The following is a 72,089-nucleotide window of genomic DNA, read 5'->3' as shown; positions in this document are numbered from 1 at the left end:
TCCAACACACCCCCCACACTTAATTCATGCAGTGTCCTCAATGCATGCAGAAAAGAAAGAATAAGGACAAGGGAGGGGATACATACCAGGATATCAAGGGTCAAGGTAAAGAGGTTCATGGAGATCCATGACCTCTTCTTCAATTGGAGTAAGCATCTCTATGTACAGCTTCAATCTTTGGCCATTGACCTTGAAAGTAGCTCCTGTACTTGGATTGATGACTTCAACAGCTCCATGAGGATAAGCTTTTTGAACAATATAGGGGCCATCCCATCTAGAACGCAGCTTACTTGGAAAGATATGCAAACGAGAATTGTACAACAAAACTTTCTGGCCTACCTCAAAAGATTTTCTCAAAATGTGCCTATCATGGAAAGCCTTGGTTTTTTCCTTGTAAATCCGAGCATTTTCATATGCCTCATTCCTAAGCTCTTCCAACTCAGATAGTTTGAGTTTCCTATGGGCACCTGCAGTGGGTAGGTAAAAGTTAAGCTTCTTGATAGCCCAAAAGGCCTTGTGCTCAATCTTTACAGGTAAGTGACATGCCTTTTCATACACTAGACGGTACGGAGATTGACCAAGATCGGTCTTGAAGGCTATCCTATGGGCCCACAACGCATCTACCAACCGATTAGACCAATCCTTGCGGTTCGGGTTGATGGTTTTCTCAAGAATTTGCTTGATCTGCCTATTTGAAACCTCAACCTAACCACTGGTCTGGGGATGGTAGGGTGTGGCCAACTTATGGACGACACCATACTTTCTCATGAGGGCCTCAAAAGGCCGATTACAAAAATGCTTGCCCCGATCACTAATGATAGCCCGGGGAGTATCAAAACGAGAGAAGATGTTCTCCTTCAGAAATTTCACAACCACCTTGTGGTCATTGGTCTTACAAGCAACTGCCTCAATCCATTTGGACACATAGTCCACAGCAAGTAATATGTACAGGTTACCAAAAGAGTTAGGGAAAGGCCCCATGAAATCAATACCCCATACATCAAACACCTCAACCACCAGAATTGGGTTGAGGGGCATCATATTTCTCTTAGTAAGACGCCCAAAGGATTGGCATGAAGAACATGCTTTGCAATAAGTAAAAGCGTCTTTAAACAAACTAGGCCAATAAAATCCACACTGTAAAACCTTGGCCGCAGTCTTATTAGGCCCAAAATGGCCTCCACAAGCCTGATCATGACAAAAAGATAAGACAGATTTTTGTTCATGATCAGAGACACATCTCCGGATTACTTGATCCAGGCAGGTCTTAAAAAGATAAGGATCATCCCAAAAGAAATACTTAACTTGTGAAAATAAACGATTCTTATCTTGGGTGGACCAATGTGCAGGTGTCACACCCGTAATCAGATAATTAACAATGTCAGCAAACCAAGGTTCACTAGACACTGCCATCAGAGACTCATCAGGAAAATTCTCGTTGACTGGAGAATCAACAGTCAAGGAATTAGGCAGCTGAGATAGATGATCTGCAACCAAATTTTCACATCCTTTCTTATCCCTAATTTCAAGATCAAATTCTTGTAACAAAATGACCCACCTAATGAGGCGAGCCTTGGCATCTTTCGTCTGCACAAGATATTTGATAGCTGCATGGTCAGTATAAACAATCACATGTGATCCAACCAAGTAGGGCCTAAACTTCTCTAAAGCAAACACAACAGCTAAAAATTCTTTCTCAGTGGTGGTATAATTAAGTTGTGCATCATTAAGAGTCCTACTTGCATAATAAATCACATGGGCCAATTTGTTGATTCTTTGCCCAAGAACAGCCCCTATAGCAAAATCAGAGACATCACACATAAGCTCAAATGAAACTGTCCAAATTGGAGTTTGAATAATGGGGGCTGAAATCAACGCTCTTTTCAATTGCTCAAAACTATCATGACACTCAGAAGAGAAATCAAATGGGCAGTCCTTTGCCAAAAGAGAGGTGAGAGGTCTAGCTATCTGGCTAAAATCCTTGATGAATCTCCTGTAAAAACCTGCATGGCCAAGAAAAGATCTAATGTCCTTTACACTCTTAGGTGATTGTAAATTGGCAATAAGGTCCACCTTAGATCTATCAACCTTGATCCCTTCTTTGGACACAATGTAACCAAGAACTATGCCTTGCTTTACCATGAAGTGGCATTTCTCCCAATTCAAGACCAAGTTCTTTTCTATGCATCTTTTAAGAACCAAAGAGAGATGATGCAAGCAATTAAAAAAAGTAGAGCCGTGAATAGAAAAATCATCCATAAACACCTCTAGAAAGTGCTCTACCATATCAGAAAAGATACTCATCATGCACCTTTGGAATGTAGTAGGGACATTGCAAAGCCCAAAAGGCATACGCCGGTAAGCAAAGGTTCCATAAGGGCATGTGAAAGTGGTCTTGTATTGGTCCTCTAGAGCAATAGGAATTTGGTTATAGCCTGTATAACCATCAAGAAAACAATAATATTCATGGCCAGCTAGTCTCTCTAACATCTGATCAATAAAAGGCAAGGGGAAGTGGTCCTTCCAAATTGCCGCATTCAATTTCCTATAGTCAATGCACACTCTCCATCCCGTTTGGATACGGGTTGGAATCAACTCATTATTGGCATTCTCAACTACAGTGGCTCCTCCTTTCTTAGGCACAACCTGCACAGGACTCACCCATTGGCTATCAGAAATAGGATAAATGATGTCATGATCCAAACATTTTAGGATCTCTTTCTTGATTGCCTCTTTCATCACAGGATTAGTCCTCCTTTGGGGTTCCCTAGAAGGTTTGGAACTTTCCATCAGATGTATATGATGTTGAACAATGGAGGGGCTAATACCTTTGATGTTAGACATGATCCAACCTATGGCTTCCTTATTGTCCTTTAGAAGCTTAATCAACTCTTCTTCCTAAATAGAAGTCAAATCAGAAGCAATAATAACAGGAAGAGTATGATCATGTCCTAAGAAGGCATACTTGAGGTTGGAGGGCAATGCCTTCAACTCTAATGTGGGGGGCTCAATAATAGAGGATTTGGGAATGGAAGTGGATAGGGGTCCAAGGGCTCCAAAGGTGGTTGGATGCTCCAGACCTCAGATAAGGGGGTATCATTGTTTGAGTTAAAATAATACCGCAAGCGTATGGGTCAATCGTAGCTACGGGTCGAACACGAGGAGATATACGCCACTCTATTTAACTAACTTAAAAGTAATGCAAAGTGAACCAAATTAAAGTGTTAAATTAAACTAATTAAATTAATGAAAATTAATGCATCCTAACTCATAAGCATCTAACAAAATTAAGGGATTAAATTGACGTCCTAATACATGAGCATCTAACCTATCAAACTAAAGCAAATTGAAAGGAATAACAAAAACGCAGCGACACTTCATAATCACATAAAAAGAAATAAGGGATTAAAAGTGCATCCACATACTACAATCATATAAAAAAAATAAAAGAAATAGAGGGAGAAGAAGAAGAAGATAGAGAGAGATAGAGGAAAGGGAGAATGAGATTGAGAGTTTAGATAGTAAAACCTAGATGTGCTTGCATGAATGCAATTGAAAAGCTTGAATACTTGCATAAACTTACCATGGCCTCCTCTTCTAAATCTTCAAGTCTTGTCATCAACTTAAGAACTTAGACTAGAAGGCTTAAAACCTAAACTAGAATTAAGAAATTACAACCCAATTGAAGACTTAAATTGAAATTAAAGCATAAACTAAACCTATTACAACCATTAAATGAAAATCAAAAAGCAAACTAGAACTTATAAAAGCCAAAAATCACAACTTAGAAGGAGAAGAAGAAAAGAAATTTTACTAAGTGAATGAACTAAAAATTACACTAAAAACTGAATTAAAATTGAACTAGAAACTAACTAAAAACTAAACTAAAAAACTAACTTCTTACAACCCAAAGGGCAAGGGGTATTTATAGGGGGAAGAGAGGAGAAGAGAGAAGAGGGAAGTGTAGGAGAAATATTCCCTAAGAAAAGAGAATATTCTCTTCTCCTTCCTCTTTTACAATGCCTTGAATCCTAAGAAAAAAGAAAAAAAATAGAAAGAAGAAGAAGAAGAGAAGATTGTTTACATAGACCTTCTATTTCTAGAAAAGTAAACTTCCAATTCTAACAAGTGCTTCCTTTTCTTTGTAGATATCTTCTCCAAGTAATAAAATCAAAACATCTTTGACTTTTCAACTTTCCATAGGTGAGAGAATATCTTTCAAAATAAATCTATCCCAAGTAGAAATCCAGAAGTGCCCTTGAGAAATTGGAGGAGAGAGAGAGTAAGGGTGATGACTAAGATTCCTTCAAGAATAAATAAAATACTCATTCTGTCCTTCACAAAACGTGGAGTATGGGGTGCTTATATAGCCTAACCATTGTGTTCCTTGTGAAAAATCACCCAAAATAGACCTAAATTTCGTCCAATTTGGAGTTGAGGAGCCCAAGATATCTCAAGTTGAAGTTGGACTGTCCAGAGCCTTCCAAATAGAATCTTTCGGGTACAGGAAATATAACTTATGGTTATTGCGTTAAGGCTCCTGGAATCCAAACTTTCGCTTCACTTTGTCCCCATCCGACTGTCAATAATTACAAATAAACCCCTATAGACCATTTTCGCGCGTCGTTACGAAAACGACCGTAACTTCTTCGTTTCAACTCGGAATCAAGTGCCGTTTGAACCGTTACGAAGCTGACTCGATGGGCTACTCATCCATGCCATTAACACCTCTAAATAACTTAAAAACATTTTCTTAGCATCATCTCCTCCATTTTCACAAGAATTCACCTAAAACCTGAAAAGCACAAGAAAGCACCGAGTAACTCTGTCCAATGTGGTAAAATATATACTTTATGCCCTAAGATTTTACACATAAATGTGCTCAACAATAATCAACACCCTCCAATTCTTGCATACATTCTTGAAATCCCGAATCAAAATCAATCTCAAAGAACGTATCAATATCATCAAAAAATCCTTGAAGCATATGCACCTCGTCATCCATATCAGACTGCTTGCCCAACCTAAACACATTGAAGTCAACAGAAGTATTGCCAAAAGATAATTTCATGAGACCATTCCTGTAATTGATTAAAGCATTACTGGTAACTAGGAATGGCCTACCCAAGATGATAGGGATTTGGTCCATGAAGTTGGCAGTAGGTTGGGTATCTAAAACAATAAAGTCCACAGAAAAAATAAATTCTCCAACCTTCAATAGGACATCCTCAATCATTCCCTTAGGAACTTTAACCAACCGATCTGCAAGCTGAAGAGTGATTTTGGTGGGTTTCAGTTCTCCCAATCCCAGTTATGCTTGGTTGCTACTGGCTGCGAGATGAGAGAACTGATGTTAGCAGCCAAGAATGCCTTTTTGGGCACATTGATGGTCCGCTTTTAGGTGCATAAGTCTTTGAGGACTTTAACATAAGCAGGGATCTGGGCAATGGCATCCAACAAAGGGATATTCACCTGAACCTGTTTGAACACATCCAATATTTTCTCCACAGAAGGAGATTTCTTGCTAACCAACCTATTTGGGAAAGGGGCAGGTGGGGTATAAATTCTTTCAGGGTTGGGCTTTTTAACTTCCTCAACAGAATCCTCTTTGGTTTCCTCAATAGAATCATCTGAAATATTTTCAGGTTCATCAGACGAATCTGGAACAGTAGGCACTTCAATGGCCTCTTCAGAAGGGGGAGAGTCAACAGGAGTATGAGATGGTAAAGACTGAGGTGCACTAGCCTGTTGATACTCACGGCCACTCCTTAAAGCATAAATAGCATTTACCTACCTGGAGGGCCCTTGGTGCTGTTGGCCTTGTGCAACATTGGTTGGAGGAGCTTGGGTACCTTGCTGAATATGAACCTGATGCCTAGGATTTGGCTCAGGTTGGCTAGGTAACTTCCCTGTTTCCCTCTCATGCAGGATTGTGACAAACTAGGTGAGTTGTTTCTCCATGTTATTATGGTTTGTCATTAGAAGAGCTATCTAGTTGTCCATCTCATTCAGTCTTGTTGCCTCTCCTGTATTGGTAAACCCTGGAGGTTGCTGATAAGGTGCAAGGAGAGGAGGCCTAGCAGAATTAATAGAAGGTCCTGGATGAAGACGAGGGGGGAAAGGATTAGGAGACAGCCCTTGGTTTTGTGATGCAAAGTTGGGCCTTTGGACACCAGGCTGGCCTTGATGGTTAAAGTTGGATGGGCCTGCTTGGTTCCCTTGATTCCAGGAGAAATTGGGGTGATTTCTCTATCCTGGATTGTAAGTATTGCTATATGGGTTATTTTGGTAGAGAACACTTACATTCTCAATACTGAAATTGCCCACCAAGGTGTTGGGGCATTCCTCAGAAAGGTGTCCAGGGGTTTGGCACCAACTGCATACCGACACATGGTTGACCTGATTAACTGGTATAGACTCTTTAAGAACTATGGACTCCAACCGTTTTATGAGGCTGTCAAGTTTGGCCTCCTTGGCTGGGATACCCTCAATGAGATACTCCTTAGTGGTCCTTTCAGCCTCTTGGGAAGATTTCCATTCCCTAGTCTTATCAGCCAAGTTGGTTAAGAATGTTCATGCATCATTCTCCTCAGAAAAAGAAGTAAAGCCTGCTGGACATATGGACTCTACTAGTTGTTTGGTCTGATAATCAATACCCTCATAAATAATTTGGCATAGTTGCCACAAGTCAAAACCATGGTGAGGGCATTCTAAGAGGAATTCCTTGAATCTTTCCATGAATTTAGAAAAAGACTCATGTGGTTTCTGCCTGAACTGGAGGACGTCACTCTTAAGCTTATTGGTCTTGTGAAGAGGGAAGAATTTTCTCAAAAAGATAATGGTGAACTCATCCCATATATTAATGGAGTTTGTGGGCAGTCCATAAAGCCACTTCTTGGCCTGGTCTTTCAGGGCAAATGGTATAAACCTAAGCCTAACTGCATCATCAGTCAAATTCTGGATCTTAATTAGAACACAGACCTCCTCAAATTCCCTAAGGAAAAGATATGCATCCTCATTAGCCATACCATGGAAATGGGGTAGCATGCTGATGAAGTTGGTCTTGAGTTCATAGTTATTCCCTGTAACAACAGGCAGACTAATGCATGAGGGCTGTGCAACCCTGGTGGGGTTGAACCTATCCTTAAGAGTCTTGAGTTGTTGGTCAACCATGGTCAAAGGTGGGGTTAAGGGTAGTGGAGGAGGTGGTATTCTAATAAGACGATTAGATGAATCACGAGTCCACACCATAGCTACCTAAACAGATATGAGGTCTCCTTTGAAAAATTAAAGAAGAAAGAAAATAAAAGACTTAAGGAAAAAAAAAATACTAAAAATAAGAGGGAGCCCAAGGTAGATAGTGCATCTATCCCTCAAAAATCGAAACAATGGTTCCAAAGCTGAAAGGATGCCATATAGGTTGACAGTAAGGGAACCCGTATAGTCTTCTATAGCCACCTACGGGCGACTCCAAATGGATTCTGATTAGAGTGGATGACTACTATACGTTTATGTTTCCAACGCTCTCACTATGTCGCTTTCCTGTTATCAAGAGTGGTCACCTCCAAAGATAAGTCACATGCCAATCCACCCAACCAAGTCAAGATGTAGCGTCATAGGTAACTTAATCCTATGAGGGACACCAAAAGATGGAGGGTTGCAGCATATGAAGGACTTTAGATTGGGCGCACACTGTTTGAAACAAAAGAGAAACAAGAAGAGGTTTTCAAAAACTGATTTTCTCTTCTTTTTTTTTTTTTTTGTTTTAGAAAAGAGGAAGAGAAAGAGAGTAAATTAAAGCACTTCGAACTACTTAAAAATCAGAAAAATAAAGTGGTCAATAATCTCCTCGGCAACGGCGTCAAAATCTTGTTTGAGTTAAAATAAAACCGCAAGCGTACGGGTCAATCGTAGCTACGGATCGAACACGGGGAGATATATGCCACTCTATTTAACTAACTTACAAGTAATGCAAAGTGAACCAAATTAAAGTGTTAAATTAAACTAATTAAACTAACGAAAATCAATGCATCCTAACTCATAAGCATCTAACAAAATTAAGGGATTAAATCGGCGTCCTAACACATGAACATCTAACCTATCAAACTAAAGCGAATTGAAAGGAATAAAAATACCGCCACACATACTAACCACATAAAAAGAAATAAGGAAATAAAAATGCATCCATAAACCACAACCATATAAAATTAAAATAAAAGAAATAGAGGGGGAAGAAGAAGAAGAAGATAGAGAGAGACAGAGGAGATGGAGAATGAGATTGAGAGTTTAGATAGTAAAACTTGGATGTGTTTGTCTGAATGTAATTGAAAAACTTGAATACTTGCATAAACTTACCATGGTCTCCTCTTCTAAATCTTCAAGTCTTGTCATCAACTTAAGAACTTAGACTAGAAGGCTTAAAACCTAAACAAGAATTAAGAAATTACAACCCAATTGAAGACTTAAATTGAAATTAAAGCATAAACTAAACCTATTATAACCATTAAATGAAAATCAAAAAAGCAAACTAGAACTTAGAAAAGCCAAAAATCACAAATTAGAAAGAGAAGAAGAGAAGAAATTTCACCAAGTGAATGAGCAATTTTTACAAGAGAGGTAGGGGGTATTTATAGGTGGAAGAGAAGAGAAGAGAGAAGATGGAAGTGTAGGAGAAATATTCCCTAAGAAAAGAGAATATTCTCTTCTCTTTCCTCTTTTACAATGCCTTGAATCCTAAGAAAAAAAAAAAAAATAGAAAGAAAAAGAAGAGAAGATTGTTTACATAGACCTTCTATTTCTAGAAAAATAAACTTTCAATTCTAACAAGTGCTTCCTTTTCTTTGTAGATATCTTCTCCAAGCAATAAAATCAAAGCATCTTTGATTTTTCAACCTTTCATAGATGAGAAAATATAAATCTATCCCAAGTAGAATTCCATAAGTGCCCTTGAGAAGTTGGAGGAGAGAGAGAGAGTAAAGGTGATGACTAGGATTCCTTCAAAAATAAATAAAGTACCCATTATGTCCTTCAGAAAACGTGGAGCATGGGGTGCTTATATAGGCCTCACCATTGTGTTCCTTGCGAAAAATCACCTAAAATAGACCCAAATTTCATCCAATTTGGAGTTCGGGAGCCCAAGATATCTCAAGTTGAAGTTGGACTGTCCAGAGCCCTCCAAATGAAATCTTTCGGGTACAGGAAATATAACTTTTGGTTATTACGTTAAGGCTCCTGGAATCCGAACTTTTGCTTCACTTTGTCTCCGGTCGACTGTCAATAATTACAAATAAACTCCTATAGACCATTTTCGCGCTTCGTTACGGAAACGGCCGTAACTTCTTCATTTCAACTCGGAATCAAGTGCCGTTTGAACCGTTGCAAAGCTGATTCGATGGGCTACGCATCCAAGCCATTAACACCTCTAAATAGCTTAAAAACATTTTCTTAGCATCATCTCCTCCATTTTCACAAGAATTCACCTAAAACCTAAAAAGCACAAGAAAGCACCGAGTAACTCTGTCCAATGTGGTAAAATGTATGCTTTATGCCCTAAGATTTCACACATAAATGTGCTCATCATTGGGCAAATGGTGATTTTGAAGGACGACAATGGAGAGTAAAGGAGATACTAAGGTAGTTTATATAATATGGAAAGAGGAGAGTGGTGTGAGCTTCTTAAATAGGGGGAGGAAACAGTAGATCGATGAGCATCACATAATTAATCACTAACTACTCACTTCTAGATCTGGCTTCTGTCCAGAGGAGTTACTAGCTTGCGATTATCAGTCTCCACGTGAATATTATGAAAAAGCATGGCAGACCTGATTGCAAGAGCTTCACCTTGGGCAACAGATGTAAACTGAGCAGGTTCAGATGAGGCATGTTGACATATCCCTTGATGGTTTCTAACAACGAAACCTAATCCACCTCACGATGTGTATTGAATAAATGATGCATCGCAATTAACTTTCAGAATGCCATGTGATGAGGGAGTCCACCGAAGTTGAGTGGGATAAGGTGGTCAGAATCCCATGTGGTGAGGGAGTCCACCGAAGTTGACTGGGATAAGGTGGCTGTATTAAACTCTTAGGATGACCAGCTCATCCGATCTCACCAACCTTATCTTCTTCTGTAATTTTAGTATGTAATTATCACATACCATATGTAGGATGATAGATTAGGAAATTCTTTTTTTTTTTTTGGTAAATGGGAGTTTTACTGATGGGGGAAGTGTGTACAACCAATGGCCTCATTTACACAGAGATCATGAAGCCATCGAATGGAATGAGGCCACTCTATCACACACATAAGTGACAGTGCCTTCCTAGCCAGGACATCTTAGATAGAGTTCATAGCCCGTGGAACAAAATAAAACGAAATAGAGACAAATGATAAGGAGAGCCTTTGGATGTTGGAAACCAGCTCCATAACTTCCGTTGTTGGTCCTTTCTGGCCGTTGATGAACATAACCGCATCTCTACTATCCGACTCCACCTGCAGTCGATCCAGTCTCATATCCCTAGCCACCATCAATGCATGACGAATAGCCAAGAGCTCACCCTGGATAATTGAACCAAACCGATATGGAATGGACAACGCACAATGCTGGGCACCTGTATGGTCTCTAATAATCAGGCCAAGGCCACCTTCAGTACTCCCTTTTGGTAGAGCAGCATCGCAATTGATCTTTAACACACTAACGGGGGGAGGAATCCAGAGCTGGCTTATATGGTCCCTCCCCCGATCATCACCCTCCGGACTCACACAAGGATTGGAAGACATCGACGTGGAGAATTCCAAATATGCTCTATCGGCCATTGAGATAACATCCTGTGGTAGCCATTTCGTTCCATTAAATGCTAGTTCATTGCGGGCTCGCCACAAGTACTAGCAGATAATGGATATACGTGACAACGAGTCTCTAGCCTTCTTCTTATCATCATTGAAACTCTCGCTCCAATTACTTAACCAGTCAACGAGCTTTGGAGAGGTGTTGCATGGTGGGCTATACTGAAGAGAACATCCAAACAACACACTTCTAGCGAAGGGGCAGTCAAGTAAGACGTGATCACCGGTTTCCTCAGCCACCCCACACCTCAAGCATGTAGGGTCAACTTGCAATTGTCGAGAATTTAACCCCGCACCTGTAGCAATGGCGTCATTGCATGTTCTCCAAAGAAAGCTCTTGATCTTTGGCAGAGTGTTGATAGACCAGATTCTATTCCATATTGTAGATGGAATATGCTCCCAACTGTGTGATCTAGACAAAGAGGCTCTAGTAGTCTGAATAGCCTCGTGCTTATGTGCTAGCAAACGATACGCCGATTTAACACTGAAATGGCCATCTCTTGATGCACCCCATATTCTTCTATCGACCGTAGAATAAAGGCTGAGGGGGATTTGGCAAATTGCATCTGCCTCTAATGGGTGGAAGAACTCATGAAGCATATTTTCTCTCCACCTTCTACAAATAGGATCAATCAGATCAGCCACAAACATAATTGTACACTCCTCCGGTCTCGAAAACTGAAGCTTAAAGCCAGGCAAAGAAGGAACCCATATATCTGACCAGATGCGAATGCTTGAGCCATCAGCCACCTTCCATAGTAAGCCTTCTTCAAGCACCTCACGGCCTTCCAACAGACTTCTCCATCCCCAAGAGGGGCTGCTTCCCAGCTTCGCACTTAGGAAATCCGAATGGGGAAAATAAATTGATTTTAGAAATCGTGCCCAATGTGAATTCGGTGAAGTCCATAGCCGCCAAGCAGCCTTCGCAAGAAGAGCTCTATTTTGCAATTTGGAGTCCTTGAAACCAAGTCCACCTCGAGACTTAGGCTGGCATAGTCGTTGCCATGACATCCAGTGAATCTTCCTGTTCTCAGTTGAGTCCCCCCAATAAAAATTTGATGCAGCTTTCTTCATGGATTCATGAAAAGATGTAGGTAATTTAAAGTGAGAACTCGCATAGTTTGCCATTGGCGTCATGGCTGCCTTTAAAGCACTTCTTTACCGGCATGCGAGAGGAGTTTCTCTTTCCATCCCTGAAGCTTGTTTATCGACTTCTCCTTTACATCATTAAAAATATCCTTCTTTGAGACACCAAAGTGGGTGGGTAACCCCAGATACTTAGTTGGACCATCTCCATACTACACTATAAGAATCCTGGAGAACTACCTTTTGATCCTGACATGGGTGTTTGGACTAAAGGTGAGGCTTGATTTTTGAAGATTTATTGCTTGACCAGCCGCCTGACAGTATAGATCCAAGCATTCCTTCAGAGTGCTAACTTCATCTAAATCGACGTTTGTAAAAAGTAGGGAGTCGTCTGCGAATAAGCGATGGGTGATAGGATCACCTCTATGAAGCACTTTAACTCCTTTAAGTGTACATGTCAACTCAGCCTGCTTTATAATAGAGGTAAGAGCCTGGAAGCACAAAATAAATATCGCAGGTGAAATAGGGTCACCTTGGCGGATTCCCCTAGAAGGGGTGATTGCACCTTTAACACAGCCATTAACAAGCAGATTATAAGAAACAGTAGTAATGCATGCCATAACCAGGTTAACTCAAGTTCTATTAAAGCCCAACTTCAAGAGGATACCTTCAATGAACTTCAATTCCATTCTAGCTTATCGTATGCCTTGCACATATCCAATTTTAGAGCTAGGAATTTACTCTTACCTTTCTTCTGCTTCTTAATGTAATGAAACAACTCGTGTGCCACCATGATATTATCTGAGATGAGCCTATTCAGAATGAAGGCTGATTGGTTTGGTGAAATAACCTGGTCCAATTATCCGTGCAACGGATCCGCCACGAGCTTTGCGATAATCTTGAATGCAATATTGCACAGGCTGATGGGCCTAAACTGGTCAGCAGACTCTCGTGCATGCACCTTTGGAATGAGGCAAACATCGGTCTGGTTCAGCTCTCTTGGAATATGCCCTGTTCGAAAGAAATCAGTAACAAGGTCACATAGATCATCTTTGACTAGGTTCCAGTATTTCTGGAAAAATAGGGGGGGCACCCCATCAGGACCAGGCGACTTTGAGGGGGGCATTGCAAATAGGGCCGAGTGGACTTCTTCACTTGTTGGAGCTGCACAAAGTCTATCATTGAGTTCCTGCGCAATTACAGGTTGAACCGAATCCAAAACCAAATTAAGAGCATTAACATTAAGTGGTTCAGAAGAGTACAAAGTTTGGAAATGATCACATAAAATATTGGATACATCTGCTTCAGAAGATGACCAAACACCAGATGGAAATTTGAGCTTCAGAATCCTGTTCCTTAGTCTTCGTCTGAGAGTAGATACATGGAAAAAGGAGGTATTTTTATCCCCCCTGTCAGCAGGTCTATCCTCGATTTTTGTCTCCACATTTCCTCCTCTTTTTGTAGCTCCACTTCCAACAGCTTATGGATCTCGGCTTCTCTTGTCTGAGAGTAAATAAATGATATATTGTAAGCCTTGAATCTGTTCTAATTGTGCCATTAATGACTTAATATTCTCTTGAATATTCCCAAACACTTCTGCATTCCACTTCTTGAATACCACACGGCAGTGCTTCATCTTCCTCATAACTTGTTTGACCGGAGAGCCGGCAACCAGCAGAGCCCACGCTTTTGTCGCAGCATTATGGCAGTCAGGGTGAAGCGTCCACATGGACTCAAATCTAAAGGGACGTCTTCCACGAACTCTACCTCCCTCCGTGTCTATCAAAATAGGGCAATGATCTGAGCTAACTGCTGGCTTTACGAAATCCATGGCATTCTCAAACAGTTGGCGCCAAGCCAGATTACAAAGAGCCCTATCCAACCGAATTCTAATGTTGGAAGCTCTCTGCCTCTTATTATTCCAGGTGAAATTTGGGACCTTGAAAACCCAAATCCAGGAAGTCACAATTGTGAAGAAAGTCTCTGAATACTTCGCCATCATGTGAACATCTCTGGGAACCTCCCTCCTTTTCCTGCCAAGTTAGGTAGGAATTAAAGTCTCCATAGCAAACCCAATTCCCTTGATGATGATTTAGGGCACTAATATGATCCCAAACCTCCTTCCTCTTATGTCTAGACGGATCTCCATAGACGCATGTAAGAAAGAAGGGTGGTACATCTGTTGCGCTAACTTCAGCATCTATCATGTTAATGTTATGATCATAGGTAGATGGGCTATTGTGTTGGGTTAGTCTATTTGGGGTAGATGGATAATTTTGTGTTGGATTAGTCTACTAAGGATAATTAGATAATTAGAGGGTAAATGATTGTTATAAATTGAGGAACGAGGGTCATGTAGAGGCATCAAGAATTAATCAAACTCTCTTCTTCTTCTTCTTATTCTTATTCTTATTCTTATTCTTCTTCCTCTGTCTCTGACTCTCCCCTTCTTCTATTCAAGTCGTACACGCATCATTGGTCCGACCTGCCTCGGCTCTTCTGCATCGGTCATTACATTGGTGCTTTCATTAAGAGATACTGGCAACCAACCATGGCCGATGAACTCCGCCTCATCCCATCGTTCGCCTTTGCTCAGGAATTGAAGGACATTCGAGCCTTGTTGCTTGATTGCAAGAAGAACTGCATCAAGATGCTAAACAACATATCAGATCTGCAGCTTAGTTCCGTGGCAATCAATGAACAATCAAAGGAACTGCAGCGTCTGGTACGTGAATTAATCGACGAAGAAAATTCCAACGCCATGGCAGATCTTGAATCTCTAGCGCACGACGATGCACATGCCGACTCCACGGCTTTGGTTTCGGCACTCGTGGCATCAGATCCGGCTACCAGCGTCGTGGATGACCACCTTCATACCATTAGCGTCGACCACAATCAGCAGGCGCCGAACCATCGGATTCCCAGGGAGCCAGCATCGCTTCCTTCTTCGACCCCTGCCCTGATGGGTCAGATTCCAGCTCAGCAGGAATCTGGGATTGATGTCGTCATCGATCTTGGAAACCAGACCTTCAACGATGCAGCCATGGAGCAGAATCTGGTTGCTTCAACGATCGTGGCAGCAGCGCTCGTCCCTTCCTTCGTCGGTCAGAATCCACCCGGAACAGAGCTCATTCTTGCCGTTGAATCTTCCCGCATGCACAAAGCCGATCTGGAAATCACCGCCGGCACAGCTCTGCCTCATCGTTTCACGGCGACGGAAAGGAGGCTCCAATCTGTTCATCTCACACCCCCTGTTTTCTTTGGCCTCGTCGTCATACCAGAAGCGTATAGGATCGACAAGCTCCATCTTGAGAAGAAGCTCCCCAGCGTCACGAGCATCGGCCACAGCCAGCCTTTTGATCCTGGAGGGGTTTGCCGCTAGTACTCACCTACGCAGGTTCTGAAGAACTTCACTAAGATCCGTTGGCTCCGACTTGAGTTCCCAAACGACGAGTCAGAAGGTGATTACAGGTCGTCTTCCTATTCTTCCGTTTATAGAAGAACTGAGAGGTGGGAATCTCGTATCTGGGATCGTGGGAAGAATGTCCATACATCTTTGAGGCTCCGACAAAGAGTCGATGAGCAGCAGTTCAATCATGTGGAGACTCTGATTTGTTCCAAGCTAGAAACACCACCAGCCACTCCGATTCTTGGCGCCACCCAAAACGTGAAATCTATTTCAGGTTTCTTGGGATTTTTGCTCTTTCTGCCGTGGCCACCACCTCGAAATCATTGGAATGAGATTCCAGGCGACAGCGCGGAAGCAAGTGGTGCTCTGCCATGTTCAAGGACAATTGATCCGTTTCACTCATTTTTGGGGTCTTCGTCGACTCCTGTTGCCTTGCCATTCGAAGTTTCTGCATCTGGAGCGAGTATCGGTTCGCCTCCAACCGTTCTGGGTGTCCACCACATGAGGGCCATAGGGAGAGCTGGGGACTGGTATCCTCGGTCGCCACCGGAGCCACCACCACCACCTCTACGCGCATCACAGGGTGTTTTGTTTGTTGTGTTCAGAACTTGCAGAGAAGAAGAAGAACAGAAAGAGAGCGACACGCCATGGGCTGCAATTTTAGCTTATAAGCGGATAGTGCAAATTGGGTTATTAGCTGCCAAGTACACTTTCCCAGTGCTTCTCAAGTCCTGTGTCAAGGTTATGGGGATTGGAGAAGGGAAACAGGTCCATGGTGATGGTGAGGATGGGTTTGGCATCGGTGACCTGTTTGCGAATCTCTTGAGGAGTGTTGAGAGGGTTGGTAATGGTGATGATAGCACCAGGGGACATGACGGAGAGAGAAATGATAGGGAAGAAAATGGAGTTGGTGGAGAGGAGGACCACGTGACCCTTTTGTATGCCCATCTCCGGCATGCTCACGGTGGTGGTCATGCCTCTTAGTCGATTCTTCTTTTCTTTTCAGAAGTAGTTGTAGTGGAAGACGAGGACTGCTTGCAACCATTGGATTGGGCTTTGTAGCCGTTGGATTTAACTTGCAGAAGATATTTTGTCACACTTGGGTAGCCTCATTGTTTGGATGGTTCCATTTGGAGACAAAACAAATGGACATTTATGAGTGGGCCCTACAGGTCAATAACATTACAGGTAGCCCATTTGGAGTTAAATTGGCCACAAGAGGTGAATTGGTTTTCATTGAGAGAGAGAAGAAGAAGCGCAGGTGTGGAGAACGGGTTGTCTTACCACGTGTCCGTTATTGATGGTTTGGTACTCCTTCGGTCATCCTTTGGGTTGTAATTGAAGGCCCCTTCCCAAATCCAAAATTGGTTTCGGTCCAGCTTGGTTCGATTCAACAACAAATGGCTTCGTTGTGGACGAGATGGTTTGAAATAAGCTATATTTTAGCATGAACCTTGAGGACAAGGTTCTCTGAAGGGGTTAGCAATGTTATGATCATAGGTAGATGGGCTATTGTGTTGGGTTAGTCTATTTGGGGTAGATGGATAATTTTGTGTTGGATTAGTCTACTAAGGATAATTAGATAATTAGAGGGTAAATGATTGTTATAAATTGAGGAACGAGGGTCATGTAGAGGCATCAAGAATTAATCAAACTCTCTTCTTCTTCTTCTTCTTATTCTTATTCTTATTCTTATTCTTCTTCCTCTGTCTCTGACTCCCCCCTTCTTCTATTCCAGTCGTACACGCATCAGTTAGCATCAAAACAAAACACTGATAGCTTTACACCATTCTTCCACATTAAAGCTAAACCGCCTGAGGCACCAATAGGCTCCATAGTAACGCATTCATCGAATTTTCCTTTCCTTTTAATCCTTTCAATAACCGAATTGCAACTTTTGGTTTCCATTAAGAAAACAACCTCCGGATTATTGAACTTGAGGAGATGGAAGAGGGAGCGAACTGTCGAGGGTCTCCCCAGCCCTTGACAGTTCCACCCCAGCAGCCTCATTGTTTCCGGCGGAGTTGGTACTCTCCAGCCTCCAAGGTGGGATGCCTTAAAAAAGGCAGAAAGGTAACCTCATTGTTGTTATTGCTCATCTCAGTATCTTTCGGATTGTCGGCCTCAGCATCACAAAGTCGCAGTTTCTTGGGGGGTTGCACACTCTTCGATCTCCGATTTAGGCTGGTTACGGGTAGAGAGGGTACTGAGGGGACGTGGAATAGCAGATTCAAATTCTATTGTCGGGGCAAAAGGGGGGTTAATCTGGTTCGGGTTTGAAAGTGAGCAACCCGATAGGTGAGGGAGAAGGGCCGTTAATGCATGAGAAATTTTAGGGGTTTCTGGGAGGGATGATAGGAAGGAGATAAGATGGTTACCAATGGGATCACTTGCTTGGGGTGTGGTAATAGGAGATGGGTAAGCCATAGGAGGTGGGGCAAACACGTTTAGAGGTGGGACAGTGAGGTTAGTGGGAAGAGTTGGATCCACTACGTACTGGAGCGATGGAATAGGGATTATTCAATGGTATGCTAGGATCGTGTGGGGTTAGGACTGACGTGGCTTGGTCATGATTAGTCTGCATGGGATTGAGACGTGGCTGATTGGGTAACTGTAGGGGGGTAACTGCTAACTACCGTGTTGCAATTGGATTCCCCAGATTATCGCCCGTCGGTGATTGAGGTGCTGCATGATCCCGGCGACCCTGATGGGGCGGCTAGGGGGAGTTGCCCCTGGAAAGCTCGGCTTTGGGAAGATGAGCGTAGCATTTTCTATGAGTCTTGCATCCGGAGTGGGACACCGGAGGTAGGGTTGGAAGTGCCGGCGTGGAAAAACAGGGATGTGCCGTTTAACTCACATTGGTGCATGGATCGATGAATTTCTTCCTCTTCGAACAGATTCCGGCGGCGTTGCTCGTCGTGGCCCAGGTGGCCACAGTAGTAACAAAATAAGGGTAGACGCTCATATCGCAACTCGATCTGGTGATCGATTCCACTTCTCCTCTTAATTTGCAGGGTTCTCCTTAGTGGTCTACGAATGTTAATCTGAAGTCGCGCTCGAAAGAAACAGACCTTTTGGCCTCCCCTAACTCCCTGAACAAACATCACTTTCGAGACTTCACCAACTTTGTGACCAGCGAGTGATCATGTAGTTCCACTGGTAGATCATGGAATTGCACCCACATATCAGTGAACGTGAAGGTCCAATCTTTGGTGCCTTTCCAACGTTCAAGAACGATGAGATTCCCCGCCACTGACCACGGTGTTTCGTTGAGGACGTTGTAGACATCCATAGCGTGATCAAACTTGAAGAGATATGTATCTAGACTCAGCGGGTCCACGATGACAGGGGAAGAAGTATTCCATGCTGATATGAGTGCCTTCGTCACTGCTTGTTTCCGGTATCGCCTCCCTGCGAGTACAAAACCCGCCAGAGTGAGGGATTCACTGTGTGCAATCCTATCCTCCAACTCGTCATCCACTGTGAAGATATCATCGTCATCACGAGCTTCATCCTCCAGAACTTCATTCGGTGTATTTTGGTCTTGAGGAGTGGGAACATCGCTTGCAAAGGCTGGGAGGGGCAGCGGCCTTGAGGCCATTGTGCATAGGAAAGCGTCTAGGGTAGGGGTGGGCACTCCAATCGGAGGAGAAGACGATACACACCAGAGCGGTGGAGATGGGGGATGACGTACTCTGCTATCTGCTTTTGCTATAGCTACCTGCATCAACCAAGCGGTTAGGAAATTCAATTTGTATATTTACACCTACACTCATTCATTTTCAATCAATGGAAAGTCAAGATCCATTCCGAAATTCCTAGGGATGTCGGTCTTCAATGCTCTCAGCCCATCCCACTTTTTTGCGACAATCAGGCAGCCTTACACATTGCGGCAAACCTGGTGTTTCACGAACATACCAAACATATAGAGATTGACTGTCATTTAGTTCGTGAGAAGTTGCACCAAGGACTCATCAGACCGGCCAAGATTCCTACAGCCTCACAGGTTGCGGATTTGTTCACGAAACCATTGGGCCGTAACCGATTTCGCTATCTTATTTCCAAGTTGGGCGCTCGCAACCTTCACGCTCCAACTTGAGGGGGAGTCTTAGGATGACCAGCTCATCCGATCTCACCAACTTTATCTTCTTCTGTAATTTTAGTATGTAATTATCACATACCATATGTAGGATGATAGATTAGGAAATTCAATTTGTATATTTACACCTACACATTCATTTTCAATCAATGGAAAGTCAAGATCCATTCTAGAATTCTTATCTTAACATAAACACGTATTCTATTAGGGGCTATTACTATCACTACCCTACACTTAACCTATATTTACTAAAACTACCCTATCTTAAACTTCTTTTCTGAAACTACCCTGCTTTTGAACTTTTACATCTCCTTCTACCCTCATATTTTTAAATACCCAGATTGCCCTTCCTTGTCACCTAGTAACTTGTTAGTCTATTTAACCTACCATTCATCTTCTACTTTTTACTTCTTATGTCTTTAAAATAGTAAAACATGAAGCACTCACCCGCTTCTCTCCCGTATTTTACTCCATTCATATTTTTTGCTGTTTTTTCTTTAAGTTTTCTATGTAATTAATTTTTTATTCAACATTTCATCCTCATCGTTCTTCAAACAGATCATGTTTCTAAGTATCGGTATTGTATCGCCCGTATCGAGTGATGTACCGATTTTGTTAGTCACCGATACCGATACCATTCTGATATCATATTGGTAGCACAGTACTGACAAGGGGTAAAATGGTCAGATAACTCATTTTTTAAGGAGATTCAGGGGTAATTTTGCCTGATACAGCCGATCCAGGTCGATACCGTTCCGGTATCATATCGTTTTACAGGTTACCGATACCCGTTCCGATACCATGCACTAAAACCGTGGAACATATCGACTCTCTTCAAAAATAGTAAAATGTAAATTGAATAAAAAGAGAAAGAGAGAAAATAAGTGGGGTGTTTTGAAGAGAGTCCATCTGTTCCATGGTTTTAGTGTACGGTATCGGAATGGGTATCGGTAACCTGCAAAATCGATACAGTATCAGCCTGGATTGGCTGTATCAGTCAAAATTATCCCTGAATCTCCTTTGAAAATGAGTTTTTGACCATTTTACCCCTTGTCTGTACCGTGCTATCGATACGGTATCGATGACTAGCAAAACCGGTGCGTATCGCCCGATACAGGTGATACAATACCAATACTTAGAACCATGATCTGTTCAAAGAAGAGCGATGAGGATGAAATGTTGAATAAAAAATTAATTAGATAGAAAGATTGAAGAAAAAAAAAACCGAATAGAATAAAAAACGGGAGAGAGAAGAAGCGGGTAAGTGCTTTCATTTATTACTATTTTAATAACAAAAATAATAAAAAGTAGAAGATGAATGGTAGGTTAAATAGATTAGCAGGTTACTAGGTGAAAAGGAAGGGCAATCTAGGTATTTAAAAACATGAGGGTAGAAGGAGATGTAAAAGTTTAAAAGCGGGGTAGTTTCAGAAAAGAAGTTTAAGGTAGGGTAGTTTTAGTAAATATAGGCTAAATGTAGGGTAGTGATAGTAATTGCCCCGTTGTATTATTACCGTTCACGTTTTATAAAGCCGAATTATTGAAAAGTGTTATTGAAGTTTAACACATTTAATTGTCGTACGTATCCGTACCTGTTTTATGATTGTTCCTGAACTCACTAAGCCTAGGACATGCAAGAACAATGGGAATTTGGCAACGCGGAAAGGCTTCACCAGAAGCAAGGCCATGCGCAGAGATCCACCACAGAATCACTATTTTCAATTCGCAAGCTTTCATCTTTGTCTCTATAAGATCCGTTATAGTTAAAAAGATTTTTTTAACTGTAATGTAGGAAATGCAGGGACAGATAAATGGAGATGATAAAGATCCACCCTAGTATGGGAAAGAGACCCGGAGAAAAGGTCTCAAATGTCTCAATACTCAATAGACACTTTGAGTTTTGGGGTCGTGGCTTTGAATTTTTATCCTCTCCTGTTACAGCATGGTGCTGTACTGCATCGTGTGGCGCTATAGAGGCCTTGTGGCATAGTGAGCCTCACATGATACACATGATCTCTACAGTTGCCGCACGATGCAGTACAGCACCGAACTGTAACAAGAGAGGATAAGGATTTCGTGGCTATTGCTGCTCCACTGGCTGCACAAGTATCATGTGTCCTTAACTGGATCCACTCTTCTTATCTACCTTCTCCTTTTTTTTTAATTGACGGAGGCTAGCACTATTCGCACAACCCAATCGTGTCAGACAATTAGTAGTAGAACAGTAGCCACACGCCCCACCTACCTGAGGTTTAACCATGTTGGCGACTATCTAGCCAAGCATCCACTATCCACTTTATGATTCCTATAGATTGAATCTATGCTAGTGGACCCATCACCCTCTAATATACGTGGCCCCCACTGCATGGAGATGATCACGGTACGAGTCTTCTTGTAGTTGCATTCCATGAGAACAAAGGGTTTGGACCAAAGTGGTCTAGGGTCTCAGGTATTTTTATCTGTTTCATTTTCTGTCTGCACTATTTCTCCAAGTTCCTCTAATAGAAGGGGATGGATCTCACCTGGGCAGTGTGTTCGGGCAGGGGTAGGGTGGTCAGTTCCACCCCCTATGTTAGAGAAACTTGGGAAATAGACCTGCCCAGGAAATGGAGCAGAGAAAGGTCGGGGTCTCAATGATATAGAGTGGTCACTTTAATTAGATGTTAGGATCCACGTATAAAAATTACTTGAACATCCCCTAGACTATTGCCCATTTTCTTACCATCCCCCTTTTTCAAACAATTACTTGAACACCGCCTGCATTTTATCATTTCTTTCAATTAGGTCCTGTCCCTTAGTCACTCACCATTTAGTGATGACGCCATGGCTTAGAAAAATCCTAATTGCCCAAATTACTTCCAGGCTTGTGAAGTGACCATTTTACCCTCTTCTTCTTCTTCTTCTTCTTCTTCTTCTTCTTCTTCTTCTTCTTCTTCTTCTTCTTCTTCTTCTTCCTGCAACACAAAAACTAGCTGAGGTGACTAATACCTGTTCAATAAGAAAAACTTTGGGAAAATATCATCCCCTCCCCTCTAAGTTTTTTTAATATCAATTCAATCCCTAAGTTTTGAAAATTGATAATGCACTCCCTACTTTTTAAACATACTATCAACTGTACCCTAATCCTTAGAAAACGTCATTAATCAATGACCTGGTATTTACAAATTTTCTAAAACCCCATAATACCCTTATTAATGTAATTAAAAAGTGAGATTAAAAAAGGATAAATAATATCCCATAATACCCTTCTTAATGACTTGCCTCTCTCTCTCTCTCTCTCTCTCTCACTCTCTTTCAAGGTGTCCTTTTTGTTTGAGCGCAATCATTCAAAGAACCAGACAACCACCACCACCGACCTCTTTCACCCTCGCGTTCTGCTTCCTTTCTTCTCCTTTAATCACTTTATTTATTAAAACAGAGCACTACAAATTTTCTTCTTCCTCTATCCCCTGGTCTGTCAATTTCGCTGTGGCTGCAGGGATTGAGAAGGAAGTAGTGCCGAAGTTGGAGAAGAGGACCTTCATCGTCCACATGGCAAAGTCCAAAATTCCAGAGAGCTTCGACGAGCACACACAATGGTACGCCTCGAATCTGAAATCTGTGTCGGAATCAGCAGAAATGCTCTACACATACAACAACGTCATCCATGGCTTCTCCACTCGGCTCACGGACCAGGAGGCAAAGTTACTCGATGGCCTACATGGGATCCTCGCCGTCTTGCCTCAAGTGAGATATGAGCTTCATACCACTCGGATTCCTGAGTTTCTGGGGCGCAACAAGAACGAGGGGTTAATGCCCGAATCTGCCTCGGCGAGCGAGATTATAGCCGGAGTCTGGCCTGACGAGGAGGGGACCTGGGGAGACAGAAGAGAGATTGCAGGGGCGAGTAGAAGTGGGGAGGAGCGTGTAACATGTGGGTTCTGGATCGCACAGGAAGAGGATGGGGTGGGGCTGGGCAGCGGTGGTAGTGGCGGCATCGGCAATAGCGGCCGTAGCTGTGGTGATGGTGGTGGAGTTGGGGTATAATTGAAAATATAAAAATAGGTATTTCAAAAAGAATTTCTCAAAAGTATCATTTACCCTTTTTTAATCTCACTTTTTAATTACATTAATAAGGGTATTATGGGGTTTTAGAAAATTTGTACATGCCATGTCATTGATTAATGACGGTTTTTAACGTTTAGGGTACAATAGTTGATAGAATCTTTAAAAAATAGGAGAGGACATTATCATTTTTCAAAACTTGGGAATTGGATTGATATTAAGGAAACTTAGAGGTAAGGGGGAAGATATTTTCCCAAAAACTTCTTCTTCCTACAATACAAACTAGCAGAGGTGACTAATACTTGTTCAATAGCAAAAACTAGTGGGTTTAACCTCTAGGAAAAACCTGCAATTGAAAATCCAAAACCCTAGGGTTTCACTTTATTGTTTACTAGCACCATCGGTATAGCTCGGTGAGGCAACTTTACATGGTTTGACAATACCGCTTACATTAACAGAGTGAGTACAAACTTCCATTAGGATCAAGCGAAAAATACAATCCATATAATTTGATTTCAAGACCCAAACCCCCTCTGTGCACCCTTCTTTCATCCCCCTTCTTCACATCATGGCTTCTCACTACTTGGATCCTCATTACTCATCATGGTAGACTGTATACATCTTTGTAGAGACTTTATTTTGTCACCCCGAAGGCTCCTCTGACGATGAAGAGTATCCATCGAGGCATGGAGACTTTGTATGTATGGACTTGGAAGCTTTATCATGTTTCCTAACATATTTATAAAGCATCCATAAAAAGTGACCAAAATACCCCCTCAAGAGAAAATATGATGAAAATTTGATTATTTGTCCCGGAAACTTGCTAATGTGTTTGAATAATGGATTATTTTATCATACCCAAATTTGATATGAAAATGAGCTCATATGCCCCTTTATTGAGGGAAGATTTAATTTCAGTTGAGAATGACTTACATTGGAGGCAGTTCATGTCATCTAGTATTGCTCTCGATTTTTATAACAAATTAGAGTATGCGAAATAAGAAGAAAACTAGTTTTTGAATCATCCAATTCGGACATACGAAGCTTAAGATATAGAAGTTAGAGTGTTCCAAAAATCAACCCTGGATATGTTTGAGCCAAGCTAGTTCTTATTGGAATTAGCTTGGTTCAAAAGTAAACTGGGTAAAGCGGCAAAAATATGACATTCGACATCCAAATATATGTCGACGTTGAAAGGTCTTGAGTCTCCAATGGATGTCGCCAACGACATCCAAAGTAGTTGAAAAATTCAATATTTACAATTTTAAGATTGGGTAAATTTTTTAACCCAAAGAAAAATCTAATAGTCAATTGAGTACGAAACAAATCAATACCCAATCACATGTGTCTCATTTTTTGAATGCATAGGATGACGTAAATGGTAAAAAAGCAAGACAAGTCGAGACCAATTAACTGTTAACACATTTGTTGGTCAATCAGGACCAACCCAATCTTTGGCAAAAAAAAAAAAAAAGGGTCAATCAGGACCAACCCGGCCCTATTTCACTCCTAAGTGACATATTGGAGATCATGTATTTTTATTTTTATTTTTGGTAAAATATTGGAGATCAAGTTTGATTGTTCGTTGAGAGAATCCTTCACTTTGATTATAATAAGTGAATTTTTCAACTACTTTGTTTGGTATATTATAATATACAAGTTTATCAAACCATCCATTTTTCTGTTATAAGTTTACTACATTATTGTCTTCGTCTAATTAATTAGACTGATCACAAGAATCCAATGACAAAATACACTTTGACAATGACTATAAAGAGTTTAAGGCCCCAAAATGATAAAAAGAAAATAAAAATTGTAAAAAGAAAAAAAAATAAAGCCATAAAACTAAACATTATACGAGCCCAGAGCTTCACTCACATTGTATTCTTTTTAATTTCCACACTGTGCAGCACCACAGTCTCAACAGTGAGTCCCGGTCCGAAACCAAAGAGAACACCCCACTCGAGCCCCTCGCCGGTGGTCTTCAGCCCCTCCGCCGCCGACTTCTTCTTCATCTCGTCCAAGATGAACAGCACACATGCACTTGACATGTTACCATACTCGCTAAGGATGTGTCGTGTGGCCTGTAGCTTCTCAGGTTTAAGGGCTAATTTGGCTTCCACCTGGTCCAAAATGGCCGGTCCACCCGGATGGGCGATCCAGAAAATTGAGTTCCAATCAGAGATGCCAAGAGGCTCAAATGCCTCCACGAGGCTCTTCTCAATGCTCTTGGAGATGAGGCCAGGAACATCCTTGAGGAGGTGGAAGATTAGCCCAACCTCTCTCAAGTGTCCATCAATTGCTCCATCACTATCAGGGAGGATGGTTTGGGCTACCGAGACCAACTCGAACAAAGGCTTCTCAACTTTGGGCACTGGGTCAGCCCCAACTATCACTGCAGCTGCTCCATCTCCGAAAAGAGCTTGACCCACTAGACTATCAAGGTGAGTGTCATTTGGACCACGAAAAGTCACAGCAGTGATCTCAGAACAAACTACAAGGACACGTGCATCTTTATTGTTCTCTGCAAGGTCTTTGGCAAGACGAAGAACCGTACCACCTACGAAGCAACCCTGTTGGTACATCATGAATCGCTTGACATGTGGTCGAAGGCCAAGGAGTTCGGTGAGTTGATAGTTTGCTCCGGGCATGTCGACACCACTGGTGGTACAAAAAAACAAGGTGGGTAATTTTAGACTTGGGTTGTCCCCATTCCTTGATGGCTTTGGCCGCTGCTTCTTTTCCCAACTTTGGTACCTCAACAACCACCATATCTTGCCTAGCATCCAAAGAAGGCGCCATATAAGCACAGAGATTTGGGTTTTCCTTAAGGATCTCCTCAGTCAAGTGCATGTAGCGTTTCTTGATCATCGATTTCTCGCCTGTAATTAATGTATAAAACTCATCTGTCAGTAAAATTACAATTCGACTCCTCTATTTCCGTCTGCCCCGCCTGTCGTGTGCACCCCACACACAAGCAAGGCAGATTAATGTACCACCTTACCCCTGCCCGAGCACCGGGAGGTGATCGATCATCAAGGAAATGAATGAAACAAAGAATGAGATGGACTTACACATGCGCTTGAACTTCTCTTTGAGCTCAGTCTTGTGGTCGTTGTTGGTGATGCGGAAGTAGTAGTCAGGGTAGGCGCTCTGCTCGACACAATTGATTGGAGTCGCCGTGCCGATAGCCATGACGGTGGCTGGGCCTTCAGCCCTTTGAGCCTTGCGGATGGCATCAACATTCACCATTTTGGGTGTTTAGAATTGATCAGGAATGTGTCGGGAGTGTGATTAGGTTGGGCAAATGGTGATTTTGAAGGACAATGGAGAGTAAAGGAGGTACTAAGTAGTTTATATGTTATGGAAAGAGGAGAGTGTGAGAGCTTCTTAAATAGGGAGGAAACGGTAGATGAGCATCACATGATTAATCACTAACTACTCACTTCCACGCCTCCGTCTACATAGAAGAGGTTAGATTCAACTATCAACCTTTCAGTGAACACTTACTTTCCCCGGGTTCCACTTAATAATGACCCAAAGTCCCAAATTTTTTTTTTTTTTTTTGGTAGACACTGTTTTCAATTTATTCTTCTTTTTTTTATTTTTTTTATTTATCCGAGGACTCCAACTTACAAATATCCTGGAGCCAAGGAGTGCACACTGGTCAAACTGTCGGATCTGTTTCGACAGGACCTTTCGGGCTAGAGAATCATCAATATTATTGAATTATTTAATAATAAAAGAAAAACTACAAATCTCAAAAAGAGGTGCAATGTGGCAAATATACTGGAGGAGGGGGAAAAGATCCAAGGGCACATGCTTCGATTGATCTAAGTGGAGTTACTAGCTTGCGATTATCAGTCTCCGTGTGAAATTATTGATGTAGTCACTTATGGAAAAAAGCATGGTAGACCTGATTGCAAGAGCTTCACCTTGGGCAGCAGATATAAATTGAGCCGGTTCAGATGAGGCATTTCGACATATCCCTTGATGATTTCTAACAACGAAACCTAATCCACCTCGTAATGTATATTGAATAAATGATGCATCGCAATTAACTTTCAGAATGCCATGTGGTGGGGAGTCCATCGAAGTTGAGTGGGTATACCACTAGGCTCCTCGAACTGAAGTTACGAAATAGGTCTAGGGGGATACTGTGGCTTTGATGAACTCCATATTGGCTTATTAGGTGGTGCATGTTTATTACATAGTGAATATATATATATATCTGTACTTTTGCTTATAAAATAACCGTATTAAATATGTACTATATTATTACCGTACACATTTTACTAATTAAACCAAAGAAAAGGTCTCAAATGTCTCAATACTCAATAGATACTTTTGCGTTTTGGGGTCGTGGCTATTGCTGCACCTGTGGCTGCACAAGTATCATGTGGGCTTACTGGATCCACTCTTCTACCTTCTCTTTTCTCCTCCTTTTTTCAATTAACGGAGGCTAGCACGCTTCCCACAACCCAAACGTGTCAGACAATTAGTAGTAGACCAGTAGCCACACGCCCCACCTACCCGAGGTTTAACCATGTTGATGACTCTCTAGCCAAGCATCCACTTTGTGATTCATACAGATTGAATCTATGCTAGTGGATCCACCCTCTAATATACGTGGCCCCCAGTGCATGGAGATGATCACAATACGAGTCTTCTTGTAGTTGCATTCCATAAGAACAAACGAGGGTCTAGATGAATTTTTATCCTCTCTTGTTACTGTACGGTGCAGTACTGCATCGTGCGACGCTGCAGAGACCATGTGGCACAGCAGGCCCTATATGGTGCACATGGCCTCTGTAGCCACCGCACGATGCATTACTGCACCGTGCAGTAACGGGGGAGGATAACGATTCGGGTTTGGACCAAAGTGGTCTATGGTCTCAGGTATTTTTATCTGCTTTATTTTTTGTCCGCTCCATTTCTTCAAGTTCCTCTAATAGAAAGGGGTGGACCACACCTAGGCAGTATGTTCGGGCATGGGTAGGATGATCATTTCCACCACCCCCTTCTATTAGAGGAACTTGGGGAAATGGACCTGCCCAGGAAATGGAGCAGATAAAGGTCTGGGTCTCAATGACATAGAGTCGTCACTTTAATTAGAGGTTAGTTAGGATCCACATATAAAAATTATTTACTCTAAGGATCTATTCTAAACTGGTCCAACTAAAGATCAGGTTTGTATCATATTGTGGTTTGAAATAGGTGTTAGGCATCTCAATCTATATATCCGGTTAAACTAAACTTAGTAATGGATATGCTAAACATACTAAAACATATACATCACGATGCTAAACAAAAATCTATAATAAATAAAGAGGAGATGATAAGGAACACACCTCCATCCAACTGTGCTACAATGCAAAGTTTAGTATAAAAAGAGAAAGAACAGAGTGTTTCAGCACACAAAGCAACCTACAACCAACAAGTAGCAATAGCGCAACGACACTGTAGCATAGAAAAGAGAGAAAGAGCATCCTAGTGCACGAAGGAACCTGCAACCAACAAGTGGCAATAGAACGTACAACTTAACCGTTGTGCCAAGGCTCACCCATTGATGTAAGTTTTAGTATATTTGAAGTTGAAGTTCCCAAATGGACACTGAGAGGGGGGTGAATAGTGTCTCCCAAAAAACTTTTCAAATCACTGACCATGACTGTCTCACTGCCTGCACTCCTTACTGTCTCACTCGGACTGGCAATGGCAATCCTAAGTTTACCAATATCACATATACATTCGTATGCACGTCACCCTCACAACTACAGCATGGTCAGGCCTACAAACAGGGCACACTCATCTTGCATACATCCACAACACTTCTATTTCTACATCTTATAATGATCGGGGTTCCCTTCTTGGTGTTGTTTCTGAACCTAGCTCTTTTTCAAATATACTAGTGGGTGAAGCTATGGCTCTTTGTTCAAGGGTTGTGTTTGCGGTTCATAAGGATCTTTCACATCTTGTTGTAGAATCGGACAATGTGTCTCTCTGGTCAACTATTTGAAGACATTGTCCTACCCTCCCCCTATTAACATCCTTGGGATTGTTTCAGAGAGCCATTTGTTAAGGGGAAATTTAGAGAATGTATCTTCACCCCTATTTTTAGGGAAGTGAATGATGTTGTGCACTCCTTAGCCCGGAAGGCTCTGTCTCTGGCATGATGACCTATTTCCTCTCCTTAGCTTTAGGATCTTTGTAATATGGAAGCTTCGAGCTTTCCATGCTTGTTTCTTCAATAAATTTACTTTTTACATTAAAAATAAGAAAATGACACTTAGAAAATACATCTTCATTTCACTACCACTTAGTGAAAATAAGACATCTTATCTCATATTATTTATTTATTTATTTTTATAATGATCTCATCTCACATTATGCAATTAACTATTGTTTGCCTAAACACCGGAGTCAAAACCCTTATACACAAAACCATATTATGTGAGGTCCACTAGTCAAAAGTCAAAACTAGGTTTAGGTATAGCTAAGTAGGTGAACCAAACATCTATCATGGGACAGTTAGCCTAACTGGACTCCATAGTGGGTCAGTCTATAAGTTATATTGATGGGCCTAAATATTCAAATTTTCAAAAATATTAAATGTTAGAGGCTTGAGCCTAATGATCGAACTATATTAGGTTATGAAGGTTGGGTGACCAAACCTTTGGGTCAGACCTTGGTTGGGCCATAAATTTTAGGCCAAATCCCATGTGGACCTAAAACTAAACAATTTATTTAATAAGTTAAAAGTCTATAATGTGTTATAAAGAAAGTCTTGGCCGTAGGAAATCTTTGCGAACTAGGTAAATCTTTGCGTTGTGTGATTGTTATTTGCTATTTCCATTTGTTTTCTACATCATTATAGGATTTTGTTTCTACACTCTGCTCTATTAATAGATAACACCGTAGACAATTTAGAGGATCATTCTAAGTGTACCATTACCTCTCTCTCTCTCTCTTTGTTGTTTGCTTACTATTTTGAGAGTTCTCTTTGTTCCATTCTTTTGGTTGATTGAGCACACTCTAAGTGTGTCTAGGCATGACCCAATAAGTAAGTGCAACAACCACGAAAGTCCTAAGGGGTTGTTTCATCTTGGGGGTCGATTCGCAATAAATATATTGCACTACAGGGGACAACTACGATATTAAGGAGAGTGATTGGTGCATGACTCAGACCACCAAGTGTTCGTGATTTTGTTAGTCTATCAAGCTCTCCTACTGTTCGTGATTGCTTTATTCGAGGGTTAAGCAGTTGATATAAGTTTTAAATTTTGAATTTATTTAATAATATTTCTAACACATTTTCAAATTATTTATTTGTTAAAAAATAATTTGAAATCAAATTTGTTAGAGGCGGTTTCCCTCCATCCATTGTGAATGGATTCCTTCCCTCTATTGTCGTTGGATGGCTTCCTAGAGGCACGAATGACTTCTTACAATTACGAATGGGAATAATTATCATGTTAGATTTCCTTGACCCATGGACTCAGGGTAACTTTTTCAAAATTGGTTTTCTATCTTTTCATGAATTTTTGTAAAATTTTGCAAGAATTTTTTTTCATTATTTTCAGTCATTGTTTTTTTTTTTTTATTTAAGGAAATAATCTTAGATTACCAAATTAGGAATGTTTGCAGATCGGGGGAAGCCCCAATGGCATCCATAGCTAAAAGAGAGGATAAAGAAGAGGGGGATAAAATCCTAGATAACAAAAAGACGATTAGTAAACCCTAAAGAAACCAATACATCTGCCACGCGAATGCCTTGTCAATAAAGCATTTTTTAAGATAATTGTTTGAAGTTGGGAACCTAATCTGCGGCAGTCATCAATGACATCTATTATTCTCCATGGAGTAGTGGAAGAAGTGGAACTCAAGAAGGAGATAATAACTCCTAAATAATCACTTTCAACAATAAGATGTGAATAGCGTCGAGAAACAACGATGATAAGAACTTGTCGAATTACCGACGCTTCTGCCATGTATGCAAATGAGATGCCAATGAATTCTGAGAAGCAAGTGATAAATCTCCAGGATAGTCTCTAAACATGCCACTTATTCCTGGTGGTTCAGAAGAACCAAGACCTAAACCGTCAACATTTACTTTGATGAAGTATTTTGGAGGAAGGCTCCATGAGATGTGCATATATAGTGCAAGCTAGAACGACCAATCTAAATCTGAGTATACAAATAAGAATCTGCAAATGATATTAATCTCTTAATTAGTAAGTTTGGGAATGGCAAATTGATTTATCCTCATCTAGGCTACTTGAACAAAGGATGATCGGGAGAGTGAGCACAACTCAACTACAAACAGACTAAACAAGATATATTTGCACCCTGTCCATAAATTGGCGATAATTCTCAACTCACAACTCGGTTTGGGGTGCTTTAAATTTGAGATTTGAGATGACATAAAGCGCTACAACTTCAATGAAGAAAGATTTATCTGATTCTTAATGGAGGATATCCGAAATTGTGTTACAAGTGATGACAATTGTAAGGATAAAAGAAAAGGTAAATTGGATGGAGTGAAGGGTAGAGTGACTTACTTTTCTTTTAGGATTCAAATCAACTCTAATGGTGGCCTACAACTCTTCTAGGATGTAGAACAAAACTCCTACTATTCTAGGAAGGAGTAAACCTTCTTCAAATTTTCTTGGTTGAACTCTTCTAGGTTTAAAATAGAGATGTAAACGGATAGTCGAAAATCCGTATTCGATCCGAGTTCGTATTCGTTTAAGTGAATCTGTATTCGGAAAATCCCTATCTGGAAACTAATCAGATACGAATATGATAATCCTAGTTTCTGACCGATTATTATCCGATTCGTTTAGCTATCAGATGGTAAGAAAATATCTGAAATATTATATCCGTATTTGTTTGTCCGATTATAAGATTAATTAAATATAAATTTTATTACATTAATAGTAGTGTAGAAGTATGTGATACTACTATGTGACAATCTTTTTTTTTTTTTTTTTTTTAAATGATACATACCAATCTAAAGGTCAGATTTAGGGGTTTATTTTGGACCGTGAGATGAAAAGAAGATATAAAAGATCACATTGTAGTCGCTCAACTCTAAAATCTTCTTCATTTCCTGAATCCCTTGTCTTCATTCTTTGATAGTCACACTCACAACCCTAACCCTAGGAAGCCACTAAGCCGGCGACTCCCCTCTCTCTCTCTCCCTCATTCGGTCATTCTTCATCTTGGAGAAGACAACAACCCTACGATAAGATCGGTGATTCTTTCAGTTCTCGTGATGGAGGTCTTGAACCTTGGAACCATATAAGACGATGGCGGCATGGCACGATCGTAGGCACGAGCTGCATCATCAGTGGCGGCAAAGGTACCAAGCCACTTGCGAGCGCATTTACGAGGCTCACAGATATCAGCTACCCATCTGCCTCACGTCTCTGTATCTGAATTTTTTGTTATCTGGTATTTGGACCACCTTTCCCTTTCCACTTACTACTGCTACCCCTGTTGATACTGTTGGTGTTAATCTCTGCTACCCCTTCGATTGAGTGTTTGCAGCCTACAAGGTCCAACATCCAAGGGATTTCAAATAAAACCCTGATCGAAAAGCATTGCATCTCTCAAGGCCCCTACTAAGCTGTAAGCCCTGATTCCCTTGCCACTCTCTCAAGTCTCAAGGCTTACTCCACGGACACGGTACACCTGCAAACGGCAAACACTAAGAGTGCGACATCCTTCGCAAGTTTGCATCACTTTCTGCTCTCTCTCTCTCTCTCTCTCTCTCTCTATCTTTGTTCGTTTCGCTTGTTTTTTCAATAGTTTTGTATAAGGATTTCACTTTTTACCTATTTGCAGGTTCTACTTGAAGTTCTTGGTTGTTCATATTCAGGATTCACAAAGGATTGTGCTTGAAGTCTATAAAAATCAAGCCCAATTTGAGACTTGGTTTCTTAAAAAATAAATATATTAGGGCTTGTATGCAGCAGATTGATCGACTATCTTGATGATTTTTCTGTGTACATTGAATAGGAGTAATTGGGTAATCGGTAACTGGTAGATGGTATTTATCGGATAGTTAATATTCGTTTGCTAAACGAATCGAACTAGATAATATCTGGAATCCGTTTAAGAAATCGAATTCGAATTTGATACCATTCTATATATCCGGTCGATTAAACGGATCGGATTCGGATGATGGATTGTTAAACGAATTCGAATTCGGATAGCACCCTATTCTATTCAAATTCGATCCGTTTACATCTCTAGTTTAAAATGGAGAACTTATCATGGTTCTAACAAAATGCTCAAAGCAATTTTCATTCAAAACTCAAGTGCTTCCAAATAACAATAATGAGGCCTTTTATAGGCAAATAAAAAAATTTCCTCTAATACTCCTGTTAGATCCACTTGGTGGAAATTTTTTTGGAAGCTTAAAATCCACCCTAAATTTCAAATCTTATTCTAGCGACTCTTAAATGTAGGTCTCCCAGTTAAGGCGGTTATTTCGAAATGGATTCAGGTTGATACAACCTGTGCTCTTTGTGGATGTGGTGCTGAATCCTACTGGCACTTATTCCTGTCATGTGACTAGACTAAACACATCTGGGCGGCTGGGCTATTGGGGCCAAGGACTGAATGCCTTTCATATTCATCTTTGAAAAATCTCTGCATAACAACTTTGTTAAATCATTCACTAGATAAGATATCTTTAGATTGGTTTTTCAAGGTGTTTATCATAATGTGCTATTTTATTTGGACTATACGAAACAAGGTGGTAGTAGGACGAGAAAAGCCTAATCCAATTTGGGTTCTTAAACAAACGGATCTGTGGTTGTCAAATTTGAAGATCTCCCCTCCCCATATTTCATCCCATGCTGTAAAGTCAGATAGGTTTGATATGGTTGAATTACAATCTTTATCCATCCCTTATCTTAGTTATCCTATCTTAATTTGGGCAGAATACCAGAATTCTGGAGTAACTTTAGGAGGGTGGTCAAGTATTATTCTGCTTAATGGGATTCTCACCTTTTTGGTGGCAGGCCAGGTACCTTCAGAACAATAATGGATATGACTCAGAGGTCATTAGTACTAGAAATGGTCTTGATATGTCAAGGAGTTTGGGGTTGCAGATTAAAGAAGTATTGTGCTCCAATCAAGAGATCGCTGACCTTCTTCCATCTCCATCATCCAATCCTTGGCCGTGGTCATTACTAAAAGATCTTTTGTGTATACATAATCTAGGCCCTGACATACATTATACTACTTCGACTAACTCTTTTTGTCGTGCGTTAGCTAACAATCTTGCCAAATCAGCCTACCTGACGAAGCCTATGTATATGTTTTCTCGTTAATCTAGTTATATATATTCTATTTCATCAAAAAAAAAAAGAGGGTCAATGGTTGAGATCAAGAGAAGAAAGGAAAAGCTCTACATATTACATAGGTGAAAGCACTAACATAAGGGGCAACAACATAAGGAGTGAAAGCACTATCATAGGGGGCTGCAACATAAGGACAGCTTCACTTTATAGTCTTTAAGAAAACTCTTAGAAAGTGCATGTGAAGAGAATGAACCAAAAGATCATTGAAAAAGTGATGCCACATCACTAAATATTAAGGAAGAAGAGTAGATCCAAAGAGACTTGTCATAAGATGAAATCCCGTATGCATAGTCAGCTCTGATACACGTTACAAAAAATGGCCATACTCCTTGTAGAAAATAGAAAGTCATACACCGTTGTTTTTTTGTTGGAAAGTAGACTTCTAGATCTTTCCATCCATATAAGGTTTATGGTCTAATTCCTTCTGAATTGGCACAAGTATCATTGTGAAGTTGATCCAAAATTGTTGATTACAAATGTTGTTGATTAATGGGATGGGTCCTACTTGCATGAGACTTAAGATGGACTTGAGTCATTTTTGCTTGAAGTCTTTTGTATCTTTTAAGAGTATGGTTATGGTTCATTTGAGTAGAGAGCTGGTTAGGGCTGGCCACATGGGGCGGGTTTGACCTGCATCACAATTGAACGGATAAGGATATGTACAACAATTAAACGGACTAGACAACAATAATATCTTTTAAAAATTCGATGTAATAAAACACATACGGCAATAATACAATACATGTTTAATACGGTTCATTTGAGAGCAAAACCACGGACAAATATTTATTATACAATAAATATATAAAAAATCAAAATTAATTAATCATTATTACAGAACATGAGGCGAATCGTTATCCCCTTCAATTTGCTTCCCTCTCCAATTCCCCACATAGGAGCTGAAATGACCATCCTACCCCCTGCCTGAACACACTGCCAAGGTGGGGTAGGGTGGTCATTTCCACTCCTATGTGAGGAATTGGAGGAAATTGGAGAGGGCAGCGAATTGGAGGTGATAATTATTCTAAACCTCACTCTTCATTTAGTTTTAGAACCATCTCCGTGTAACACCCTTGACCCTTCACTCGGCCTTCTATGATGTTATCAAAAAAAAAAATCTAACTTCAATGAAAAGAAGAAGAGCTTTCACATCAATAGAAGGAAAAAAACTTAAAACAAAAAAGATAAATGACACCTAGGATACTTAACATTTTCACAAATTGTAGTTTAGGTACCGGATGTTTCTTTTTTTTTTGGGTAGATAACAGGGCTATTCATTTAGGCGTGCCCAATGCCAACAGAAAAAACACGAAACATAAAAAGATACGAAAAAACGATAAGTAGCATGACAAACAGGTAGTTTGGGTAGACAAAACCCAGAACCACGGAGTGGAAATCGACCCGGTCTTGCATGCCAAAGACTGAGCCATCCAGAGAAGGGGATGGCTGAAAGCCATTTCCCCATGAACAGAGCTGTCGACACAGCAACCGATAAGTGCATGCACTTTCGTGCCAATAGAAAAGACCCCATAAGTGCCGAAAAGATCAGTGCCATCATGCCCACACGAGCCGGCACACTATCGCGTCGAAAGGAGCTTCGGTGAACGGTGACAATGCCACTAGATTTGCACGGCGGAAGGGGCAACGAAGTCGGCCATAACCATGGCGACACCAATGCCAGAACCGACGTGACCTGCAAAACAACAAACAAAAAAAGAAAAAGAAAAGGGGAGGGGAGATGGGCCGGAAAAAAGGGTAGGTGGAGGGAACATTGGCTTGAAAAAGGGGAGGGGGAGGGGTTAGTGGCGATGAGAGAGGAAGGGGCAGTGGCGATGGGAGAGTAGGGGCCCGTGGTGGTGAGAAAGCATGAAATGGGCAGGGGTACGTCTAGGGCTAAATTGTGGAGGATGTGAACAGTAATGGTAACGGCGTGGAGGATGGAGGCAGTGAGCAGGGGGCATCGCTGAGGGCGATGGAGGTGGCGATGGAGTGGGTAGGGGTGGTGGTAAGGGGGGTGTGGAGGATCGTCGTCGGTTTCAACATCGTCGTCGGCGACACCCAAGGTCATGGTTGGGGGATTAAAACTGACCTCACAAGGAGGAGACATGCCACTAGGGTGGAGAACTTACACGCCACAGGGGCGGAGAGAGCAAACGGTAGGGGTAGAGATGGTGCAAGCGGCGGCGGGGTAAGTTGCAGAGATCATAGCGATTAGGGTTTTTCACGCGTGACTGAGTAGTTACTAGTCACAGACAGAAAACTTGGCAGGTACCGGATGTTTCACTTATTGTGTTTGAGATATCTAAACCGGATTATGATTAATGGATTACTCAATTTTTTTATAGTTATAATTATACCCTTATAAATAAATAAAAAAATTATTCTTTAATGGGACAGTTTTCATACATGGCTTTGTAAGCTGTGCATGTGAGAGGGTAGGAGTTTTACCACACAAAAAAAAGTGAGAGGGTGGGAGTTTCGAGGCATTAAAAATGGGTAGGGAGGGTTTATGACTTTTCCAACTCTTTGTGAGAGGGGACACGACCGTGCATGCTTGCACGGCCATGTATGAAATCTTTGGCCATTCTTTAATATAAAAACCTAGTAGGATCCACATCACGTCCCCTCTTCTACTTTTTCTTCCTCTTGCAACCCCACCGTCTTCCTGTTCAAGACCTATGGTAGGAGTCCTGAGACCCGACTCATGCATTAGTGGGCAACATCGACTAAAAACTCGGATCAGAATCAGCCAATTCCAATTAATCCCATGATGAAATAATTTGAAATGGAATCGAATCGGAATCTATGGAGACCGACCCACACCGATTCTAAAATTTTAAACCTTAGTGCTCAATGTCCTATTCCTTAAATAAAACACTGCGTCCTGTGACAAATAATGCCAATGGTCCTTCAATTCGTACTGCGGTCCTCCCAAAGAGAATTTGAAATATTTGCATTCTATTTTTTGGGTAAATTCCCATGTCCCACTCTGCACAAGAGCTTGATCGACATGGTAATGTACTTCACAATTGATCACATGCAATCTAAATACCAGGAAAAGGCCGAAGCCCATTAAAATTTTACGATGGTAGAGCCACATTATGTGCAGATGACCTTTCACAAGAAACGGAAAAGTGAGATAGAGAAGTACATATGCTTTGGAGTCTTTGGAATTTGAGAGAGAGAGAGAGAGAGAGAGAGAGAGAGAGAGAGAGAGAGAGAGAGAGAGAGAGAAAGAGAAAGACAGAGAGAGAGAGCTACTCAGATTTGATTAATAATGTACTTAAACTATAGAATTTCTTATGTTTTTTTTTTTGGGTAAGAATTTCTTATGTTTATATCCTATATATTTCGCTTCTCAAATATCTACACCACAATAAGGCTTTGCTTCTTAAACTCGAATGGAGGATCATCACTGAACGTAATTCGCTTTGGGCCAAAACACTCAAGGCAAAATACTTTTTGAAGACTTCTTTCTTCGACCCGACCACTAGATCTATTGCGTGTGGAAATCTCTGACGCTTGGTTCGCCCACGGATGAGCCTGCAAGGACCAAGTGATGAGCACAAGAGAGCCGGTGTGGCTCCGGCCTAGGACTCTCCGATGCTCAAGTTAGATCATCAGTGCAACAGCGTAACAGCTAGTAAAAAGCCAGATGATGAATGGTGCTCCATACCTGGGTATTTATAGAGTGAGGATGAGATGAGGCGGTTGGGAGAGTCCTCGTATGGTAGGAGTCCTTCTTTTGGAAGGCTCCCTTGCGTAGAGCGGAGTAGAGAGCTATTTTTGGGGTCGGGCTCTTATTAAGGTAAGAGTCCATGTAAGGTGTGATTTCGTACTGCGCTGGGATTGCGGCTCGATCCTTATCCCGTGATTCTCGGGATGTGCTGACGCGGCCCTGCGATCCCCGATGGGGCGCTATGGTAGCCTCTGTGGAGGAGGGCTCGACCTCGGAGGTCGGTCAAGGAGGTCGGCCTGGTCGGGCGGCCCTGACAGTCACCTCGGCCTGGGAGGTCAGCCCAAACGGTTGGTCTTGGCAGTCAGCTTGGCCAGGGGTTTATGGTTGACCTGTGTGAGCTCGGCTTGAAGCTCGACCTCAACCATCGGCTAGCTTGTGCGAGTCTGGCTCTGTCAGGTGACTTATTGGAGATGGGGTCGGCCCGATTTCCTGCTCGGCTCAATTCGGTTCTCGGACTGAGGTCAGGTCAGCAATGTGGCAGCCTCTGATAGGTGGGGTGTTTTATGCCTCATCACAGGCCCCCCCACTCATCAGGGGTCGGCTCGGCACTGATGAGTGAAGTTTCCAGGTCTGCTTGTCTGGAAGATTTTTGCAGCTGAGCCGAGCTTATTTTTGCTGTGTATTTAATGTTGCACGGTCTGACGGTTGGGCGTCAGTGCCACATCAGCGGAGTCATTATGGCAAGCTCGAGAATTTTAAACATCCTTTGATCTAGGCCGTTGAATTATGCTGAGCTCTGATCGGCCGTTGGATCAGTTCAACCCAAGAATTATAAATAGGTGACTCCTAACTATTCATTCTTCACTGCTCCAAGTTATTGACTTCTCGGCAAGCTCGGATTCTTCAGCTCTGTAGCGCTCGGTGCCTTTTGGTTCGTGATCAGCTCGGCCTTTGCTTCGTTCGTGCTCAGCTCATCCTTAGCTCTTCTTCAACCAGTAAGTCTTCTCCGCCTAGTATGTCAGTTGGTAGTAGTCCCATGGGCGAGCTGTTCGTCGGGGCGGCAGAGGGCGCGAGTCAGAGCCGAGAGCTCCCCGCTCGTTCTCCCATCATAGACTTGTTGGGCTCGACTTCGGATGAGCCCGATGTAGTGGAGCCTCGTCAGGCCGAGGTGGTCGAGCCTCCGTTGCTCCTGGAGTTCGACCATGGGGCCCAACCAATCACCACAGACCGAGCCGAGAACTCTGGGTTGTCCTCATCCGATGAGGAGTTAAGTGAGGGAGATTCGTCCGAAGTGGGGGTTGGCTCGGTCAGCTCGTCCGCTGACGCCCCTGAGCTTGAAGAAGGGAGTATCAGCACCGTTCCAAGCACGATCACGGATGCCGACCTCGACTATCTGAGGATGACCTATGCCATCCCCAAGGACATTCAGCTGTGAGCTCCTAACCTCGGGGAGATGGCTTGCTTCATCAGGCCCGGTGAGGTGGCTCTGTACGAGACACCTTTCAAGTACGCGTTCAGGCTCCCCGTCCTCGGCTTGGTGGACCAGATCTTGGATCACTTTCACCTGTCCCCTGGTCAACTGGTGCCAAACTCTTGGCTGGCCGTGTACGGCTTCTACGCCCTATTTTGTGAGATGGGCTAAGGTGCAAGCGTGGCACTTTTCTCTTGGCTCTTTTTCTTAAAGAAGTCTCCAGAGAAGGGGTGGTACTACTTCAGTTGCTGATCTGGGAAGAATGTGGCCCTGGGCAGCCACAAATTTTTGGTCGGCACGCCGACCTTCAATAAGTATTGGAAGCCTCATTTTTTCTTTGCTTCCATTCCAAACAGCCCTCTCCGAACCGAGTGGAAGGAGATGAACTTGAACTACGTCAATAGGGTACTGCCCCTAACCGAGAATGAGCTGACCTCGCTTGATCTAATCCCCCAGCGTCCGCCCTTTGACGTCCTTCGGCTTCAGGATGAGGGGTTTCTTCAAAGGTGGCACATGACCCCTGGTAGGAGCCCGAGCCGAGCCCGTTTTCGTTCCCGAGCTGACCTCTTTAGTTAGTCTTCATTTCTTTTTTAATTTGTTTTTGACGTTTGGTTTCTCTTGCAATGGTTGGCCATATTCCCCCTATGGATACACCTCGGCTAAGGGCCGAGACCCTTGTGGACCGAAGGAAGAAAAATGCAGAGAAGAAGTCCCGGGGCAAGTCCTCCAAGGCCCCCAAGGGCAAGGCCGTATTGCCCAGCCCATCCGACGCTGTGGTCGGCCTTGAGGCCGTAAAGAGTATGGGTCCAACGGGGTCTCCGAGGAAAGGGAAGGGCCGAAAAGGCGAGAGGAGCCCGCCGAAAGAGGCCAAACGTCAGAAGCTCTCGGTCAATCTGACGAGTGGTGGTCTTCCGCCCGTGGCTTCTCCCCCTAACATTTCCCACTATGTCTTGGGGAGGGCCTCGGCCAGCAACGTTCCGGTGAGGCCGACCTGGCGCCTCTTCCCAGGGGACTCGACATTGACTTCAGCTGCGCATGCGAAGGAATGGCTGGATGCAGGTCAGCTCCCGGTCGATAGGGAGAAACTAGAGGCGCTGTTAGACCCCGAGCTCCTCTCCACCCTGTTTCAGGATTTCAACATGGTAAGTTTTATGCTCGGCTCTTATGATTAGATCCGACCTGTGTAATCTGTCCTGAGTTTTGTTCTCATGCTTTTTTGCAGGGCTTCGCCAAGGCAGTGGAGACTATGCTTCGCTTTGAGCGGCTCTTGACCGAGAACCACTCCTTGGGCGTCCAGTGCAAGAAAGCCTACCAGGATGCCCAGGATGCCATTCAGAGGTGTCGGGAGACCCAAGAGAAGCTTACTACAATCGAGGTCGAGGTGGAGAGCTCTAATGCCGAGGTGATCAGGCAGAAAGAGAAGGTCCGAGCTCTGCAGGCTCAGCTCGCCGAGGCGAAGGAGAAGGCCAAGGAAGACCTGGCCCTGGCTCGGGACGAGGCGATCAGCGACTATCTCCAATCGAAGGAGTACGCTGATGTGTGCCATGAGATCAGGAAGCCTCCCTATGCCGAAGGTTTTGAGGCAGGTCGGGCTGATCTCTTGGCCGAGATCAGGGCAGTCTAGCCCGATCTCAATCTCTCTCGTTTCGACGACGACGCGACTACTTTTGTCGGGGAGTTGGGAGATGAGGAGGGAGCCGAGGTCACCCAGGCTTTGCCCATTGAGGAACCTACGTGGACCGACCTCTTCGTCCTTGACACTGAACCCCAAAACCCCCTTGTCGAGCCTACCACTGCGGATGTTGCCGAGGTCGCCTCCAAGTCCACCGTCGAGGAGATTGACATGTAAATATTTGTTTTTTTTTTTTTGGGTGATCGAACTGCCCTCATTGTAACCATGTCGAGCAGTCGGCCTGTACTAAATAAAAAATCTATTTTTGCTAGAATTTGTCCAAGTGTTTTAGCTCAGCACTCTTAACCTTCTCTTCCTTGTGTACGTTGTCCCATTTGAGGTTGTGGCCGAACTGCCGAGCTTAGGGACTTATCTATTTTTTACCCATGCTTCACGTGGTCGGTGGCTCGGCCATGCCATGCCCGAGGTCAAGGTGATTTTCACTTTGGTTAGTTAATTCGCCATTCCCATCGGTCCGATTGGACAGGCTATCATATAAGCGGACGCGTGGCCGAGCAGCCTTCCTGGCCGAGCGTAATGCCTTAGCTTAGTTTCAAACTTTGTTAGGCTCGGCCAAGGGGGAGTTTGCTCTTGAGAGGTCGGCCAGGTCTATGAGGACCGGTGTTACGACTTGGTTGTCGACCTATGAGGGCCGGTCTTTGAGGTCGGCCAGGTCTATGAGGACCGGTCGTACAACTTGGTTGTCGACCTATGAGGGCCGATCTTTGAGGTCGGCCAGGTCTATGAGGACCGGTCTTACGACTTTGCTGTCGACCTATGAGGGTCGGTCTTCGGGATCGGCCAGGTCTATGAGGACCGGTCTTACGACGCTGCTACCGTCCTATGAGGGTCAGTCTTTGAGGTCGGCCAAGTCTATGAGGATCGGTCTTACGACTCTGCTGCCGACCTATGAGGGCCAGTCTTTGAGGTCGGCCAGGTCTATGAGGACCGGTCTTACGACTTTGATTTAGGAGCTTGCAAATACATTAAGTGGTGGAGAAAGACTTTATTTAATTGAATCAAATGTCGGGGCTAAAGCCGAATACAAGCATGCTCAGTTATTGAAAAATTTTCTTCAAATTTTTCAAGTTCCAAGGTCTTGGTACCTTCTTGCCCCCCGGAGTCTGCAAGCGATATGTCCCTAGGCGAATTTGCTTGGAGACTATGTACGGGCCTTCCCAGTTTGGTGCTAACTTTCCTTGCTGCCTTGGCTGGGATGCGCTATGCTTTCTGAGGACAAGGTCCCCTTGACGGAAGTGTCGCTCTTTTACTCTTGAGTTATAGTACTTTGCCATCCTCTGTTGGTATGCCGTGTTCCGGAGTAGGGCATTTTTTTGAACTTCGTCGAGGAAGTCAAGGTTGGCTCTCAGTCCATCTTCATAGGTCTTCTCATCGAAGTTGAGCACTCGATATGACGATGCCATAATTTCGACCAGGGCGAGGGCTTCGGTCCCATAAACGAGGCAAAAAGGACTCTCCCCGATTGGTGTTCTTATTGTCGTCCTATATGCCCATAAGACACTTGGGAGCTCTTCCACCCATCTTCCTTTGGCCTCATCTAACCTTCTCTTAATGCCGGCGAGTAATGTTCGGTTGGACACTTCTACTTTTCCATTTGCTTGTGGATGAGCTACCGAGAAGGGTCGAAAGTCAATAGAGAAGTATTCGCAAAACTCTCGGAAGGCTGGGTTGTTGAATTATGTGCCATTATCTGTGATGAGCACTTTCGGTAGTCCGAACCAGTAGATGACCTTATCTCGGAAGAATTTCTCCATGTTCTTCTTGGTGATGGTTACAAGGGGCTCGGCCTTGACCCATTTGGTGAAGTAATCGATCACCACTATCACGTACTTCCTGTTTCCCGTTGCCGGGGTGAAATCTCCGAGAATATCCATTCCCCACATAGCGAAAGGGATTGGGCTCAGCATTGAGGTCAGCTTTGTTACTGGTCGGCTCGGGATTGGTGCAAACAGCTGGCACTTCTCGCATGTCTTCACATATCTCATGGCCTCTTCTTGCATTCTTGGCCAATAGAATCCTTGCCGAAGTATCTTGTATGCCAGAGCTCGGCCACCCATGTGACTCCTGCATATTCCCTCATGCACCTCGGCCAAGGAATACTCAGCTCCCTTCGGTCCAAGGCATCGGAGAAGAGGAGCCGAGATTGCTCTTTTGTAGAGCACTCCGTCGATCATGGTGTACTTGGCAGCTCGGATCTTGACCTTCCTTGCTTAGACTCGATTCTCCGGGAGCAGGTCATTCTCCAAGTAATTGACAATGGGGTCCAACCAGGTCGGCCCATCCTCTTCAATGTGCTTTACGCTTTCTTCTTGTAAGGAGGGCTTCTCTAAGATCTCTATGTACACTAATCGGCTCAGATATTGGAGGTCGGCCTCGGCCAACTTTGACAAGGAGTCAGCCGCGGCATTCTCTTTTCTCGGTATTTGAGTCATCTCAAAGTGCTTGAGTTCAGAAATTAGATCTCGTGCTCAGCTCAGGTAAGCTATCATCCTTTCGTCTTTCACCTCATAGTCTCCATTGACCTGGTTGACCACGAGTTGGGAGTCTCCTCTCACCTTCAACCGCTTTACGCCCATTGCTTTGCTGACTCGAAGTTCGGCTAGGAGGGCTTCATACTCGGCCTCGTTGTTTGAGGCGGGAAACTTGAACCTCAGGGCATATTGGATCAAAAACCCTTCGGGGCTCACCAGGTTCAGGCTGGCCCCGCTTCCTCCGGAGTTGCTTGAGCCGTCGACATTCATGGTGTAAGTCGGGTCGACCGTAGCCCCGACCTCTTCTACTGTCTTTTCTTCCCTGACTTCAAGGTCGGGCCCTGTGCATTCGGCGATGAAGTCGGCAAGGGCTTGTCCTTTTATCACCATCCTCGGACGATAGCTTATATCGTATTCACTTAGCTCAACCGCCCAGGTGATCAGCCATCCCGAAACGTCGGGTTTGTGCAATATCTTCTTGAGTGGCTGGTCGATCAGTACCGCGATCGGATGAGCTTGGAAGTACGGCCTTAGTTTCCTTGCGACCGTAACAAGAGCGAATGCTACTTTCTCAAACCCAGAGTATCTTGTCTCGGCGTCGACAAGAACGTGGCTGATGTAGTATATGGGTCTTTGAGTTCGACTTTTTTCCCTAATCAACATCGCGCTGACCGCTACAGGGGTAGCGGCTATGTAAACTTGAAGCTCCTCTTTTGGCTCGGGTCGGCTGAGAAGAGGCGGGTTCTCCAAATATTTCTTCAGCTCTTCAAAAGCTTCCTGGCATTCGTCCGACCAGATAAAGTCCTTCGGGTTCCGGATATTCTTGAGGGCCTTAAAGAACGGTAGGCACTTGTTGCCCGATCTTGACATGAATCGTGTCAACGCCGCCACTCGTCCATTTAGCCTCTGTACTTCTCCGATCATCCTTGGAGGGCTCATCTCTTGGATGGCCCTGATTTTTGCCGGATTGGCTTCGATGCCTCTGTACTTTCCTGAGGTTACGCCGAATGCACACTTGGCGGGGTTCAGCTTCATTTGGTTCTTCCTCAATACGCCAAAGGCTTCTTCCAGGTCGGCCAAGTGGTGTTCGGCCTTTAAACTCTTCACTAACATGTCGTCCACATAGACTTCCATGTTTCTTCCGATCTGCTCGCAGAATATACAGTTCACGAGCCGCTGGTATGTTGCTCCGGCATTTTTCAATCCGAAGGGCATGACCTTGTAGCAAAAATTTTCTTGGTTAGTTCGGAATGCCGTGTATGACTTGTCCTCCTCATGCATCATGATTTGGTTGTAGCCGGAATACGCGTCCATGAAACTCAGCATCTCGTGACCTGCCATGGCGTAGATCAAAAGGTCGATTCGAGGTAGCAGGTACTCATCTTTTGGACAAGCTTTGTTGAGGTCGGTGTAGTCGACACACATTCTCCACTTCCCGTTCGGTTTGGGGACCATGACGACGTTAGCCAACCAGGTCGGGAATTTTTCTTCTCGGATGAACCCTGATCGACGAAGCTTCTCCACCTCTTCTTTAATCGCGGTTTGTCGATCAAGTGCATAGTTCCTTCTCTTCTGCCGAATTGGTTTTTGACCTGGATCTACGTGGAGCCGGTGTTCAGCTATATGCCTGGGTATGCCCGTCATGTCGGCAGCCGACCAGGCAAAGACATTGGCATTCGCCCTTAAGAAAGCTTCTAGCTGATTCCTTTGATCTTCATTCAGTAATGATCCGAGCTGGACCACCTTTGCTGGGTCATCTTCGCTGAGATGAAATGGTGGGGTCAGGTCTTCCACGGGTCGTCCTCTCCTCTCGATAAGCTCATCCAGTTGATCTTCGGGGAGGTGTTCGACGCACATTGCCATTCCTCGGACATTGCCTTTGTTTTGCTTGACAAAAGTAGCATAGCACTCCCGCGCCTTCTTCTGGTCACCTCGGACCTCGTCGACACCGTTCTCGGTGGGGAACTTCATCTTCAAGTGCGTCAGGGAGATGATGGCTTGGAGAGCGGTCAATGAAGGACGGCCGAGTATGGCGTTGAAAGCCACTACCGACCGTACTACCATGAATTTGACCTGGATCGTCTCCTGGCATGGAGCTTGCCCTGACCAGCAGGTCGATTGAGCCCTTGATGGTCGCGACAGCTCCCGAGAACCCGTGAAGTGAGGTGCCTTCCGGCTTGAGCGCTTCATCGCCGAAGCCAAATTGTCAGTACGCGTCTAGTGACATAAGGTCCACGGATGCGCCGTATCGACCAATACACGATGGACGGGTCTCTTCGTAATTTCTACCTGCACCACTAAAGCATCGTCATGACGTAAACTTATACCTTCAAGGTCAGCCTCGGTGAAGGAGATTGTCGCCGCTGGCTTGAGCTTCTTGGTGGGCATCTCGGCAACTCCGATGAACCATGCGTTTGCCTTAGCCTTTCGAGTAGTCTCTTGCCCGGGCCCTCCGAGGATAGTGTATATGGGAGCTCCCTTGTCACTGCTCGGCCCGGACCCGTCCTCTTTCTTCTCAGCTCGGACTTTATCTTCATCTCGTTCGACTCACCTATTTTTGGGCCTCGGCTCGGCTCTTCTTTGATCCCGCTCTTCAGGCCGCCGACCCCCACGCTCTTCACGGCCTCCTTTGACATATCGCTTCAAATGGCCCGCTTTTATCAGCTCTTCGATTTCTCTTTTCAGCTAATAACAATCCTCGGTATTGTGATCGGTGTCCTTGTGGAACTGACAATATTTGTTGGAATTCCGAGATGACCCCGCTTGCATTGATCGAGGTCGGTGGATGTACCCACCGTCCTATATTTGCATCAAAATCTCCTTGCAAGAGGTATTCAGTGGGGTGTAATCGGGGCTCTGAGCTCGATCCGACCTGTCGACTCGGCGATCAGTCCTGGGTCATTTGTCTTCCCTACGATCGTCTGTTGTCGGCCTTTTCTTGTCGGGTCGGCCTTCGTTTCCCTTTCGGGCCTGGAGGATCTCTGCCATATTTGCAAATTCATTGCATCTCTCCAAGAGCTCGGCCAAGTTTCTGGTTGGCTTCTGGGCCAAGTCCTTGATGAAGTCCATGTCGGCAAGCCCGTTGCTCATAGCCATATGGGCCGTGGCCTCATCCAAATCCTTGATGTCTAATGATTCCTTGTTGAAGCGGGAGACGAAAGCTCGGATCGACTCGTTGGGCCTTTGCTTCACGCTGAGGAGGTTGACCATTGTCTTCTTGTGTTTCATACTACTCTGAAAGCGCGTGACAAAGGCTCGACAGAGTTGAGCGAAGCTTGTTATGGAGTTCGGCGGCAACCAGGAGAACCATGAGGTCGCCGCGCCCTTGAGGGATGCAGGGAAGGCTCAACAAGAAACGATCTCGGTTCCCCCGTACATGGTCATCATCGCATTAAAATTGTTGATGTGATCCATCGGATCCGTTGTCCCGTCATATCGGTCGAACGGGGGAGGTTTGAACCCGATCGGTAGCGGCATGATCATGATCTCAGGAGGATATGGGTGACGCCCGACCAACGAATAGGTGTCCGGGGTCGCTTGTTTCTTCAACCCCTCCACTTGCTCCGCCAAGTCTCGTAGCCGCCTCTCCAGCTCAGTTTCATGTGCTCGGCCAATCGGCTCATCCACCCGGTACAAATTGTTTTGCTCGCTCGACCTAGGTCGACCATTTGGCTCCTCAGCCCGAGGTCGGTAGGCTCGATCGTCCCGTTGTGGTCGGCCATTCTGGTCAGCTCGGTTTGCACCATCCTTCCTTGTTCTTCTTTCCTCCTGAAAGTTGGACCCACGGGGGCTCCCCTGTTGTTCTTCTCGGGGAGGCGAGCTTTGACGCCGGGGGTTATGATGAGATCCTTCTCCTTGTCTCGCAACGCGCCTTTCATTCGGCTCTTTCCCTTGTTCTCGGACTCTCCTCGGCTGTCCGTCCTCTCCGAGCCGTCCAAAAAATACCGACCTCCTCGCTATCGAGCCGGCTGGTTCGATTTCCTGCCCTGTTCCAGGGCTTCGGCGATGCTCTTGCTCATCCCGCCGAGCGCCTCTACTAGGGTGCGGAGGTGGAGTCTTTTGACGAGACGGGTGTGAGGACGCGGCTCGACCCTACGCTGGCCACCATTTTACTGTAAGTTTTTCTCTGCGTGGAATGGGGCTGGAGGGGGTGCGACCAGTGGTTGGCCCATTAGCCCGCCTCGGGCCATCTGGTTCATGAAGGTACGCAGCATCTCGTTGGTGTGGAGCATCTACAACTGCAAGTCCATAACTTGTCGATTATTTGCCGGGGCTTCGGGGTCCAAACTCTTCGGTAAGGGAGGCGGCGCTGGTAGGCCCAGCCCGTCCAAGCTTGGCTCGGCCTGTACCCGGTCAACCGCGGCTGTGGCTAGCACACCTCCCCCATTCCCACCCTCCGGTGGGGGAATGGGACTGATCATGGTGCCCGTGATGGGCTGCCCACCCCCTGCCCGAGGGGGTCTTCTGTTTATCCCCTGTCGAGAGACTTCGGGGGGCGGTGATCGCCTCGTCTGCCCAATGGGTTGTGGCTCGTCTGTGCAGGAAGTCGAGCCATGCTGCCTTGATCTCGTGTGCATCATTATTGTTGCTCTTGAAGTTGGTAGAAACGACGATGGTCTGCTGATGTCGTTCCCATAGACGGCGCCAAATCTGTTGCGTGTGGAAATCTCCGACGCTTGGTTCACCCACGGATGAGCCTGCAAGGACCAAGTGATGAGCACAAGAGAGCCGGTGTGGCTCCGGCCTAGGACTCTCCGATGCTCAAGTTAGATCACCAGTGCAACAGCGTAACAGCTAGTAAAAAGCCAAATGATGAGTGGTGCTCCATACATGGGTATTTATAGAGTGAGGATGAGATGAGGCGGTTGGGAGAGTCCTCGTATGGTAGGAGTCCTTCTTTTGGAAGGCTCCCTCGCGTAGAGCGGAGTAGAAAGCTATTTTCGGGGTCGGGCTCTTATTAAGGTAAGAGTCCATGTAAGGTGTGATTTCGTACTGCGCTGGGATCGCTGCTCGATCCTTATCCCATGATTCTCGGGATGTGCTGATGCGGTCCGGCGATCCCCGGTGGGGCGCTATGGTAGCCTCTGTGGAGGAGGGCTCGGCCTCGGAGGTCGGCCTGGTCGGGCGGCCGTGATAGTCACCTCGGCCTAGGAGGTCGGCCCGAACGGTTGGTCTTGGCAGTCAGCTCGGCCAGGGGTTTATGGCTAACCTGTGTGAGCTCGGCTTGAAGCTCGGCCTCAGCCACCGGCTAGCTTGCGCGAGTCTGGCTCTGTCTGGTGACTTATTGGAGATGGGGTCGGCTCGGTTTCCTGCTCGGCTCAATTCGGTTCCCGGACTGAGGTCAGGTCGGCAATGTGGCAGCCTTTGATAGGTGGGGTGTTTTATGCCTCATCAAGATCCAAGAAGGTTCACAAATTTGGAATAGTATTTCCCATATTATTCCCACTTTGAAAAAATGGTTATTAGAAAGCTGGGAAATGGGAAGAACACTTTCTTTTGGACTAATAAATGGAATAAATCAATTCCAAGCAGTCTGATTAATTTTTCCAAATCTGAGCTTTCCATAAGAAACAAACAGGTTACCATCTCCCAGATTAACACTGCTGACGATTTCACTCGTAATTCTGTTAAAGCCATGATTCCAACTAGCTTGCACCACATGATTTTTAATTATAATTTAATAGATTCTAATGATAGTTGGTGGTGCTCTTTAACCAAAAATGGTAAATTTAGTACTAAACATGCTGCTATTTTTCTTCTAACTCCTCCGACTGTCGATTCGCTTTGTTGTTCCTCTTGGTGGAAGTTCTTTTGGAAACTGAAGCTTCATCCCAAATTTAAAATTTTCTTCTGAAGTTTGCTACATGCAGGACTTTCGATCAAGACGACTGTTTCAAAACGGTGTCAGATCGACCCATACTGTGCCTTCTGTGGAAATTGTGAAGCAATTTGGGTGTAGTAATACTCTTCCCATGTCCCACTCTCCACAAGAGCTTGATCGACATGGTAATTTACTTCACAATTGATCACATGCAATCTAAATACCAGGAAAAGGCCGAAGCCCCTTAAAATTTTATGATGGTAGGGCCACATTATGTGCAGATGACCTTTCACAAGAAACGGAAAAGTGAGATAGAGAAGTACATATGCTTTGGAGTCTTTGGAATTTGTGAGAGAGAGAAAGCGAGACCTACTTGATAGAAGAAAAATTACAGACATTAATTGCATTTAATAAAAACACTTATAGTCACAGATTTGATTAATAATGTGCTTAAACTATAGAATTCTTATGTTTTTTTTTTTTAAAAGAATTTTTTATGTTTTTTTTTTTATGGGTAGAAAAAGAATTTTTTATGTTTATATCCCATACATTTCGCTTCTCAAATGTCTACACCACCAAGGTTAGATACTTAAATTAAAGAAAAAATAGATTTAACAAAAGAAACAAAAAAATAACTAGAGGAAATATATTCCTTATGCGTAGAGGAAGAGAAGGAGGACCTCAGAAGGGGGGAGACGGGGAGGGTGGGAAAATTATCTCCAACAATTCCTTGTCCGGTCCAATTCCGTAGTGCCTATAATAAGAGGGGGGTGGACCCCCATCCGGGCAGTGGTGGAATGGTCATTGCGGCCCCCTTGTTAGGGGCACTAGGGGAATTAGACCGGGTAAAGAATTGCAAGGACTAAAGATCTGGGAGGGGAGGGTAGGGTAGGGTGGGGTAGGGTGGAGTGTGGTGGCGGCTTGGGATCATTATCTGCTCCATTTCCCTACTCGGTCCATTCCCCTAAGTTCCTCTAATAGGGGGCAGAAATGACCACCCTATCTTCTGCTCGAACACATTGCCTGGATGGGGTCCACCCCCCTATTAGAGGAATTTGGGGAATTGGACTGGGCAGGAAATGGAGCAGGTAATTTTCTAATGGGTTGAGTCACAATAGAGGTTAGGGGAGATGCAATTGGGGCAATCTAGATCGTCTACTGCCTGCCTGCCTGCCTGTAGCGGCCAGAGTGGCGTAGTGATGAGGTACGGCGTAATGACCGCCTTACCCCTGCCCAAGCACCTTGCCCGAGTGAGGGTAAGGCGGTCATTACGCCTCGCCTCATTAGTGCTCTGCTATGGTGGCTACGGGCAGCAGGTCATAGACGATCATGATCCCGATTGGGTTGGGTTGCAGCAAGGGATGGTGGCCGGTGGGGTTGCTGCAGTGGGAGAAGAAAAAGAATAAGAACCGGAGGGGATGTGATGTGGGTCCTACAAGGATACAATTATAAATAGCTAAAAATTGACTAGCTAATTAATCATAATCCGATTTAGGTATCCCAAACACAATAGTGAAACATTAATCTAAACTGTAATCTATGAAAAACGTTAGATACCCTAGATTTCATTTACCCGAGAAAATATAAAGAAAGGGAAGGAAGTTACGAGGTGAGGAAACCGCGTAAAGGAAGAACTACTTTAAAAGTATTTATTTATTTTTATATCCGTTAGATTGGAATCTTATACGTCGATTGATCAATTGGATAAAATTCCCACGTGAATTCCATTAGTATATATAGCCACGGCCCACGAGTACTCAAAGTCTCTCAGACAGAATCAGTAGGGTGTGATTTTAACTCTCGAACCTCTTCACTCTTCAGTTCAGCCACCACCAAACCCAATTAACAACCGATGCAGGCCGCCTTCTTATCACAGGCGGTCAACACCGCCACCCAATCCTTGAAACCCCAACCTCTTCGCCACAACAATCGCTTCTACACCATCCGTGCTTCCGCCGAAACAGCTCCACCTCCACCTGCAACTTCAGAATCCCCTGTTCCACACCTCAAGCTCAACAAGTACAGCTCCCGAATCACCGAACCCAAGTCCCAGGGAGCTGCCCAGGCCGTCCTGTACGGTGTTGGCCTCTCCGATGACGACATGAAAAAGCCCCAGGTCGGTATCTCTTCGGTCTGGTATGAGGGCAACACATGTAATATGCACCTTCTTCGCCTCGCCGAAGCCGTCAGGGAAGGCGTTTGGGAGGCAGGAATGGTTGGTTTTAGGTTTAATACGATCGGTGTCAGTGATGCTATCTCGATGGGTACTCGAGGAATGTGTTATAGTTTGCAGTCTCGGGACTTGATTGCTGATAGCATCGAAACTGTTATGGCTGCGCAGTGGTACGATGGGAACATCTCAATTCCTGGATGTGACAAGAATGTGAGTTCTTATTTATGGGGTTATTGATAGATTGCAAAGTTTTGATTTTGTCTCAGCATTTTCTTTATTTGTTTGTTCATTATCAGTTCTCTTTGTATGGATGAATGAGATTTTAGTTTTCTCAATCGATATGTGAAAGATTGAATGGAAATTCCGCATCATACATTCATCCTTCAGCTTTCAATGTTAAAGCACTTATGTATAATGTTGACAGAAAGTCGAGTTTATCTATGTTTTTGCCTTTTATACTAGTTTTTAAAAGTTTAATTCAACCTTTTTAAGCTGGATAAGCATAAGTCCAAGAATTTAAGGCCTGGTTGTATCTTTTGAAGCATCCTGAGAATGTGACAATGTTTATGTCAATAATACTTGGAAATGTACATGGAAGTTAGCAGCCCTCTGGTGGCCTGGAGCTGTTATGTCAGTGATTGGTTGGAGGTTTGTTCGTTTGGCACCGGTGAAGTTATTCAATATGGGAGAGCTAGCCCGGTGAATTCTTTCTGGTGGTCATAACCTGGTTGACACTCAGTACCATCAGATGAGTTGGTTTTGGGGATTTTGTCTGATTCTTCTTTCCTCAATGCAAGCCACTGAAGACTTGGACCACATAATGCAGTCTGTGATGACAATGTTGTGTTATTTCTTCGACTCGTGGCTTGTTGTTGATTGCCCACATCCAAAAGAGCCCGCCCCTCCTTCTATCCCTTGCTATTCGGCCCATCAAGAGAGTCATATCCTACACCAAACCTATCAGGGTTTTATCGCCTCCCTCATCTGAAGGCATCATAACATATGCATCAACGATTCCATAAAAGGAGAGGAAATTGAATCCATCCTTGTAGGCATTCAAATTTACATTGGATCCTTTTTTCTCCTTTAGTTAATGCTATCTGAATACGTTTTTGGTTTGCTTCCTCTTTTTTTGGGTGTGGGGGGGGGGGGGAGGGAGGGTGTTTCTATATGGGCCAATGTTCTAAACCATCTGCAACTGTTCAAAAATCTTGAGACATTTTTTTTAGGTCATCCACTGTTTCATTTTTCTAGGCAAGGGTCGTTATCCTTTATTTGTTGTTGCAGATCAAAGCATGAAGAACAAGACAAAAACAGATTTCAAAAACAAAGTTACTGTTCACATGAACAGTAACCGAGGTACAGTTCATATAAACAGTGTTGTGGGTCCTAGCTTGGATCATTTGTGCCTCTATTCTAGAAGCTTTGGACAGCAAGACATTCCAGGATCAATGGGACAGCTTCTAGAAGATTGAAGACCAAGTTAGCTTCATTTTTGACGAGGATCTAGTTTCTATTTTTGAAACCTTGTCAAAGTTAGAGTTTCTATTTTAGTTGCTTAGCTTTTATCTAGATGTTTCTATTTTATGGGTTTTATGAATTAGTAGTTTTTTTTAAGGACTCTTTAGTTTCTTAATTAGATTGGGCGGGGTTGCTTTGTCATTGGGTTATTATAAATAAGAGTATGAGGCTGAGCAGAAGAGGACATAGATTGAAGAGAAGAGTTATGATTGAAGCTGTGAGATGCGGAAACGGTGAGAGACTGGGTGAGAGGCCCTAGGTGAGAGGATGATGGGCTGAGAGAGCTGATCCTATCCCCCCTTCTATATCGCTTTATTCTTCTTTTTTTTATTCTTTATGTTCTCCTTCTGTATTAGAAAAACAACAATAAAAAAAAAGAGTTTCAGTTATTTAATTTTGTTCCTTTTATTGTATTGATCCTGCTGCAATCAATCTCCCACTGATTTCCCTGGTTCGAGGTCAACTTTTGCATTATTTGTCTATTTACAAAACTTGAAATTTGAAGAATGGGTAGGAAGAAGTAGAAATACCTTATCGACCTCCCATTTCCAATATTTTCTCTACTATTTCATGGGTGTGGTAAGATAATGGTCTCAAATGGTTAGATCCATGTTGAATTATGCTAGTAAGTTGTTAGCTGACTTGAATATCATCAGAAATCTACATTTTGGTATGCTTATGTGAAATTCTGTACTATTCAGCTTTTATGTTGCTGTGAATTTATTTACTTTGAAACTAATGATAATTCTGTTCACAGATGCCAGGTACGATTATGGCAATGGGCCGACTTAATCGCCCAAGTATCATGGTTTATGGTGGAACAATCAAGGTCAGCCACCAGTTCTCCTAGTTACAGGAACTAACTTACATTATTTTTTATTGTTGGAATGTTTGAATGTTTCTATTTGCATACTGCCCTGTGCGCTCTTGTTTTACTTGTTCTTCTGTCTATTCCTTTTTCCTATTTATGTTTCAAAAATTTATCTGCTGTACCCTGCTGCTGGCAGTTCTAGCAGCCACTAAATTGGTATTTCAACTTGAGCTTCTGTAGAGTGTTTGTGAATAAGGGTGTGATTCTAATAGCGGAGTTTGGTGTCGGGAAGCAATTTCTCTGAGGAGAACTAGCCTTCGATCAGAGCTTGATCATGCTCTTCCATTAAGTTTTGTTTCAGAAAATTTTATTTGACTTTCAGGTTGTCGACTAATGTGATTGATCGGACTCTATAGGATTTGAGTTAAGAATCTAAGCTCAGAGTTTCAGCTTGGTTGGGTTCCATCTGAGTTAGAACATGCAGTTGAAATTAGGGTAGATTTACTGTTGGGGAGTGCGTTATGGGGGTGAAGATGGAGTTGGAAGTTAAAGAATGTAGGAGAACAAAGAGAAAGATGAAAGTAGAAGGTTGGAGAAGAGAGATGATGGTGCAATGTTGTGTGTTAGAAAATTATCTTTATCACACCTATATTACTCCACTAATAAGATGAGAGGAATTACATACACCTCCTTAGGGAGGTAAAAGGTAAAAAAGAGAAATTACAATATAAGACAACCAGGCAATGAACTAAGTACCCCTATTACATAAACTCTAACACATTCCCTGGGCAATGAACTATTCCCCCTCAAGCTTAAGAATAAATGTCATGCATTCCCAGCTTGCATAATAGGGTATTAAAATGGTGAGAGGTGAGCCCTTTGGTGAAGATGTCTACCAACTGATCACTTGTCTTCACAAAAGGAGTGCAAATGTAGCTTGAATCTATCTTCTCCTTGATGAAGTGTTGGTCCACTTCGATGTGCTTTGTTCTGTCGTGTTGCACTGGATTGTAAGCAATGCTTGTAGTTGCCTTGTTATCACAGTAAAGCCGCATAGGTCCTTCAGTATCAAACCCCAACTCTTGGACTAATCATTTCAACCATATTAGTTCACAAACTCCATGAGCCATTGCCCTAAATTCTGCCTTTGCACTAGATCTAGCTACAACAAACTGTTTTTTGCTTCTCCATGTGACCAAATTACCACCCACAAATGTACAATAGCCAGATGTAGACCATCTATCTGAGATGGATCCAACCCAATCAACATCTGTGAAACCTTCTAACCTTAAGTGGTTGTGTTTGGCATACAATAGTCCTTTCCCTAGAGAGGACATCAAGTATCTAAGGATGCGGTGTACAACATCCAAGTGCCTACTCTTGGGAGCATTCATGAACTGGCTCACCATTCTCACTGCATTAGAAATATCTAGGCAAGTCATAGACAGATAGATGAGCTTTCCCACTAGCCTTTGGTACTTCTTTGCATCAACAAGAGAGGGACCATTGTCTTCTCCTAGCTGTGGTTCTGCTCAATAGGAGAATTTGCTGGTTTGCAGCCCAACATCCCTCTTTCTTTCAACAAATCAAGAACAAACTTCCTTTTAGTTATGTTGATTCCCTTCTTGGACCTTGATACTTAAATTCCCAAGAAATACTTCAAGGGTCCTAGATCTTTGATTTCAAACTGTTTTGCCGAGTAGGTCTTCAACCTAGATATCTCAGCTCTATTATCTCCAGTCACCACAACCTAAATACTTCAAGGGTCCTAAATCTTTGATTACAATATAAGACAACTAGCCAATGAACTAGTTCCTAAAGTACCCTTATTACATAAACTCTAACAGATGGATACTTTCATAAATTACAACTAAGGACAGAATTGTACTTCATTATTCAAAAGTCCTCTGATTTTGTACGGAAGGACTTTATTTTACTCCTATTCTCAATTGAAATTTCAGATTCATCCTTATCCCCAAATTTAATGTACTGACTTGTCCCAATCCCTAAAACGGTCCTAAACTGTTCTAAATGATTATGAAACTGCTACTAATTCACTTTGAATTATTTTTCACTTGTGGGCTCATAACGATCCAAAATTTAAGGGTTTCGAAACCCATGATTGCATCACAATCTATTTCTTCAGACAGTCATATGTGGTGATTAATGCTTAAAAGAATGTACATTTCCTTTGTTAGAATCTCTATGTTTCTCCTATTCATACAATAATCGTGATGGTGCTAGTTTCAGAATTGAATTAGATTTGCAAGTTCCATACTTTTAAGGGATTTAATTTTGTTCATCGATTGATTTATTTACTTATTTTGCGATCACTTAGTTGTACCATGTCATTTTTGTGCAGCCTGGTCATTTTCAGGATCAAACTTATGATATAGTATCGGCCTTTCAGGTGCGCTTGCTTATTTACTATAAATACTTTTATAGAGTAGCAGTGTTCATGCTTTTCCATTTACTGACTTTACAGCTGATGAGATGAATATTATTATTCCTTGTGTAATTTTTATGCTGATGGATACCGTGAGCTCTTATTGGCTATTGCTGCCTGCTATTTATCCCTTTCAGTTTTGCTCAGTTGTTTTTCAATTTCAAAATGCCATTATGGGGTATCCTATCTACTACTTCTGGTTCCATAGACCATATGCTCATTGATTCTATACAATTTTGATTTTTCCCTACATGTTTGTAATTTGCTGCATAAGCCCTTTTGTTTGATTTGCTTATTTGCATGTACCGGACTACCTAAACAAGTACAGCATCCTTTGCAGTGTTCTAGAGCTACACAACTTATTCTTCCTATTTATACTTTCTGTAGTGTTATGGAGAGTATGTTAGTGGCTCCATCTCTGATGGACAAAGAATGAATGTCATCCGCAATTCATGCCCAGGAGCAGGTGCTTGTGGGGGGATGTATACGGCAAATACCATGGCTTCTGCTATTGAGGCAATGGGCATGTCACTGCCATACAGGTAGAAACTGCATTCATTGCTTACTTATGCAAAAACGTTCGAGAAACTAGAAAATTGTTGCTTTCCACCCCCCTTGAGACTGTCATCTTCTACTACTATTTTTTTAATTGATCCTTTTTCTTTATATCTGGCAAAGCTCTTCCACCCCGGCAGAAGACCCATTGAAGTTGGACGAGTGTCGTTTAGCTGGAAAGTATCTTTTGGATTTAATCAAAATGGACCTGAAACCACAAGATATTATAACTCACAAATCATTACGCAATGCGATGGTTATTGTTATGGCTCTTGGTGGGTCAACCAATGCTGTCTTACATTTGATTGCTATTGCTAGGTGAGGGGAACATGCTGCATCATTTCTCATATATACCAGTAATTGCATCTTGAAGCATTAACCTCCCTTGGCAGGTCCGTTGGTCTGCAGTTGACTCTTGATGATTTTCAGAAGGTCAGCGATGAGGTTCCCTTCCTTGCTGATCTTAAGCCAAGTGGCAAATATGTCATGGAGGATTTACACAAGGTGTGCTGAATGGAAATGGTTTATGGACATGCAGTGGTTTCATTTATAAGTTTAATTGAGGAATTCCTGCAAAAGGAGTAAGGGAGAATATTTGAGTTTTTCTATTATTGTGCCGGTTTTACATAAAAAGGGCGTACCCAGTGCATGAGGCTCCCGCCACTGCGGGGTCTAGGGAGGGTCATGATGTACACAGCCTTACCCCTGCTTTCGCAGAGAGGCTGTTTCCAGACTCGAACCTGTGACCACTTGGTCACAATGGAGCAACCATACTGTTGCACCAATTGTGCCGGTTTTACATGAGACCTTGATATTGCTGTTTTCAGTAATTATAGTCATCTACTCCCCCTCGCACCTCTACCACAATATATATATATATATATATGACAGTCAAATTAATCTTTGTGCTTACAGATTGGGGGGACACCAGCAGTTATACACTATCTTTTGGAGCAAGGGCTGTTAGATGGGGACTGCATGACTGGTAAGTGCATTTTGTGATGGGGGTTCCAGTTCTTCCTGAATGTGATACTGACTTAAAATATCTCTATTGTCTAGTTACTGGGAAGACACTGGCAGAAAATGCGAAACTTTTCCCTTGTTTGGCCGAAGGGCAGGTAAGATAGTAAAAGCATAATAATGTTCTTTTTCTCCAGTTCGTACTTAAGCAATTTGAAGCTTCAAACTTATATCTTTTCCACCTCTGTTTCTCCAGAAAATTATAAGACCACTAGAAAACCCCATCAAGCAGACAGGTCACATCCAGATATTGTATGGCAATCTAGCACCTGAGGGTTCTGTGGCGAAAATTACTGGAAAAGAAGGGCTATATTTCTCTGGTGTTATGTTCTACATAATTTCTGAATTCTTCGTTCTCCATATCTGTATGCATATTGTCATGTGCTTGTTAATGTTAGATGAGGGTTGCATGTGTTTGGCAGGTCCGGCTCTTGTTTTTGAAGGTGAAGAGTCTATGATAGCAGCCATCTCAGAGAATCCAATGAGTTTTAAGGTATGAATGAAGAATGCTTATCTTTGTCAATAAGTTGTCAGTGGTATATGTGGAAAATTATCTCGACTCCCAAAACTATGGCCATTGTGGGGTTAGGTGCTCTAGAACTGAAGCATTATTGAGCATGGTCTTAAATAATCAGCAGCAAATTGTCTTCAATAAAGTAATTGCAAAAGTTAGGTAGTCAAGCTACCAGATTGGAGTTTCCTAGAATGCTGGACGACTGCGAATTCTAGGAAAGGGCAGAAATGGCAGATAAAAATGCTGCTTTACTAACAGTGCTAATAGACAATCTTAGTATCTCTGACAGATGATTTCTGTCCAGAAGTGAATCAGGTAAGGGAAGGAAATTAAGCCATGGATTTCAATACACTAACTTTGTGATGTCAAAGCCATCTACTAGAGCACTTGTAGTAATAAAGCATCATGTGTGATTTCTTGTGGCCTTCTTTTCAAGATGTCAAGTGAGGACAGACATTTGAGCCTAATTGTAGTTCCTGTTAAGATGCCATTTGGGGTTTTGCCATTATCCAATCTATATAATTACTTCTTTGACCTTGATTTATGAGCAAATTTATCTGGCTCATTTTCATGTTGTATGTGGTCCCTTCTTCATCAAGATGCTGTATATGGTCATCATCAAGATCTTAACCATAAGCCAGTATGTCACAAGTCATGTGTCCCTTGTTTTATGCAGTTCAGGGAAAGGTTGTAATTTGAGAGATCAATTGAATGTATATATAGAAATTTACTGAGTTATTGCTTATATTGTCTGTATCATTTTGCAGGGAAAAGTAGTTGTTATTAGAGGAGAGGGACCCAAAGGAGGACCGGGTATGCCTGAGATGTTAACACCAACTAGCGCAATAATGGGGGCAGGTCTCGGAAAGGTATACTTATTCCTCTCTCTCTCTCTCTCTCTCTCTATCAATCTGCTGAAAAAAAACTGTTGATGTAGACTATAAATGTATAGGGAAAGGGACCTGTTTCCTAAGACAAAATACAAGCTTCAAAAATAAGGAAGACAGTGAAAAGAAATGATGGAGGTTATGTTACTAAAGCTTCACATCATAAAGTCTTAGCACAAATTCAAGAGATTTGGGGTTAACACCATAACAGCAGCAATAACATAGCAATCCAACTCATCGTTTTTGAAAAGTTGATTATGAGGGGGGTTTATATGGAGCTCCACACAGCCTGGTGCAATGAGAATCCTAAGTTGACTATAAAATTCAAAATAGATAAATCTCGTATAGGATTCATGTGATCCTGGGTTAGAACAATAGACAGAATACAAGCTTCAAAAATAAAGAAGACAGTGAAAAGGAAAAGATGGAGGTTATGTTACTAAAGCTTCACATCATAAAGTCTTAGCACAAATTCAAGAGATTTGGGGTTAACACCATAACAGCAGCAATAACATAGCAATCCAACTCATTATTTTTGAAAAGTCGATTATGAGGGGGGGGGGTTATATGGAGCTCCACACAGCCTTGTGCAATGAGAATCCTAAGTTGACTATAAAATTCAAAATAGATAAATCTCGTATAGGATTCATGTGATCCTGGGTTAAAACATTAGAAAAATGTAATGTATTTAGCGAACAAAATCAAGAACAGGGAAATCTTGAGATTTGAAAATACGGCCTAAAAATGCGACAGAAGATTGTAACTTGAATCGATTCAAACTATTAAAATAAAACAACAGCTCAAACTGGAATAATGTAACACATTAAAAGTGCTAGGTGGAAAATCTACAGCTAAAAATCCCGAAAAATATCTCTGATGATGTATTGATGTTAGTTGATTTTGAGTAATTTCATAATAGAAGAAACAATCAAAGGAGATCTCAGCTGTCCATAATTTGTTGGCATGCCCATAAGATCTGTGAAGACTAGTAGGTCTGCTGGTTCTGGTGTGTCTCACTTTCCCTTCTCTTAGAATCTGGACTTGTCTTGCTTCTTACATCTCGCAATAGCCAGAAGTATTTCTAGGTGCTATCTGAGCCTTTTTAAAATAGCACCTCAAAGAAGCAGCATACCATATATGTGGGATGTCACAATATAAGGAAAAGTGTGCCACATTTTTATCCTTCCAGGTGGATTAATATATTACAGTTACAAATTTTGGGGTAGGCCAAAAATGACTTGGGAAGATGTGAAAAAAGATATGGGTTTAGTTCATAGTTGTCAAGGTGACTCCGCTACCCAAGGCGTTGGAGGGGTGCCTCGGTGACAAGGCGCCCGCCTAGGCGTGCAATATATAATTATATGTAAGATGATAATTTTATATAATTATGCTTATATGCAACATAGAAGCCATATCAATGCAATATGATATTATTATGCTAGTAATTACCCAATATGAGAAAATCAACATATAATAAACAAAGTATAGGACATAATATAAGCATATTCATTGAAAAATAAAGCAATAAAACATAACTCAACGTAAACTTGTGAAGTGTCAACAATGCGTGTTGTTGTCTTGGACCCAAGAAAGAGCCTGGATGCCTAAGTGACACCTTCACAACTATGGTTTAGGTGGACAAAAAACGTAACTTTAAATAGAGTTGAATGGCCAAACAGGATCCATGTAGCTATTTAGTCAGGATGAGGCTTGGTTGAGTTGAGTCGTAAATAACCAATAAAGAAAGGTGAACTTTTGTTTAATTCTTAGTATAGCTTTTATTAAACATTTAAACTATGAAGTAGGGTTTTTTTTTGGATGGATATGCGAAGAAGTTTTTTAGCCTTTTGGATTGCATAATGACTGCTGTTGAATAATACTTTTTTGAATATATGGGAGTAGTCAAATATTCTTTTGTGGAATGCTATGGTCATGGGTGTTATTGCATATTTCTCAATTCTGTTTTTGAAGGTATGGGGCAGGAGTTAATTTTTAATGTGCTTGTGCTGGCGGATGTTTTTTGTCTAGGTGGTGTTGCAACTCTTGTTTCATTTGAGGTTCTGACATCTTTTCTAATTTTTTTTTGGAACTCTGCAGGATGTTGCTTTGTTGACAGATGGTAGATTTTCAGGGGGTTCACATGGATATGTGGTTGGCCACATATGCCCTGAGGCACAGGTCCTTCAGCCTTTTTAGTTCTAACTATTCTCTGCTTCATCTTTTTTGTCCATATCTGTGTCATGTGCCGTGTTATATTCCTTTAACCGGTCCGCAGGCACTTGAAAATGAAAACCCCGAGGCATAGTTGTCAACTTGTCACGGCGTCTAGGCGACCCATGACATTGGAGAGGGTCCAAAATCAAGGCGACAACAACAAGGCAACCAAGGCGCCTGGATGCCTAGGTGACGCCCTTACAACTAACTGGACTTGCATTAGACTTTCAACCATAGTTATCAAAGCGGCAAGGCGACCATGGCGTTTGAGGGCCTTCCTAAGCGCCTTGGCGATAGGGCGGCCACAAGGCGTCGCCTTGGCGAACAAGGCGTTTTAGTGCTCTTTTTTTATATAACCATTTTATTAGGCACAAATAGCATATTAATTTTTATATAATTCTACTTATATACTAAATAAATATGAAAGAATTGAAGTATATAATCAAGGAATTGCAAAATAGCATAATCATAGAATTACAAAATCAGTGAATCACAATTACAAAATCAATGAATCACATTATTACTCACTCACATGATGTTAGAATTATAAACTCACATCACAGAATAAATAGTTACATAACCACAGATTGCATAACTTTCAATAACAGATGCATTTCATAAATTATACTAAGGAATGCACAATTTACATTGAATCACAGAAATTACAGCAACAGCCACTCCGGCAGCAGCCAAAGCCACCGGCCACCACTAGTAGAAGCCAGCCATAGAAGAATAAGGTATACGAGAATAAGAAAAATAAAAAAAAATAGAAGATGGTCAGACACGGAACAAAGAAGAGGAAGAAGCTAGAAGAATAAAAGGAAAAAATGCAGCTGCCAAAGCCACTGGCCAGTGGCCTGAAGAAGTGAAGAAGTGCTGCTAGCCGGAAGAAGTGAAGAACTGAAACCGAAAAAAAAGGACACTTGCTGCTGGCCGGAATGCCGGAGTAAAGGAAGCAGCGGTGCCGGAAGATGCAAAAGGTCACCGCTGCAAAAGGAAGAAACACAGAGAAGGTTAGAAGAAAAGGGAGACTTTAGAAGAAGGAAAAAAAAAAGGCACAACACTTCCCGTGGAAGCTGGAGATGTCGCCGGTGGGGGTGGAGGCTGGAGATGGTTAGAGAAAGGGTTTAGACTTTAGAAGATAGAGGTTTAGAAGGAAAAAGAAAAAAATAAAGCACAATACTTACCTTCAAGGCTGGAGATGTCGCCGGACGCCGGTGGAGGTTGAGGCTGGAGATGGAGATGTCGGTGGAGAGGGGAGAGTGAAGAGGTTAGAAGAGGTTCAGATTTTTTAAGGAGAAAAGAAAAAAAAAAAAGCACAATACTTACAAGGCTGGACATGTCGTCGCCTCGCCGGATGCCGGTCGAGGATGGGGACTGAGAGGGACTGAGGAGTGAGGTCTGAGGGAGTCACTACAGTCGCCCTCACCGCTGCTTCTTTTTCTCCTTTTCTCTTTCGCAGGTTTTCTTTCTTTCTCTTTTGGTTATGGGTGAGACGGTGAGAGTGAAGACTTTCGTTTTTTTTTTTTTTGTTTTTGTTTGGCTTAGGTGATTCAATGTAACACAATATACAGAAATAATGTATACAAGCCTATGAAAATATAAGAAATAGAATAAAACTCTACATATTTTAATTTTGTTTTGTTTTTAAATGATTCGGTGTATCGCAGTGTAAGAAAATCATATACACAAAACCAATAAAAATATAGAAAATAGAATAAAATGCAAAAAAATATAATAAAAAAATGAAATAACGCCTTTCCACTAAGGCGCCTAAACGCCTTGACCCTCCAAAACCGCCAGGACGCAAGGCGACGCCTTAATAACTATGCTTTCAACCCTATTCCATGGGTTTGATCCATGTCCCCTCACTTGGAGATGGAATCATAGTTGTAAAGGTGACTAGGCAAACAAGGCGTTAGAGGGCCGCCTAGGCGACAAGGTGTCGTCTAGGCACCCTAGGCATGCAGTATGTGTAATATAGCAATTATAATTATGTACATAGTTATGCTTTTATGCAGCATGGAAGCCATATCAATGCAATATGATACAATTATGCTAGTAATGACCCAATATGAGAAACCAACATATAAAAAACAAAATATATGATATAATGTAAGCATATTCATCAAAAAAACAAAGCAATAAATATAATCAACGTAAACTCGAGAGGTGTAAAAAAAATTGATATAATATGGGCGTGCTGTGACAAGGCCACAAGCCAACACCTAGGCGTCTACGGCGGTTGCCTTTCTTGCATCAAACAAGGTGTATTGTTGCCTTCGGCCCAAGAAGGCACAGGATGGAATGCCACAGCTACCAATGGTAGGGTTCCTTTGCTAAGTCTGGATATTTTAAATCACTTGAAATTTGACTAGTCCAACCTTAAAATTTGATCTCTGTGAGAATTTCCAAACAAATGTTTAAATGCCTCACACTAGCATCACTCACATGGAAGAGATTTTAAATTACTTGAAATTTGACAAAGTCCAACCTTAAAATTTGATCTCTCTGAGAATTTCCAAACAAATGTTTAAATGCCTCACACTAGCATCACTCACATGGACGAACTGTTTTACCACTTAACAATAATGAGAGGTGTAGGTCTTTCAGCACCAACTGGGGTGATCCTCTGGATGGACTATCAATTGGACTTGGTCAACTATTATACTTTTCCTCTTTTGCTAACCATTGCTGGTTAATTGTTGTTTATTATCAGAACAAATGATATCCTTCATCTGCTTCTGATTTCTTCACTTTGGCTTCAATTGGACAAGTTCTACTCAAATGAGGGATGGGATTGAAGTCCTATGGGAGAAAATGCAGTTTTCTCAGATATCTTACATGAGAAAGACCAAAAACACATATGAAACTATTTGTATCATCTCTTTTGATGTAATATCCTGTATAGCCTCCAATATATCTAAGTATTTGTTAACCTTTTATATAACAATATTTGGATTACCTATGGTATGGGTATTAGGTACAAATAGGTTGGCAAGGTGTTCATAGGATCGGGTGGAGATCTGGTTCTCTATCACATTGCTGGATTAGAGAGGGTTTCTTCTGTATCTTTGTTTTGTTTGTAATGTTTGTTGGGCGTTAAGTGGGCTTGGCAAGGTGTTCTGATGCAGGAGCTGTTCCATAGGCCTGGCCAAACCTGTTGGGGGACCCATATGAAGATGAACTGGGTCCAATTAAGTTTTGGGTCTTGTAGGATTTTTTTTTTTTTTTTTTTTGAGTTTATCTGAAACTGGGTCTATTAGGAATTTGGGTTATTAATAATTTCCTTTTATTGCTATTGATAGAGTTTTAGATAGGATTTTATTTCAGTTATTAGTCTTAGTTTGGAGTCTCTATTTATTTCTTTAAATAAAAGGTTATAACCTGCAGTTTTTCAGATTTAGAGAATGGAATTTTTGTTGAGTTGTTTGTAGTACCGATTGGTATAAAACAATGGTCGTCTGACCTCTTCTTCTCCACCTCTTCTATTAGGAATTTGAGTTACTCCTTCTCCCTACTTTTTCCGTTGTCGACTTCCACCGAAGTTTCAGAAGAGTTTAAGGCGGTACTGATGAGTTCCATAGCTCAAAATCAAATCTGGTTTTCTGTCTTTTTTCCCTAAAGTGAGGTTGAATGAGACGGTCGGTTCTTTTATGTTTTAACCCATTAACCTCGTCTTCCAGAAATACCCTCCTTCTTTAGGGTAATTCAACGTTACCCTAATTTTGCTTTCCCTCTTATTTCCTTGCATATCCTATCACCCATTTAAACTATCAATTACCCCTTTGAGATTCCGTTTAATTACGATATTGTCATCCTATTATAAACTTCTAATTATTTACAATTCTGCCATTGGTCGTCTGAACTTCCACATATTTACAGAACTGCAATAATTCCTTACTTAGTAGGCTATTGCATGTTTTAGTGGGCCCACAAGCGATCCGATTTGGGTTTTCCGGACCCTGAATCTGCATCATGTTCATAGGCTGTTTGTTTGATAAAGACATGGTTATGCATGACCCTAGCTGCTTATGTATGGTTAAGAGCAAGTAATCACTTCAGCTAACTGTACCCAACTTTTGAAATTACATACCAACATGACACAAAAAGTAGAAGATTATTTGATGAAATAAACTTAAAGAGTATTTGTCTGGAAATTTGGTTTAATTATTCTGGATCTGCCTGGAAAAGGGATCCAGAATTTTCTAGTGGACATCAAAAGTCAACTTTGTCTCGATCTTGGATGCCTTCCCACAGAATATGGGTGATCTCAGTTGTATATGGGGTCTTCTTAGTGCTCTTTTTTGGTTGTCCTATTAAAAGCTTTTCTACTTTTTGCTTAATACAAGTTTTACTCATATCTTGAAGAGGGAGGTTTTTTTTTTTTAAATTTCAAGGGTTCCTTTTGTGTATATCTGTTGCATGCATTATGTTACCCCTCCCTGTCAAATGGTGTAGTCTATGTTAAAAGAGGAATGGACTGTAATGTGTTTTCAGGAAGGTGGTCCAATTGGCCTGATTGAAAATGGAGATATCATCACTATCGATGTTTTGAAGAGCAGAATGGATGTTCAGTTAACCGATGACGAGATGGCCAAGCGAAGAAAGAAATGGACTCCACCAGCATACAAAGCTACCAAAGGAATTCTATACAAGGTCTGTGAGGACTTCTATTTCATTTGACAAGTAATATATATGTTGTCATTGTGTATGTATAAACTTTTATTGAAAGAAAATTCTCTATTTCAGTATATCAAGAATGTGCAACCAGCTTCAAGGGGCTGTGTGACCGATGAGTAGATGAAGGCATGAAGCATTTTGAACATTATAGAGTGCTGATTGTATCTGCTACAATCCAACGTTGACTGATTGGCTTTTCCAAAGAATTTCTCAGGCACCGAGAAACAAAACTTTCACTTTGTGATGCAGGTGTCACAGTTTTGGATATTTCTTGTAGGATTGTTAAAGAAATCCTTGTGTAACCCATTGTTTTAAAAGTGGTAAAATCAAGGAAATCATTCAATAAAGTTTGTTCTAAAGTTTGTTCTAATTGAGCGTTCGTTTGAGTTTAATGGTCTTAATTCTTTGGTGATTAGGATTCCATGTGATCCATGATACAGTCCTGAATGTGCAAAGAAGCAGCTTCTGCTTCAGGGTTGTGGCATGCCATTTGATGGGGCAGTCAAACATGATCGAGTAATTCTTGTGTTTTATCGCTGGAATTATCTTCCAGATTGAGACAGTGGAGTCCCCTATATAAAACTGAAAAACATATAAGTTTCATGACTCTTGATGATCATCAAGTCAACATATATAAGCTGTTATGGAGATAGCACTCCCCATGTACCAAAAATATGTACTGACAGTTGCGGGATTGTAGTGCAAGTTACACACTTTTAGAAGGGACATATTGACTCTTGACAGTCCAGTTCTCTCAATTCGATAAAATTCTAAGTCAATTTCGCATTCTTGGATGATATAAATAGTTGTTTTTATTGCTCGAGAATTTGAGATCAGCCTAGAATGCATACCAAACACAGCATTAGCATTAAATCTTTGTATTCTTTCGCTCACTCACCAAACATAGTTTTATTTGTTTGAATTTTGTTCTCCATAACTGTAAGCAAAATGAAGTTTGGAGCACCGTTCCTACACACCCATGGTGGGAACTTTTCCCACATGCACACAATAAATGCCATCAACTGCAGAATTTCAACTTACAAGGAATGTGCACAATAGTGGCCCAAGTATCAGAGGAATGATGGGCATTCATGGGGATGCATGCTAATACACAAGAAGGTATTTTATTGAAGGGAAAAAGAACCCTGCCTGGCATCATGCGCCTACACAAAGGGCGGCGAAAGGATAGCCCCATCCCATGAATGCGAAATCCAAAAATTTAAACATGGGTAATCCAGAATCCAGACCATGACCATCCTATGGTCGGACTATGCAATGTGAATAATGGGCATGCAGGAACCATTTCTCTCCTGTTTTTTCAATTCTTCTACCAAGGTTCTGATTGGTTGCCTTGGAAGGTACTTAAATTGGAGAAAGCAATATCTAATGTTGCTCCAAAACGTGAAAAATGAAGTCAGCTATGTCATCAAAGAAAGAAAGAAAAAAAAAGTCTAAGAGACTCGTAGCTCTCCATCCAAATTGAATTTTTAAGTTCAGGAAGAGTACGTATGAAACATTCAAACATAAGTTTACGTTTTAAGCAACCAAATTTGCGGGAAACTTTCTGGAAACTACTCAAACTTGCACCTTTTTTTGGTTTGGTGCCACACTCACCTACTTTGCTTGCAATCAGACATTGCACAGAGGAACAAAAGGCGCCATAAAGATGTCCTTTGATACTGGGCTCCATTCCATTACAGAGTTATGTCCTTCGTATTGCTGGGACCCCTATTTTCTGTTGCCTCTGCACTCTTGGTAGGAACATGACGTTATCATTCTTTGTTGAAATTCAGATTGGATCTAGGTTAGAACTTCACAAGGATCTGGTTGATGACACCCTGCTGCAGAATTTTGGATCTAAAATCCAGTTTTGGACTCTTGGGTCCAACATGGGTTCAACATACTTTGAATTAAAGGATTAAACTGGAAAGCAAATGATGGCTCATCTGACAAAATAGGAAGCAATTATCATTTCTCCCCTTATAAATAGGCACTAGAAGTAGATATGTATGTATATGAATTTTCTACCAAAAAAAGAAGTATATATGTACAGGACATCTGGATCTTTCACAAATTTTCTATAATTTATAACAGGATTACCTACAAAACCCGCATTCCTGGGATACTGCAGTGCTCTCCGAATTCCAATAGGTGCTAAGGCTGACCACTTTTATCATCTGATATTGTCTCCTCGGAAGAAGCGTCACTCCCAATGACAATCAAGTCTTTTGTTTTACTAATAGATAATGAACATGCTGGGTTCAAATCAGTTCTGTCCTTCGAGATTTGATTCTCTGCCTCGGGCATTATAGAGCTTGACCCCATCATCGATAGATGACCAAATCTGCTTCCCATCGAGCAAAGGGTGGTTAATGGTATGTCAGATGTTGCATGGCCATCAAACTTGCAATTGATTTCATTCTTCCTCAGTCCTTGATGAGGATTTGTTTGGGGCAATGGCAGCTCACTAGGACTGCAAACAGGTGGGATAACCTGCTGGTGGTCATCATAAAGCAGGTTCACTTGTGAATCATGATGAGGCAAGGCTGGCTCTGTTGGCCTTGGAGGAGGGAGACTAATCACTTCTCTTAGCCAATGTGGGAGATTACCCTTAACAGAAGATCCAGCTGGAGGATGATATGCCAACAAAGAATGATTTGAAGTTGCTCCGACTTCACCATCATGACTTCCTGATTTGTCAGAAGGACTCTGATTAAAATTGGAAACATCTGTATGATATCTCAAGCGTTTTCTGTTTGGATATGTACGATTCATTTGACCCCTAATATTCTTCTGAAGTTGTTTGTTACTTGTCTTTTGAAGGACCATGTTTCTTAGGTCACTATTGAAAACAGAAGACACCTTGTCCGAACTGTTGTTTTCTGCCACTGTGTATTGACTTGGCAGATCGTATGAGTAACTCCTCTCTCTCTGAACGTATACATTACCAAGAGAAAGTTGAGTTTCATCCATCAAGGCTTGTGACCTCGGAGGGATACAATTTCCTATGCCATGACTGTCATATTGATTACCTGCCACTCTTGTTTCAGACAACAAACCACTGTTGATGCCTTGTGTGTGACCTTGTGTGTTTCTGAAACTTGCTGGCTGAATCAGCATGCCGCTCAAAAGTTTGGATTGCTCTTCATCCCACTGCTCAGCTAGGTCCTTTGCTACCCTCCACACTGAGAAGTGCAATCTTGGGTCCCTCAACATGGCGTCCCAGTTGCCCTTTCCATGTCTCCTCACACCTATCCAAAGAGAATCCAGCTCTACATCTGACCATGCAGGAGCCGATCCCTTGAACTTATCCAGCCAACAGCCTCGGTTTCCCGTCAATGCTCTTGCTCTTGTCGCAATACTGTCAAGCATCAGCTTGTGTCTCTGGATGGAACTTCGGTCTGGCACCAAATGGAGTGGCAAATTCTGAATATCTTTACTTCTACTAAAGCATGGAAATGACGACATGGAGGAGCAGTCGTTGGAGGCACTCACTGCAGTATTAGGCTCCATTGGTAGAGATAATCCCAAAAAAAGAGGGGGGCGGAGAGATTTAGTAGGCATTTGATTACAAGCAGTCACCTCTGCTGGCCAGCATGCTAATGGGGCCGTCTCATTCACTAAATCTCCAGAAAAGTTCTGCAAACAATTTTATAGAACATTTTTAAGCGAATGCAATCAATAAATAAGAAGAGACGAAATGCCGCATAAGTTGCCAAAATGCTATGGGAAAGAGGAAGACAAGTAAGCAATGCAGTACAGGAAAGAGTACACAAACAGAAATGACACTTGATGCAAAAATTCACACCTGCTGACACTGATTCTGTGAAGAAATATCCATTGGCAGCAGAGTGGCAGCTTTCCCATTATCTTTACTGCTATTACCATGTTCCTTGGTATTAATGCATGAACTTCTACCAGCATGTGTATCAGACGATGATCGCTCCTGCACTGTCTCTTTACTGTTTTCAAACAGCACTGGACCCTTGCCTCTTTTAGTCTTTTCTTTATGCAAAACAGTAGCATGATTTGTACTAGCTGAATTAGTTATGTTCAAACAAGTTTCTGATGCGGCCTTAATAGGTGGTTCACTGCGAGTGCCCTTCACTGTACCGCATGAATCTGTCACATCAGGTGAAAATAATAATTTATAAAATGTTTCTTTTACAAGACTACAACATTTTGATTTAATACCCCAACTCGCCATACCAGGGGGTGCTACGGATAGGTCCAGATGGCCCATGGAGGCTGTAACTCCTAAAACTGTTCCAGGCTTGACAGTTCTCTTTGGACCAACATTTTCTGCACTTTGAAATTCCCCTCCAACAGAAACCCCAACTTCAGTCAACTTGCATTGTTTGTCTCCCTTTACCACCAGGTCCATTACTGATGAAGATGTTGCAGCACATTTTATTGGTGAATCTTTTTGGTCATCTACAGAAGTGCTGGTGGCACTTGCAGCTTCGTTGAACATCTGTTCTCGCAATTGCACATGAAATTGACAAGATGATATCATGAGTCTCAGTTTTCTAATTTTAGTAGACAACAGCTTTATATGAAACAGAAGTTTGTTCAAGGAAGCATACAATATAAGAGTTGACCATGTCAGCCATTGTGACAAGAAGTTCCGGAAAAACATGTAATTGCAATTTGTCTGAACATATTTGTTTAATTTTTTTTTTTTTTTGGGTGACCTTTAAAAATAATTGTATAAAAAAGAGTAAACATCCAAAGTAAAATTCAATCAAAATGAATGTGAAAAAAACCAAGTATTCGACCCAATTCATTTGGCAAATTTGACATATCTCATGGTGATTCAGGGACCACAAAGATTCACACAATCACTATAAAAAATTCCAAGTATGCCCTGTCATTGGTTATCAGATTCTCAATAATTAAAATAATAGAATTACCTTTGCTGATGGATGTTAATCAGCCATTAGTGGGTCCCACATGTAACCCATTCCTATATAATACAGCAGACTCTGAAGAGAGTATAGAACTTGAACCCAATCTTCCTCCTCACATCCAGGGAAAATCCTACTCTAGTTCTTCAAAACCAAGGCAACAGTGGCAACTGAAGATATAGAAGAATTTGGACTAGAATTGCAAAAAGATGAGCATGGAGATTGCCAGACGATGGATCAGTGAGGGAGTTTTTCAATTGTTATCATAAGTTATGAGAGTTATTCTTTATTATATTAATCATTACAGTGTGCTGGTCATTTGAGAGTATTTTGGGCCCATTGCTGCTATGGATAGGGTTTTGATA

General features: G+C 42.4%; 3 protein-coding genes and 1 pseudogene across 3 annotated transcripts; 1 reads left to right on the top strand and 3 right to left on the bottom strand.

Annotated features, from left to right (window-relative positions):
* Positions 1 to 10,338: 10,338 nt before the first annotated feature.
* Positions 10,339 to 10,782, bottom strand: LOC122655475. The gene has a single exon (XM_043849668.1). The coding sequence runs from the start codon at positions 10,780 to 10,782 to the stop codon at positions 10,339 to 10,341; it is 444 nt and encodes a 147-aa protein (XP_043705603.1).
* A 14,569-nt stretch (positions 10,783 to 25,351) lies between these two features.
* Positions 25,352 to 26,822, bottom strand: LOC122654247 (annotated as a pseudogene).
* Positions 26,823 to 51,802: 24,980 nt separating this feature from the next.
* On the top strand, positions 51,803 to 67,160 carry LOC122655964 (dihydroxy-acid dehydratase, chloroplastic). Its single transcript, XM_043850360.1, has 14 exons — positions 51,803 to 52,376; positions 54,445 to 54,516; positions 56,861 to 56,908; positions 57,332 to 57,486; positions 57,623 to 57,817; positions 57,892 to 58,003; positions 58,415 to 58,484; positions 58,559 to 58,617; positions 58,716 to 58,839; positions 58,942 to 59,012; positions 59,801 to 59,902; positions 62,018 to 62,098; positions 66,635 to 66,793; positions 66,887 to 67,160. Exons 1-14 carry the CDS (start codon positions 51,846 to 51,848, stop codon positions 66,935 to 66,937), a joined length of 1,830 nt encoding a protein of 609 aa, XP_043706295.1. The 5' UTR covers positions 51,803 to 51,845; the 3' UTR covers positions 66,938 to 67,160.
* A 1,604-nt stretch (positions 67,161 to 68,764) lies between these two features.
* On the bottom strand, positions 68,765 to 70,388 carry LOC122656453 (protein CHROMATIN REMODELING 4-like). Its single transcript, XM_043850970.1, has 2 exons — positions 68,857 to 70,388; positions 68,765 to 68,816 (listed from the first exon to the last, which is right to left on the bottom strand). The coding sequence occupies exon 1, from the start codon at positions 70,379 to 70,381 to the stop codon at positions 68,972 to 68,974; it is 1,410 nt and encodes a 469-aa protein (XP_043706905.1). The 5' UTR covers positions 70,382 to 70,388; the 3' UTR covers positions 68,765 to 68,816; positions 68,857 to 68,971.
* Between the last annotated feature and the right edge of the window lie 1,701 nt (positions 70,389 to 72,089).

This window comes from Telopea speciosissima, chromosome 3, assembly GCF_018873765.1.
Source record: "Telopea speciosissima isolate NSW1024214 ecotype Mountain lineage chromosome 3, Tspe_v1, whole genome shotgun sequence".
Classification (NCBI taxonomy): domain Eukaryota; kingdom Viridiplantae; phylum Streptophyta; class Magnoliopsida; order Proteales; family Proteaceae; genus Telopea; species Telopea speciosissima.
The sequence above is the reverse complement of the archived record's forward strand: the minus strand, read 5'-3'. Positions and strand labels throughout refer to the sequence as shown.

What these genes read in the sequence shown, in the direction of transcription:
- LOC122655475 (XM_043849668.1), bottom strand. Translation starts at nt 10,782, where the DNA reads ATGTCTTCCAATCCTTGTGTGAGTCCGGAGGGTGATGATCGGGGGAGG.
- LOC122655964 (XM_043850360.1), top strand. Translation starts at nt 51,846, where the DNA reads ATGCAGGCCGCCTTCTTATCACAGGCGGTCAACACCGCCACCCAATCC. An exon ending in GGCATGTCACTGCCATACAG is followed by an intron (nt 57,487 to 57,622) that starts GTAGAAACTGCA and finishes TATCTGGCAAAG; the next exon opens with CTCTTCCACCCCGGCAGAAG. An exon ending in AGAAGGGCTATATTTCTCTG is followed by an intron (nt 58,840 to 58,941) that starts GTGTTATGTTCT and finishes TGTGTTTGGCAG; the next exon opens with GTCCGGCTCTTGTTTTTGAA.
- LOC122656453 (XM_043850970.1), bottom strand. Translation starts at nt 70,381, where the DNA reads ATGCCTACTAAATCTCTCCGCCCCCCTCTTTTTTTGGGATTATCTCTA.